The following is a 72,089-nucleotide window of genomic DNA, read 5'->3' as shown; positions in this document are numbered from 1 at the left end:
TGCTCCCCCTGCCCAAATAGAGTAGTAAATACAAATTTTCAGGTTACAGAAAGCTCAAAAAGGACTAGAGTTGTATGTATGCCATGGAAATAATTTAAGTGACTGTGCAAAATATATTCAATCTAGATATCAGAATTATTTGTTTCATTTCTTAACCAAAACATAACAAGTTTGTTTTTATCTGAAGCATCACTGATAAGGAACTTAATTAGGCAAACATAATAATGAAAGCATATTAGGTATATATCTTGTTTACCTATTGCTGACAGTTTCTTCATATTCTTGAATAGCTTTTGCTACTGTAATATTTTGCTATTCAGCATTTCTATCTACTCTCCAGCTTCTCAAATTTAGCCTTACAGACAGAATTGCAATTAGCAGTAATATTATTGTTCAGTATCATTTATTATTGCCAACTTGTATCTTGATCCTGAGAAGACCTTCGCATATGCTTAACTATATGCATCAACTTAAATGGGACTACTCACAGTATGTAAAGTTAAGCACATGTCTTTTCCTTGGTGGTGGATAAGTGCTCTTTGGGGACATCTACTTCATCTGTGTAAGCAGCAGCAGCAGAAGCTGCCACCATGTCATTCACTGCTTGGTTACTTCTTTCCTTTGAAGCAATTTTCTATGAGGAATCTTCATTTTTCCCTGCAAAAACACCTTCCCCCTCTTCCATGTTCATGTTCTTTTTTTTTTTTTTTTTTTTTTTAAGGAGTTAGGAGTATTTTTGCATGATTTTTGCTGTAAAACTAGAATGAAAGTGGAAGATTCCAGAAATCCCTGCTATGTCACTGAGCACATCACCTGACCTTCAGGTATGTATCTCTATTTGAGACATTTACAGTGCTAAATTAAGTTGTGCTCATATGATTATACTGGTATTCCTACTATGAATAGCAGCACTAAGAATATTGCACTAGAGGTTGGTTGTCCCTCCTCAAAGACACCACCTATCTCTTATTTTCTAGACAACTACAAATGTGGTTGTCAAAATCTTGTATATTTAATTATAATACAGGAGAATAAAGGAATCTGTAAATTCTGATTTCAAATGAGAAAGAAAAATCCAAAAAATGTTATTTGAGGTGAATTTATTTTCACCAGTTGTGAATAAAATAATGTACATCACAGACCCATCCATGGTAATAGCTGTGTAGCCAATAAGTGTATTGCTGACAACAGCTTAGTCTGAAAACCTGAGTTAAAATGAGTCAAATGAAAATTTCAGTATTTAAATCTAGGAGAAAGTATCGACTAATGAATATTTAAAAGCTGAATGTGGCATCTTTATCCTGAAATTAGGAAAACTAGGGTGAGATATGTATGCTCTGGATTTGGTATTCGCTAATGAAAAAAGAATGGGCATCTTGGAAGCTAATGTGATTGAGTTTCAAAGACACAGAAGATCTTGAGGACAGTATTTTCTATCGGTATCTCAGGTTATTGGGTGAGAGATGGTGCTAAGGGCAAGGAGGAAATTCAGTTTGCAGAAAACTGGATCCACAAATTACAAGAAGTTGAATCTGACAGGGAATTGGCCATAGAAAGGGTTAACATTATAGTCTCGTTTCGTATCACTCTCTTCTATACCACTTATTTGAAGCCCCTCTCGCTATCCTAAAAATAACCCAGAAAGCAGCATGTACTCATGCCTCCTTAACTGGGATGCTCAGGATATCAATAGATATCTGAGAAAGGTACAATTCAAACTATGAAGTTCCTTGATATGGGATTCTTCAACTAGCAAGGTTCTAGTTTACTTTCTCAATGAAAATACACAATCAGTAGAGCAGTCCACTTTGACAAATGAAATTTCTCCATTGTCGCAATAGAGTAAAGGCATGGAATCCAGTTTGAGAAGGCACTATGGAAGATGTCATGTCTGTGTAAGGTGTTTTTTTTTTCCACTTTGGATTTTACTTACCACTGTCTGGTTTGGGTTTTTCTGGGTGGTATATGGAAACATTTAAAAGTGAGATTCTGGCATGGGCATTCCTAATGGGAAATTGCTATTTATTTCAAGTTTGACGTGCACACAGAGAAGAGTGGTTTGCTGAACCTGTTAGTGGTGCAGGGTTTTTAATTTCTTCACTTAACCTACTATGCATAGCCTTGTGTGTTAATAACTTGATTAAACACTTGACCATGGTGGGTGTTTTTCCAGAAGTTTTGAGAGCTGAAAGATGAGGTTTGGTGGCAGACCATAAGTGACGTAGGGAGGAGCCATAGTATCTATAATGACATGGACCACTGGTCCCAGGGCCCTCATTTGGGCAATGAAAATTTTACTTTATTATAGGTAACAATAAATCACCTGCCTAAAATTACATATGTCTCTCAAAAGCACAAAATATTATCTATAAAAATACTTTAAAAGTCTCGCGCAGCTGGAGATTGACATGGCACTTGAATTTTTTTTCTTCTGAACTCCATAGAGCTAATTTCAGAACAAATTAATTTTTTAACTTTAAATAAGATCCTTGTGTGGATAATATTCACTGCCATAGATCTTATAATGACATATGACTATTCATGTGTGCATATAAAATTGGAATTAATGGAAACCAGAGAGATGAGTCAGCACTGGAGATTTATTTCTGCTCTAATACAGTATAAAGGGATCTCTTAGAAAACAGAAAAATGCCTACATGATTTATTCTCAATTTAGGAAACCACACTTAGCCTAGGCCTGGGTGTCTTTTAAGAACACAAAGTAGGACATATAAATAATTTGGTATATTTTTGTTTAAAAAAATAGTAATTCTCAGCTTTGTTTTATCTTCCATGGGAGATTCATATATAGTGGGGCAAGAAACTCCATGAGATTCTATTATCTCTTCTTTCCTTGGGGAAGGCATGCACCCTTTTCCCCATGGAATGGGTAAGGCACAGAAGCTTGATCTCCAAAACCTGTGAATCTTGCATAGCTGTCCTGTTGTTCCCATTCCTAAAGCATGGATGGCTCCCTCATTGGCTAATTCCCCCACAGTTGTGCAAACCACAGTTGCTACTGTTTAAAGAAACAACACCTTCCCAAATATCTATTGATTGTACTTGTATGTCCCCCAATATTGTAGCATCTGAGCGTCTCATGATCTTTAATATATTAATCCTCACAATATCCTTGTAAGGTTGGGATACTAGGCTCTAAGGGTGTGTCTATACTGAAATTAAAAACTTGCGGCCAGCTCGTACCAGCTGACTCAAACTCATGGGGCTTGGGCTGAGGAGTTGTTTAATTGCAGTGTAGATGTTCAGGTTCAGGCTGCAGCCTGAGCTCTGGGACCTTCCCACCTCACAGGGTCCTAGAACCAGGCTGCTTCCAGCCCAAGTCTGAACATCTACACGGTAATTAAACAGCTTATGAGCCTGAGTCAGCTGGCATGGGCCAGTCATGGATTTTTAATTTTAGTGCAGACATACCCAAATGATCTAAATGACTTACCCATGGCCATACAAGAAGTCTGTGGTAGAACTGGGAAGATGCATAACCTGTAGGTATCCAAGTAGGTAAGAGCACATACTGCAGAAAGCAGCTACTTCCTAGCTCAGCACCTTCCTTTCCATCCCTATCATCAAATTCCCCTGGAGGCCTACCTATGTCCACAGATTTCCACAAAGGAGCATCTGATGATTCTAGAGAGGCAAGGAGCATACTGTGGAGTCATCACCTTAATATATAACTGATAGTGCAGAATCATTGTTAGAGGAAGCAAAAATGAGGAAACAAATTAGAGAATACCTTTTTTAGCTCTGGAAATAATACATTGAAATATGACATTAATTTCATCTTTAGCAGTAGAGAAGGTAACATCTTATTTGCAAACCAAACACTCTGCAGAAATTAAATCTCAGGTTGCATGTTAGCCAAGTATTTGCAATCCAAGCAAATCAGATTAAAATTAGGATTTTCTCCTGACAAAAGAGAACCCACAACCAGAACTTGAAGCAGGACTTGGACTTGGAAATGAAGCAGGAATTATTACTGGGGAATTCTATGGCTTGTGTATTATACAGGAGATCAGCCTTGATGATCAAAATGATCCCTTCTGGCCTCTATTGATCTTCCAGCAGTTTGGCCATATGAGTAACTTGGTTTAAAAACAAATCCATAAATCTCCATAAAGTCTCCCCTATCCTAGACACCAGTTGCTTTTGTGAGAAGAGCCACTACCATCTCCCTTACATCTATGGATTTAATGAGCTACCACACTGAGGCAACATGAATCAATCACATTTTGTGTGTGGATACTAACACCTGCTAAAAGGATGGGTCAACAGAAGAACGCTACCAGCCTGTGACAGAGAGTGATTGAACTACTTCAGCTATTGAGCTGAAGTAGCCTCTAAGGGGAAGCTCTACAGGCTTTCCATGGCCTGAGGGGCAGGATTTCTTTTCCCCCAATATCCCTTGTGAAAATTCCATTCCAATCAGGTTGGATACTGAGTCTCTGGATTTAGCTTTGGCTGAATTAGTCCGTTGGAAGAGCTGGTAGCATGATTTATCCTTGGGTGCTAGAATGCTTAGTTTGGGTCATGATGAGAGGCCATTTAATTAAAAAGGGTTTGGGTTGGCAGGCTCCTTTTATTAAGCAAATGTCCTTATTATATAACCATCTTTCTGCCTACTTGCAGATCAATGGGATGGCTAACAATTATGTTCTGCTTTCAAAGAGGGATATGAGATGGGTTGCTTTTGTCCCTTTACTCTTGCCATGTCCCTTGGCATTAAAACTAGAATGAGAGAAACCATCAGATGTGTCACCTTGAAAGATAAGCTAAACAAGCTTTGTATGTATCTGCTGAGTAGGGCCCTACCAAATTCTCGGTCCGTTTTGATCAATTTCATGGTCATAGGATTTTAAAAATTGTAAATTTCATTATTTCAGCTCTTTAAATCTGAAATGTCACGGTATTGTAATTGTAGGGGTCTTGACCCAAAAAGGAGTTGGGGGGGGTCACAAGGTTATTGTAGGGGGGGTTGCGATACTGCCACCCTTACATCTGGGCTGCTGCCGCTGGCGGCAGCACTGCCTTCGGAACTGGGCAGCTGGAGAGCAGCAGCTGCTGGCCAGGAGCCCAGCTCTGAAGGCAGAGCCACCACCAGCAGAAGCACAGAAGCAAGGATGGCATAATATGTTTTTGCCACCCTTACTTCTGCACTGCTGCCTGCAGAGCTAGTCCCTCAGTCAGCCACTTTCCAGCCACCCAGCTATGAAGGCAGCAGTGCAGAAGTAAGGATGGCACAGTATGGTATTGCCACTCTTACTTCTGTGCTACTGCTGGCAGGGCACCGCCTTCAGAGCTGGATACCTGGCCAACAGTTGCTACTCTCCGGCCACCCAGCTCAGAAGGTGTAGAAGTAAGGGTGGCAGTACAGTGACCCCCCCCCAAATAACCTTTTGACCCCCCCTGCAACTCCCTTTTGGGTCAGGACCTACAATTTGAGAAATGCTGATCTCCCCCATGAAATCTGTATAGTATAGAGTAAAAGCACACAAAACACCAGATTTTACAGGGGGAGACTACATTTAACGGTCCGTGACACATTTTTCATGGCCGTAAATTTGGTAAGGCCCTACTGATGAGCCTGTGTATCACTAAGCTGACTGAAAATATCAACCATCTCTTTATAATGAAACAACTTAAGTCCTCTTCAGTACATACCATAAAGAGGAGAAAAATCAAAGAGGCTGCTTTGTTCTTTTTGTGTATTAAATCTGTGTTTCATGGATTCAATATTGAATCGAAACTCCAAGGGGTTGATTAGGCAACCACTACATATAAACAAATTCTATATACTTCAGTGAGAATTGTTACGATATAGTGACTGCATAATAAGGCCCACTGCCCAAAATATTTAGGAGTCCATTATCATTGAGATTTAGAAAGGTACCTAGTTCATGCTAGCAGAGTCTATATGGGGCAGTTACAGCACAACACTTTAGTGCACGCTGTGAGGCTGTGTAGACAAATCCTAAATCTTTAGTAAAGAGCGCTAAGACCTACTTCTGCCACAATGCCTGTAAAATCAAAATCCAACAACAACTAGACAAACAAGTATAAATATATCAATAATTAGCAGTGCTACCTGTTAAGACGTAAGCTCTTTGAGGAAGGAATTGTCTCCATCTTTGTTTTGTATACTGCTGAACACTTTACCTTAACAATTATTTATATGAATAATTAATACATGTTTCTTGTCAGCTTGTATTCATTTGGTTCCACTATAAGCTTTGCACCTATAGACACAGTTACCAGTTAATCATATTTAACATTATTTGTACTACCAATAATGAGTATCTCTGAAAGAATGTTGCACAGCATTAGTTATGACTAAACATTCTATGAAGTACAGCCGGGGTGTTGCTATGATAATCCTCCCCCCCCCCCCATCCTTCCTGGAAGGTTTTCAAACATTATGGATGGCAGTACAAAACCCTTAAGCAGAACTGACATGAATAATTCAGCTGGTGCAAATTGTTCTAGATTCTTGACTTTAGTGTGACTATACCGATTTATATCAGATGATGATCTGACCTAATTTGTATGTGTTTGTTTCTTATAGAACTACTTATTTATTGCAGTACATTTTATGTACTCAAATAAGACAGTAGACTGATAACATAGTAGGAAAAAATTAATGTTGTTCACTAATCTCCTATTGAAAACTCCAATTAAACCTATAATGGGTTTGATCATAAACACGTTGTCAATCTTAATTCCATTTTTAAGGGACTGTAATTGCATAGTAAGACTTTGAATGAGGAAATGGGTTTGAGATGGTGATAGGATATGAAGCAAAAGTTTCTAGATCCCCAGTGGGAATGGTATGAAATTCCTCTTTTCCTACTTCTGCAGCTAGAGAGAGAAGAAACTCAATTAAGAAAGAATTGCGTTTCTCACATGAAAGAGTATATATAATCTCCAGAAATTAGTTATGCTTTTTGCTTTCTCTCTCTCTCAGCACTTGAAATCCTTCCGCTTGAAGGTCAATATGAGCATGTTATCTGCTACCTGTCCTGAGGAGAGAAATTATGGGACTCAATTTTATGCCAGAATGTTTTATTTATAGGCTTTTCTGTAGCATTTCTCACCACAGATATGAACACTTCACAGTTATTAGTGAATTATTTTCACTACTCCTCTGCGAAATAGGGATGAACTACTATTATCCCCATTTTACAGTTGCAGAACTGAGGCAAAGAGAAATTTGGGGGTCTGCTCTGCAGCCCATTGAAGTCCAATAGAAAATCTGCCATTGACTTCAATGGGCTTTGGAGCAGGCTCCAATGGGCTTTAGCTAAGGTCACACAGGAAGTCTGTAGTAGACACAGACATCAAACTCAGATCCCTTGAATTACTGCCTAGTATCTTAACCTAAAGGTATGTCTACACTACAAGTGCTATAGTGGTACAGTTGCAGCACTTCAACTACACTGCTGTAGCACTGTAGTTTAGACACTATAGCAACAGAGAGGGTTTTTTTTCCATTGCTGTAGTAAATCCTCCCCTTTGAGAGGTGATAAGTAAATCAATGCAAGAATTCTTCTATCAACCTAGCTGCATCTACTGTGGAGATTAGGTTGACCTAACTAAGATGCAAAGGTGTGAAATTTTTCACAGCTCAAGGTAATGTAGGATGATCTAAGCTGTAGGAGTATATGAAGATTATGTTCACCAAGGGATATGCTGCAGCTCCTCAGGAGGTGTCTATACAGTGCTTCCAGCCTGCAAAAACTACTCCATGGAGCAGACATTTTATTCTAATCTGTCTAGTTTCCTAGGATGCCCTGTGTGCCATCCAAAAACTTGTCCTGTCAAAGATTTGAGGCATGTGACACTATTTTTCGGAATGGTTATTTTGTAGCCTGACTAAAGCAGCTCCACTGCTCAAAATTTGTTTTAGCCAAGAGCCAGGTAAAAAATACTGTATACAAACATCTTTTGTCAAACTCCATGCTAGGATCAGAGGCCACTCAAGACAATCTGGCACCTTAGACCAAATTTCAGATTTTAGGGATTCGTTCTTCCAAATATGCACTGCTGCTTCCGTGGCAGTAACAAAACCACAAGGAGTGTTAGATGTTGAAGACAACTTGGTGGCAGCCTACAGGAGAGCTCTCTCAGGGCAATAATCAAATATCACCTTTGGGGTTTTCTCTTGGGGCTTAACAGACATACAACAGTTGCACTAGCTTAACTAAAGGAGTGGTGTTGCACTGAGCTACTTCAGTTGTTGCAACGTGTGTGTATATGTTTAAATCTGGCTTCCATCAGTTTGGCTTGCCCCTGTTAGCTGTTTGAGAAGCTAAGCTCCTCTATACTAGGTTTAAGTTGATGTATGAGTGTCCACATGCAAAGCTGAACCAGTTTAATTTAATCAATGCAGTCTCACACATTTTAGTCAAGATGATACAACTGTGTTTGTAGACCAGGACTAGGGGCACGTCTACACTGGCATAGTTACAGCACCGGCAGTTACAGCACCGCTCAGAGAGCGCAGAAGGAAAACTGCTGTTGTGTGTTCACACTGACACTGCATGAGCAATAGCATGTTCACACTTGCGGCACTTGCCGCGCTATTTGGAGCGGTGCACTCTGAGCAGCTATACCACAGAGCACTTCTTTCTCTTTTTGCCCCTAAGACTTGTGGGAATGCAGAGCAGTTCGCTGCGCATCCTGGGTCCAGTCCCAATGCCCCATGATGCATTGCTTTGCATCCCAGCAATCCCTGTGCTTCCATCCTCATTTGGTGCCATCTTTCAATGGTTTGTGTACTGCGTGCTCTGCCTCTTTCGGGCTGCAGGAATGGATCCTGAACCACTGACCAGTATGCTGCTGGCTCTGACCAACACGTCACGAGTGGCAGTGGAATTGTTCCTTAAACTGCAAAGGCAAGAGGAGTTGACATTGATCTCGCCACACGAAGTAGCTATGACATGAGATTGCTTGTGGCATTCATGGAGATGTTGACCACAGTGGAACACCACTTTTGGGCTCGGGAAACAAGCATTGAGTGGTGGGATCACATCATGATGCATGTCTGGGATGATGAGCTGTGGCTGCAGAACTTTTGGAAGAGGAAAGCCACATTAATGGGACTGTGTGATGAGCTCGCCCCAGCCCTGCGGCGCAAGGACACGAGAATGAAAGCTGCCCTGTTGCTGGAGAAGCATGTGGCGATTGCACTGTGGAAGCTGGCTACTCCAGACTGCTACTGATCAGTCACTAACCATTTCAAAGTGGGAAAGTTGACTGTTGGAGACGTGTTGATGGAAGTGTGCAGGGCCATTAATCGCATCCTGCTCCGAAAGACCGTGACTTTGGGCAACTTGCATGATATTGTAGATAGCTTTCACAAATGGGCTTCCCTAACTGCGGGGGGGGGTGTTAGATGGCACACACATTCCAATTCTGGCACCGGACCACCTAGCCACAGAGTACATTAATTGCTAGAGGTATTTCTCAATGGTTTTCAGGTTCTTGTGGATCACATTTCACAGACATTTAACGCAGGCTGGTCCAGAAAGGTGCATGATGTATGCATCTTTCGGAACACTGGCCTGTTCAAGAAGCTGCAAACAGGGACTTTTTTCCCTGACCAGAAGATCCCCGTAGGGGAAGTTGAAATGACCATTGTGATCCTGGGAGACCCCGCCAACCCCTTAATGCCGTGGCTTATGAAGCCATACATGGGGCAACTTGACAGCAGCAAGGAGCAGTTCAACAACGCACTGAGCAAGTGCAGAATAACTGTTGAATGTGCATTTGGCCATTTAAAAGCCTGCTGGCGATGCCTGTATGTGAAGCTGGACATGGCTGATGACAGTATTCCTATGCTTATAGCCGTGTGCTGTATGCTCCATAATATTTGTGAAGGGAAGGGTGAAAGCTTCATTCAGGGCTGGACTACAGAGGCTCAGCGCCTGGAGACTGAGTTTCAAACAGCCAGAGACCAGAGCTATTAGAGGGGCACAGCGTGGGACCATGAGGATCAGGGATGCCTTGAGGCAGCAATTTGAAGCTGGAAGCCACTAATATTTGTTGCTATGCTCAGTATTGCAGTACTTGTAATGCTAGGAGGTGATTGGTGCACATGATGCAAGAAGGGGCCTTAACATAATTGTATGTTGCTTTGCAGTGCTCTTTTTTTTCTTTCGCTTAATAGAATAAAGATTGCTTTCAAACAAACACAATTCTTTTATTAAAAGACAACAATCTGAGAAGAGTGTCAAATGAAAAAATTCATCAGCAGGGAGGGGGAAGGGGGAAGAGAAGGTCTACAGAGGAGGAGGGGTCCCGGGATGGCTACAGATTTGTACTAAAATGCAACATTTTACAGAAGCAGTATTGTTTGCAACACAGACAATACTGATTCAGTGCTTTAAAACACAGCCAGTATTCACACACCTATAACTAACTGGCTGACCCCAGGCAAGCACACATGAGCCACAAGACCCCCCCCAAATGGTGAGTACCCGCCGGGGTAGGGTGAATCACTCTTCCTGGAACCTGCTGTACACTGGGCATGTGGCTCTTGGAGACAGCCAGCACTGTAGGGTGGAGCCTGATAATAATTCCTGTCGCCACACTTTCCACAGGAGGTGTTCATTATGGAAGATATCTCATTGCTGAGGGTGAGCAGGGAATCAAGGGATGGTCTTCTCCAAGCCTGCAGCTTCTGCTCTGGCCCCTATGCGGCCCACCTGTGTGCAGCAATGGTCGTCCTCCCAACCCCCCGTGACGGCACAGTGGCGTGGGAAAGTTACCATTAATGGGGCAAGAAACAAAGCGGCTCTGCCAAGGACCCTGCAGCAGCGGATTACCCAATATCTCCATGAGAGTTTCCTGGAGATCTCTGAGGGAGATTCCTGTGAAGTGAGGGAGTCTATCAATAGCCTGTTCCGCTGCTCAGACTAGGCATGCGGTGGGAGACAAACCTGCTTTCTGCAACCCTCTTGCCTCCAACAACTCGCTTCAGCAATTCACAAAATCAGGTCCACTTACCAGGGGCCTCCTTTCCTGTTTGCACTTCACCAAGATCCAACTGCTGTGAGTGACTAGGCTCCTCTGGGGTAGAAAACTGCTCCTCACTGCATGCATCTCTGGCCTCCAAGTCATCCTCTGCCTCTGGGTCCCCCTCTCCCTCTTCGTCCAAGATTCCCTCCTCCTGGCTTGGTCCACTCTCGACTGGCACACGAGCCAATGAAGTATCCACAGGGGCCTTTGCAGTGGAGGTGGGGTCACCACAAAGTATCGCGTCCAGCTCCTTGTAGAACCAGCAGCTCATGGGCGCAGCACCAGAGTGGTGGTTTGCCTCCCGTGCCTTGTGGTAGGCGTTCCGCAGCTCCTTCACTTTTACCCTATCCTGCAATTTGTCCAGGTCATGGCCCCTTTCTATCATGCATCATGAAGTCTGTCCCTAGGTATCATAATTCCTGTGGCTGGAGCGCAGTTGGGACTGCACTGCCTCCTCTCCCCAAATGCTGATGAGGTCCAGCAGCTCGGCATTGCTCCAATCAGGGGATCGCCTGGTGCTTGGAGCAGGCATGGACACCAGGAAAGATGTGCTGAGGAACTGCACACATCACTGAGCAAACAGGAAGGGGACTTCCAAATTTGCAAAGGAATGTATTGGGGGATGATAGTTGGTCACCTGAGGGCAGGGGAGTAGAGTTCAAACCAATGACCAGAGAGGTGAGAACAGGCATTGTGGGACACTTCCTGGAGGCCAATCGCAGTGCTGTAATCGCCATGGTGTCTACACTGGCACTACAGCACTGTAGCCCCGGCGCAGAAAGCTCTACACCTCTCGCCGGGGTGGGTTTTTTTAGAGCGCTACAACTGCATAGTTTCTGTGCAGTAAGTGGCTTGGCAGTGTGTATACCTTGGGAGTTACAGCATAGAAAGCTGCTTTACTGTGCAGAAACCTGCCAGCGTAGATGGGGCCTGAGAGGAAATTAATTGAACAATGAAGGGTGTGTCCTTGTACCTCTACTAATCTCTGTACTTATGTCAAAAACACCTGTAGTCTACAATCAGCAAGGAGTGATGAAGAGCCCACCCATGCTGCCATTCTGTGCTTGTAGAATTTACTGAAGTATCTAGCTTTTCCCAGAACTGTGTTATAGAATCAAAGTTTATGAATAAACTGAGTATAAACCAGTGCAGTGATGTCTTTCTTAGAACCTGAAACAATATATCTGAGAAGTGTGAACTGTTTTACTTATGTGGTATTGGCTCTGAGACTTAAAAATGCAAATGTCATTGTTGCATTAACTATTTCAATGCTGTCATTTTAATATCCAATTAAGGTGCTTGTTCCACAAATGCAAACTGCCTCTCATACCTTTGCAAAATGCTCAACTGTCTCATATCCAGATGCCAAAACTTCCTGCTTCCCTCAATAATTTATATTATTTAAGTATTTTCAATACTAATCACTGCAGCACATTGAAAATTACAAATTTAGGAGTAACAAACTATTTAATTCCAATTTGAATAGCACAAAGAATACTATCCTTACATTATTCATAGTCATTTTTAATTTAATGGAAATGTTTAAAAAAAAATCTGAAACTACTGCAGAAAGTTAAGTCTTGGTGCAAAACTTAGGTCCAGCTTGATGCAGAGCCCATGGGGTCTTGATTCTGGTCCAGGGGCAGGAGGAGATCATTGATGAATGAGACCAGAGCATTCTCAATAATATTCCCAGGTTTAACGTTGCTTTGAAGAAAGATATATATAAATCTAGGAGATATCACAATTGCTTTTCTGCCTTCTTCTCTATCTCATTACTAGTCCAGTGTCACCCCTAAGTCTGTATGAGCATTACTGCATTCTATTATCCACCCTCCCATTGTATATCTGTGTTTTGGATTAATCCCTTGCTCCTCCAATAGATAAATTTGTATCATTCATTAGGTTAATGAATCACACAGTGTTCCCACTAACTTTCTGATATAATACAATGAGCATTTTTCCAGCTTCTAGAGTTTCCTTTCTGATTTAAATTCTGCCTTTTTCTCCTGAGCATCATGATGCTTGTGGCTAAGGTACTTTTGTTGCTAACTCTCTTTCTATCATTATACTCTCAAGAGCACTCTGTCCCTGAAATAAGCATGCATTCCACTTAAAAAAAAAAAATCTTACTCCTCAAGTCCTGCCACCAGTTCAAAAAACTGACAACTATGTAAGACAGGTCTGTTGAAACATAACTAGTAATGAAAACCATGCATGCTAGACTTATTTTCTGCTAAAATCTATCAGGGGCATCTACAGTATCAAAAAATAACATCCAGTAAAACAGTAGAACTGCAGCTGATATTGCCAAAGCTTTAATACTCCATTTGTATTTTTCCTTACAAATATATGTCTCATTTTGTTGCTGTTTTATCTGTAATTTAAAGAAAAATATGTGTAATTTTAGAGTATTTACATATTTATGAGTAGCACAGAAACAGAGAAAAAGCCTTCATGAATTGGAAAAGTGTTAGATTAATTGCAGGCCCTACTTCACTTAGTTACACATCAGTTTTGAATCACTGCTTCACTCTTCCAGATGACTGAAGGCTCTCCATTATTCAGTGGACATCTTTAGCTGTCTCTCTTGGTAGCAGTAAGTGACATTTATAGGTCTCTGCTAAGAAGCTGTCTAAATCTGAAAGCAAATGGTGCAACAGCACCATGACAGACCCATAAGATCCTTGGGAAGTGCCTAATCAATCACATGGGTGTGAGAAGAATGCATGATCTCTGAATTTGCTTCCAACAAAATATATTCATATGTAACATCCTCATAGGCCAAATTTTGATGTCACTTGCACCACAGATATAACTCAATTTAATTTGATGAAGTTAGTCCAGATTTACACTGGTATAAATGGTATCAGACTATGGCCAGTGTCTGAACATGGTAGTCTACATTCTGTCATTCGCAGGGCTCATATAAACAGCTAACAAGGAACTATCCTTCCAGTCTGATGGATCTATCTGTCTAAAGGCGCTGAATAATGTTGTATGTGTGGGTGCATGCATAAAAACGTCTTTTAAAAACGTTGGTCCCACTTCCTTTTCAGTTGGTGCTTTTCAGCACTTTCAAAATTTACATGAATTGTCTTTGCCTAAAATACAGACATGCTGACAGAAACAACAGTCTGAAAGGGTTGGGGTGGGGGGCACTGTATCGAGCTGCTGCTGTAGGGTTTGAGACCAGAGAAATAGTTTTTCTCTCTCTTCCAATCAATGTGTCCTGGTGTAATTATTGGGTCAGGGTGAGATGCGTTGCAAATCACGTTCAATAGAAAACTGTGAATCATTCAAGCTGGCTGAGTCTTTTAAATGTGCTCCATGAAGAAAGGGTTTATACTAGGAAGGGTGCAGTTACCATAGCTGCTGCATGCAAAAGTATCTGGTACAAAAATTAGGGACACTGCAGAGGGGAGCAGTTCCTGTCTAGCTGGTGACAAGGAGCCTTGCCTAGAGTGTTTTGCTTTCTGGTGGAGGGTTATTTTCTTCTTCTCTTCATTTCACTCTCTAAGGGCTGGTCCACACTACCCGCCTAATTCGGCGGGTAGAGATCGATCTTCTGGGATCGATTTATCGCGTCTCATCTGGACGCGATAGATCGATCCCAGAAGTGCTCCCCCGTCGACTGCGGAACTCCTGCTCGCCGAGAGGAGGAAGCGCTGTCGACGGGGGAGCCTGCCTGCGCCACGTGGACCGGAAGTAGGTACTTTTAGTTCGATATAGGAAACGTCGACTTCAGCTACGCTATTCTCGTAGCTGAAGTTGCGTTTCCTATATCGATCCCCAGCCCCAGTGTGGACCAGCCCTAAGTAGTTTGCCTCAGAGATTCATAATCCGCTCTAGCACTTTTGGGGGCTCACGTTACTTTCCTGAAGTGTAAGATTGGCTGTGAATGGGGAGATGGAGTCGGGGACACGGTGCTGCAGTTTAGGACCAATGCTGGGGAGGAGGACGAGATACCTGCTGTGTGAACTGAGGGAGGTGAGGGCTGCTATGTTTCATGGTAGCAAGGGTGGCAGGGAAGCAGCAGTAAAATCAGCAGCTTATGGAAACTTTTGAAAAGCAACTAGACTCTTGGGAACAGCAGGAGCCCAAGGACATGGAGGGAGCCAGGACAGAGTTGTAAATTTTCCACAGGTTCTTTCCCCACCATGGCCAGGATGTTTGAGCTCTGCACCTGCTGGAGGAGGAAGAGGCTAAGCAGAGTTAAGGGTGACATTGGAGTAGTGTTTAAATTGCATCTATGTGCTCTCCCTTTTCATGCAGGTCCAATCATTCCCAGGCACAAGGCTGGGGGAAGGTTGGAGGCTTGGATTCAGCCACGCCTGCATCTCGCTCTCTGAACTCCTCGGTGTTGGGAAGTTTGCCGTTGTAGGATGGGTGCCTGTGGCTGTTGGACTGTGCAGAGTGATGACAGGCGCTGTACAATTGATTATATCCAGATGCACCTGGAGGGGCACGAGCATGGCGTGAAACAGCTGAGGTGAAAATAGGCTTGAGAAGAAAAGTCCTAGCACAGGCCCTGCTTGCTGCAGCCAACAGATTGCTTCTTCTGGAGTGGAAGGATGTGCACATGTTAACTTTGAGCTGCATTAGATGAATTCAATATCATTATTCATTTACTAAGCAGTCCCAAAGATACACCTTGTATATTTTAGTGGGATTGTTTTAACAAATTATTATTAACTACTTTATTATTTCTACTGTGGTAGCCCCTATAATAATTTTTTGAGCTGATTAAGTGTAGAGCTGGTCAACATGGTTTGAATTTTTCAAATGCCAACAATTTTTTTCATGGTTTTGTGGTAGGGAGTAGTTAAAATTTCTTCCATTTTTTGACCTGCGTACAGAGCTGGCCACTTTTATTTTAAATTCAAAGGTTTCATATTTTTTTCACCATTTTAAAACCTGCTGTAAGTTAGTGTAAATGTGTATGTACCACTCCTTTCTATTGGATGGATTCAAAACTACCAAACTTTTAGTCATAGGTCCCTAATGCCAACAGCTAATGGAGATTTCCCCTGTATCACAAGCCCTATGTTTCTGGAGCAGAGGGACCAGAGTTTTATCACTGCTACTGCCATGAAGTTCCAAATGGCCATAGGGCCTGATTAAAGTCAATATAAAGGGTCATATTGACATCAGTAGATTTTGGATCAGGGCTTTAGTGTGCTGAATAGTGACCTCCATTAAGAATTAGGTGGCTGCAGATTTGCTACAGTATCTTTTGTATACTCCCATTCAGTAATGAAACTTCAAACTGCTCGTAATTTGTTTTGTCTCATTATAACTAACTATTTTGTATCTTAGCCATTACTCTTGATTTTCAGTATGTGTGCAAACTTTATTGGTTATTTTAATCTATTTGCAATATAAATACAGGTGTGTTTTTCTTTTCAGATATTGCCATTGGAAATCTGGATTCTTCTAAGTTATCTGTTTAATTTCTACCTGATATAGTAATGGAGAGACTGATCACAACATCATATAGTGAGTTTAGAGATTGTACTATGTCATGCATAGTTAGCATACAGCTAACTGAAAATGGGGACTTATGGATAATATATCAAATTCACTTTAACAAACATCAGTTACTTACTGCAATGGTTACATGAGCTGTTAAGGATTGGTTTCAAAATATGTCCTTCCTCCCTCAAAACACAGTTAATTATCAAGACAGGCAGGGTGAAAGTCCTAAACCATGAACTCTGTGGTCAGATTTCCTAGACCGGTGGTTTTCAAAATTTTTCATTTACGGACCCTTAAAATTTTTCGAATGGAGGTGCGGACCCTTTGGAAATATTAGGCATAGTCTGCAGACTGTAGGGGTCCACATACCACAGGCTGGAAATCACTGTCCTAGACATGTTTGAAGAGTCTTTTGACCCTATTTTGTATGGCAAGCATTGTTATTTCTGTTTAGTATTTGTGCAATGGATACAAGCAAGAAATAGAAGTTTCTAAGACTTTCCCCAAAATGGAATGTGGAAACATCAAGATTTTTATTTAACTGTCTACCTGAAATGAAAAGAGATCAACCCATTGGTGGATCTAGAACTGATCCTGTGGTCCTGGTGTTGGTGGGCAACCAGTATTCACAGCTGGGACAGGACATTATTGCATTATTATCCTAGAATCCAGTAGATTTCAGTATAACATGGAGACTGCAACTGGCAAAGGAAACATTCCAAGTCTTATCAGTAAAGGAAGGGAGCAATATGCACTATTTATGGAAAATATTTTAAAATATGTAAATATGGATCTATGGCACTGAGACATTTTGGACAGATAGTGTGTGGATTACAGTGTTGGCATGGCTGGTTTTCATAAAGCCAATAAGGACAGTTTCCTTAGTGCCCAAGTAAAAAGCTTTCCATTGCACCTGTGTAACAATTTAAGCCTTAAGAACTGTTGTGTAAACCACCATTCTCCTTTACTTCATATTACCAAAGCTTCAGAAATTGTAACGGGTCCACTGGCTGGAAAAGACTGGACAATTTTCCAGATTAACCGTTTCACATTAATCAATCTTATTAGCTCAAATAAAATCACTGGGACAAGTCCCACAAGGCATTTCCAGAGTTATTTTAAATGCTGCTGTTGTTTGAGATTTGAGACTCAGCGAATTGTATTTGGCAACAACTTGAACTTTTGGCTGCACAAGCTGATCTTTATAGATGCCATCTCTTTCCTGTCAGGGAAAAAGCTCACATTGTCCTTGGATAGGTACATCCTTGAGAACATAGATGACATCTTTTTTGGGAAGGAGGGTATGAGGATATATGTCAAGGATGTGATGGTAAGAGAGAGAATTTATTAAAGAGTATAACCTTAATTGCCATGGCTTATAGGGTAATTACATTTTACTGCAAAAATTATAGTGCCAAGCAAAAATATAAATTGTGTTAGTGATTGTGAACTATGAACTATACATACAATGACTACCTCTAGCAGTAATGCCAAAGGCACAGCTCCTCAGCTGCATGTTTGTCTATTTAGGTCAGCTGAGGATCTGGCCCTTGCTTACCTAACTGTATCTAGAATTTAAGAAGCCATACGTCTTTACTTACTTTCTGTTTATGTACATAAAGTTAAGTTTCTGATTAATTGTAATGTTCAATATTCTGCATTCTTACTATAACCAGAATACATTAATCTATGCAATTTAAATCCTGTTGAAATAAATGTTGTTTTTCCCCCTCTGACTTCAATAAAAGCAAGATTGGAACTGTCCATATTAATGTGACATACATTTAATAAATTACATAAACTAAAAATGTCGAGCATAAATAGATAAACATTGTACTCAGGTTGATATTCATTCAATATAAAGATCGCATAGAGCCTAGAGGTAATATAATTGAAGCATGGCTATTAGGTTTAAAAAAAAAAAATCAGTGAAAATATAAGAACATTTGTTGTGCTGAGTTCTCATAAGCTAATGACAGCTTCACTTATGTAAAAAGATGTGCACATTTTACAGTAGTTTGCTAAAAATAACGATGAGGTAACATTTTCAATTTTATTTAGATTAAGATCATATATATGCCGCTTGAAATTCTCACATTAGTTAATTTTAACAAAATTAACATTACTCAGGAACCAGTCCTTCAGCCTTTACCCATGTAAGTAATCCTTACTCAAACAATAAATAATGGGACTTTTCAAGGATTAATCATGTGACAATGGGACTTCTTACATGGGTAAGAATTACTTGTGAAAAATATCAACTTCATCCTTCTTTGTTAATTTGTTTTCTGACAACCATTTTATTAACACAGCTGGTTATTTGTGCAGTGCTCAACAGTGGGCAGATTCCTTCCTAGGTGATCAGTTTATTCCCCAAAACTTAATATGAATCAAATCATGTGACTAGGGACAGGAAGAAGTGTGAGTTGGAAAAGATCAGAGAGGCACAGTTATTTTTCCACCTTGAGAAGTAGACTCAGTCCTTGTGTTAGCATGCGTCAGGTACATTTTTCAAGTCCTGGCTATTAAGAAAATCTCTTCAGAAAGGCCTTGTCCTATCTGTCTTTCCTCTTTTTGGTCCTTTGGAGATAACTGCCAAAAACATTGATAGTTATTTTTAAGATTATAAAGCAGGTCAAACACTGACTATTTCAACAGAACCAATTCCCGTGAGTAGAAGTGTCAGCTTTTGAAGAATTTTATAAAGTATTTTCAGCAAATCAGTTTTCCTTCTGCCAGACAAAAATAAGAAGCCTGCTGATACTGAGTACCTCATTGCTGCATGTGGTTTTGGGGACCAAGGACCTTATCTTGAATGGGCAGGACCCTGCACCATTTCAGAGCCTCTTTGACTCTATTAAGGCTGCATGCAAGGGTAAGGTCCAACTTGCAGTCTTGGGGCCTTAGAACGTGACATGTCCTAGCAGAACCTCTTGTCATGAGCCACGTGCAGGTATAGCTTGTTAGGTTTGGACATTTGGGGTGAAATTTTCCACTGAAGTCAATGGCAAAACTCCAGTAGGAGTCCAGGATGTCAACCTTCATATTCAGTAAAGATATTCTTTGCATTGGATGTCTCCTCAAACAGTATTATTTTAAAGTAGTGTTGTTGCTATACCACATAGAGATATGTACAGCAAAAATCTAATATTTGAACTACGAAAATGAATTTAATGATGTGAACAAAACAATATTAAAGGCTCTCTGTATCAATACTTTTACTATCTGTTTGTTTTGTGAACCCGAGTTCCTCTAATTAGCCTTCCATGTTTGTGTGCATGTTTGGCCTTATCTGCATTGTGCACTAGCACTGGTTACACTATAGCACCGATGGCCAGGTTGTTTAAACGCTGAACTCGCTAGGGCTCCCAGACTGATGATCTAGTCCTAAAAACTCAATTTATACATAAGCTTTGCATTCGTATGAGCTGCAAAAATTACAGATAACAGACTAAATGTTCAAGAATAGGAGCCTAAAATTAGGAGCCTAAGTCTATATTCAAGCATCTAAAGACAGGATTATCCAAAATGCTTACGTGATTTAGGAGCACACATTGACTTCAATAGGACTTGTGCTACTAAATAATTTAGGTACTTTTTAAAATGTCATTTTTAGCTGCTTAAATATGGATTTAGGTGCCTAGCTTAAGGCTCCGGCTTTTGAAAATCGTGGCCCTTTTCTTCAAACCTGTATGACTCATGCCCTAATATCTTGACTGTGCTGTAGTTTCTCATTACTAGTTACTAGATGCATATGTTCATCAGAGAGAGCCACTCGAGAATGGAAAAATCATGAAAGGGACTCTTTGGGTTTCCATAGATCTCTTGTTAAAAATCTGCCACCATGCTGAAGAGAAGTTTGGGATGTTTTTCTTGCCTGTGATGTAATTGACCCTACTCTGTGGACTGTTAAATTATCCTGGAGATTATAAATATACACAGAGAGAAAAATATTCTCCCCCTCCCATCCAAAAAAGCAGTTTTGTTGCCTTTATAGTGGACCAGATTGTGCCAGATGGTAGAAACTTTAAAAAACATTGCTGGAGGAGAAAAGTCCCAGATCCTCCTAAAAGGTCTTTTCCTTTCCTTTAAGTTACATATGTTGAATGCTCTGCCATATTGTCAGTTTTTTCAGCATGTTTTTCAGCAAAATCACTCTCAGTAGAAAGAGCAGCTTCATATGTTTGTTTGCCCAGTAATATTGCCTCCTTTCTTGGTTCTCCTCTCCTCTACAAGTACATGCATCGGATTACATTGGTTTGTAACAAGCTAAGGAGGAAAACATTTGTTAAAACACTAGCAGCATATCACTGTAGTGATCTTTCCCTACTCCCACGTGTGGAGCTAGAAGTTTAGTTCCAGAGCCTTCTGTGGTGAATATTTTCCAAGATGGTTTGCTAGCTTTCCTGGTGTATTCAGCTGCCAAAATACTATGTTAGTTTTCCAAAATGAAAACAACCAGTAGTTGGTTGAAGAAGTTCCTTCTTTTTGTTCAAGGGCAATCAGATTGCTTGATTGGAGATTTTTTTTTTTTTAACCGTGTTGTTGTTGAATCCTATAAGGTTCTCTGCACCTGTTCAGCAGCTAGCTAAGCAGCCTCCTGTGGAAGGAGTTCCATAGGATGCCCTTTAAAATCTCACCCTTTGGAGCCAGGTAGTGAGAAATAGATAGTGCTATAATAAAGAAGTTGGTAATATTGGTCTATGTAGAGAAATAGAGAAGTCATAACAGATAGCCTTATAAAGAGGCTAACACATTTTATTAACACATAGACATTAAAAAAACCAGGATGGAATCTGACAAGATATGTGAAATTACTTTTTGTCATTTTAATTAATTTGCACCCATGTCTGGTAGATAATTTCATGCCACAAATAATTGATCAGGGACTGAAGTAGAAATGAACAATTCAGGCTGTGGTTTAAAGGGAATTAATTCTTAATTAAGTTGGCTTACTTTGGATTTTCATCTTTAGGGAAAATCAGCTGCTAAGCATTTGAGATATCTTCACTTAATTTAATATTAGGAAAAGCTTTCATGAGAGATTTAAGGCACTTTGCACATTAAGTAGATCAGGATGAAGTACCTGAATCAAAGGTCAGGAACAGAATTCATGTTGACATTTAGGGGTGTAGTATATTACACTTTTCAATATTACAGAATCACCACTGGATTGGGTCGATCTCAATTTATGCCAAGGAGTGAGGTAGAGCTGGGAAGTCCAGAAGTCTGTGTTTGTAAAGGAAGACATGAATTAGTCCAAAAGAGATTTTTGTGTGTGAAGAACTGCTCTTTGGTGTTTTCTTTAGATATTTCTATTAAGAATTTCCAGAAAGTGTAAATAAATTTTCATCTTTCAAATACAATATGCAGCTATCTATTTTTTTTTTTTACTGGCACTTTAGACATTGCTCAGATAAGTTTTACTTCCTTAAATTCTGTATTCAGCCTTATACTTATTCACTGTCACTTGTTAACAAATGGATTTTTGTGCCAATTTTCAGACATACTTTACAACAGAGTGGCATCCCTTTGGCCAGATCGGAGTCTTGCAGGTTGTTTCTGTTAGGGAAGTTAATGATGGAGTTGGGTATCTCTGATGCAATCCTTTTATTTACAAAAAATGTACAAGACGCTGTTTCCCTGAACACAAGAGGAATCAAACAGCAGGAGACAGTTTCTTTGCTCCAAGCTCCAAGCCATTTTTAGGCAGCACTCAGCCCTAAAAGTTCTGTTTCTAGGCTTTTCTCTGGGCCCTGCTCCCAGGGCTGGCGCTTCCAGGATTTGGGGGGGTGGCATTTTGCTGCCCTTGGCGGCAATTCGGCGGCGGGGGGTCCTTCCGCGCTCCGGGTCTTCGGCGGCAATTCTGTGGTGGGTCCTTCACTCGCTCCGGGATCTGCCGCTGAAGTGCCCCGAAGACCAGGAGCGCAGAAGGACCCCTGACTAGGCCGCCAAAAACCCTGGCGCCGCTCCTGCCTGCTCCCGAATATAGGCGCCGACTCCGAGAAAAATTAGTGGGTGCTTAGCACCCACCAGCAGCCAAGCTCCTCTCCCTCCCCCCCACTCCTGCCCACTGGCAGCCCCGCTGATCAACTTCTCCCCCACCCTCCCAGCACCTCCTGAGCACTGCAGAACAGTTGTTCAGCGATATGCAGGAGGTGCTGGGAGGGTGGGGGAGGAGCAGGGATGGGGCACACTCAGGTCAGGGGGCGGAATGAGGTAGGGCGAGGGTGGAGCTGGGCCAGGAAGAGGCAGGGCGGGGGTGAGTCTTTGGGGGTGGGGGAAGGGGTAGAGTGGGGATGGGGCCTGGGGCTGAGTGGGGGTTGAGCACCCCTGGGGAAAATTAGAAGCTGGTGTCTGTGTTCCAGCACTTATTCAGGCTGTGTCTGGTGCCTCCATGCTGCATTCTTTCTCAGCTTCTCTGGTCTTCCTGACATTTCTCTCACAGACACACAAACCTTTACAGAACAATAGCCAGCAAAACCCCTTCACCCATATGTGCCTTGCATGGGCCATTGTTTTGGGAGGTGAAGTGCCCAGGTTCTGGGGTGGAGGTTCCTATTATTTCAGCTATCTAGTTATGTAAAGGAGCTTAATGGCTTCTTACAACTATTTTAAATGAAAGGTGGTGGTTCTATCCCTGTTTCAAAGAGGTTTAACCCAACCAGAAACATGGAAAAAGTCTATCTAAAAATGAATATGAAGGGAAGTTTAGATATGTATTTCAAGTGATTGCAGCATTTTATAATGATACATTTCAGAATTTTTTTAAAGTCATAAATACATAGATCTCTAAAAATCTAGTAGCATCAGCCAAGGTGAAAAAGGGAAGTACATTGACTGATTTACACAGGTTTTAATGTGTAATTATGGGCCATAATTTAAAATGTATATAGGTGCCTAAAAATTTAGATAGACTCGCTAAATCGACTCCCACTGCATCAATCGCAGCAGTGTCGATCCCCGGCATGTGTAGATATGGCCGAGTGTCCATGGTGTTTACCTTCCACCCTGAGGAATCCCTTTGCAGAAGTCCCCACTATTCAGCTGAAATGGCATAGGTATATTAACATTGTTGCATGCACAGAGGTCAGTATTGTCCCTTGTTGTTTTTCTGGCCTGACAGCCTGATCCTGATATACTCTCCAGCACAAGGAGAGAGTCATGATGTCATTGATTCTCTCTGGTGTGCCCTCCCCCTCTAGTACAAGTCTGATTGAATCTTTCTGAGACCTTCCTCTGCTCTTGCACAAACTGCTAAAATGGCTCAACTTGCTACATTCCTTGCAATGCCGTCCTAATGTGGGGCGCTTCTCCTTGACCTGTTCATGCTGTCTCCCACAGTTAGTGCATCTCACTAAGGGAATGGATTCCCCCCCCCACCCCCCTCTTTCTCCTTTGCTGCTGTCTCAGGAACAGTATGCTAGAGTGTAGATTTAAAGCACACTAGCTACTCTGTACTAACTCCCTGTATGGACACACTTATTGTGCACTAAGAATGCCATCAGGCTGTTTAGCTTAATACACTACACACTTCTAGTTAATGTTTGGGATCTTACATTTAGTTCTCATAAAATAGAAAAAAAATAGAATTTCTATTCACCTTTAAAATAAACCTGTCTGAAGGGGAATAAAAATACCAAAGGAGCAGTTGGATGCAACATAGTCATGTAGCAGTCACTGTGCATAAGGCAGTAACGTACGAATCCAATTCCTCCCCTTCAGATTGGGCTATAGTGAAAAAACGTTGTTGTTCCACAGTTTCATTCTGCTTTGAGAAATGATAGGTCCCCACAGCTCCTAGGAATACGTGAGGCTTCAAGCAGTGCTGAGTGTCAGAGTGGTGCAGATCTGTCTGCCTTGTTCCACAATAACGTAAAATACTTTCCTGCTGTGGTCATCTTCCTGCATGGCCTGTGCATAGCTGGAATTCCTCTTTCCATTGGCTCCACTATGGGACTAGATTTGTGTCTGCAGAGTCCAGGGCTCCAGGTGGCTTAGACAGAGTTCTGTGGCTCACTCAGCCAGCTGCTGCACAGCAGAGGACTCACCCGCTCAGACGCTGTCACCATGTTTAATTTCGGAAGAGTGAATCTGAAAGCAGATTAAGTTGCACAAGTGGATTAAAAGCTGGCTAATTGATAGGTCCCAAAATGTAATTGTAAATGGGAATCATCATCAATTAAGGGTGGTTCTTCTGGGGTCCTTCAGGGATCAGTTCTTCGCCCTATGCTATTTAATATAAAATCATCACTGATATTGTTTGTAGATGACACAAACTGTGGAAGTGGTAAATAATGAAGAGGAAAGGTCACTAATACAGAGCAATCTGGATTACTTGTTAAACTGGGCTCAGCAAACAATATGTGTTTTAATATGGCTAATGTGTAAATATGTATAACTAGAATCAAAGAGTTTAGGCCACACTTACATGGTGGGGGACTTTATTCTAGGAAGCAGTGACTCTGAAAAAGATTTGGGAGTTGGGCTGAATAATCAGTTGACCATGAGCTCCCAGTGAAACACCGTTGACAGGAAAGCTACTGGAATCCTGGGATGCATAAATAGGATAATATTGAGTAGGAGTTGAGAGATTATCTTTACCTCTGTTTTTGGCCCAGGTGTGACAATTGCTGGAACACTGTGTCCAGTTCTGGTGTCCACAATTCAAGATGATTCAGAGAAGAGCCACGAGAATGATTAAAGGATTAGAACACATACCTTATAGTTAAGATCAATCTATTTAGTTTAACGAAGAGAAGGTTAAGGGGTGACTTGATTAAAATCTACACATACCTATATGGGAAACAAATATTTAATAATGGGCTCTTCAGTGATCCAATGCCTGGAAGTTGAAGTTAGACAAATTCAGACAGGAAGTAAGGTGTAAATTTTGAAAGGTGATGATGATTAATCTTCAGAACAATTTATCAAGGGTCATGGTGGATTCTCCATCACTGGCAATTTTTTAAATCAAGATTGGATTTTTTTTTCTAAACGATCTGCTCTAGGAATTGTTTTGGAGCAAGTTTTATGGTCTGTGTTATACAAGAGATCAGTTTAGATTATCGTAGTGATCCCTTGGAGTCAATGAAACTATGAAAGTGGAACTTTATTAAACCCTGTGGACTTCTCTGTCCGTGTGGCTGAATTGCTTCCAGCCTAAATCCCTGTTCCCTGTTCCACTAGCGTTCCCTCAATAACAGTCCCTCCAGGGAACTTGGGCCTTCTGATTCCAGTTCCACTGATCATGATACATCTCATCAATCATACATCTCAGGCAAAAGAAATGGGCCATGGAGAGTGTCCTGAAAGTAAAAGATGTGGGTCATTTTGGAAAAAAGGTAAGTATAATCTAGGAAACCTTACAAAAGAGCATCCTACCGCCATCTTCTTTTCTTTTAAAGTATGGGGGGAGGAGTCTCGCTTGGGTGCTATGCTGATTACAGCTCCTACAGCATAGCAAGAGGGAGAGAGAGAGAGCTGATCTCTCAAAAGGGCAGGTCCCAAATCATGTTAGCAGGGGTTGAAGTAAAGTAAATGCTACACGGTGTGACAATGTACATTGTGGGGGTGCAACTTCTAAAGTGCAAAGTAGTCTGTGTTAATTGGTCCATTTAGACTCTGCTGGTGTGCACTAAAGGTCCCTTGTGTTTTAATATAGTGCACAGTACATTAAAGAGCAGTAGGGAACCTGTAGCATGCAACAGCAAGATCTACATGGACCAGTTAGTGCATAACACATTAGTGTGCTTGAAATCACATGCCTGTAGACTGCATTAGTGGGATTACTATGTAGACAAGCCCTAAACAAATTGATTATTTCACCTATGAAAAGCACATTTGCTATTAAATAATATTTATTGTTGGTATGTTTTGTTTTGATTGTTTAAATGCATTATTTATTTTGGCTTCATGGTCAGTTTCTCACTCCCTTTTAGTGACTATCCTATTATGAGACTTAGTTTTAAAGTAAGTCAGCCAAAGTAATAATTTTTCCCCATAGAAAACAATGCAAAAACTATTCTTTATCTTTTTCATGTAAAACTAAGGTAGAAGTCTTGTACTTCTTCTGTATGTGTTGCAAAACAGCTTGCTCTCTCATCTCTCTCTAGACCACAAATTTATAAAATTAAGTGTGTAACATGATTAATTTTTTAAAGAGTTTGCAGAGATCAGGAACTGGGGCAGTGTCTTGAAGTTATGTATTGCGTGTGTCTTGAAGTTATGTATTAAAAAAAACCTGTGAATCATCTAAAGCAGGGGTAGGCAACCTATGGCACGCGTGCCAAAGGCGGTACACAAGCTGATTTTCAGTGGCACTCACACTTCCCGGGTCCTGGCTTCCGGTCCGGGGGAGCTCTGCATTTTAATTTAATTTTAAATGAAGCTTCTTAAACATTTTAAAAACCTTATTTACTTTACATACAAGAATAGTTTTGTTATATATTATAGACTTATAGAAAGAGACCTTCTAAAAATGTTAAAATGTATTACTGGCACGCAAAACCTTAAATTAGAGTGAATAAATGAAGACTCGGCACAACACTTCTGAAAGGTGGCCGAACCCTGATCTAAAGTATGCTTCTAGCCCTCTTTGTTGTGAAGAAAGGCTGGGAAATGTGAATCCTAAAGACTCAAAAAACAGAAGGCAAATAAAAAGACCCAAACTCTATTATTTTTAAAAATCTTATGATTTTAAGCTAATCTCATGATTTTTTGGGCATCACCCAATTTCTTAACTCTTGGGGTTGTCAACACTGCTGAGGACACAAAGAGAAGTTTAAGGAGTCTGTAGTTGGAGATGTTTCTTTGGCACTTCCTGGATAAAAGGACATTTTCTCATTGCCGCCAAATGTGTTCTTATAAGTGGAAGGCATTGAATGAAATTATTTCAATAGATACAAAAGCAATTTTAAAAACTACTTAGAAAAAGCACTCTTCTCATGGCTGTTCCTTTCCAGGCTGCAAGGCAGTTGCAAAATAAATAATTTAAGAAGGAAAAACAAACGAGAATAATAATATACCATCCTTTCTTTCACCATATGAGAGTGAGCCATTTTAGTTTTCATGTTCTCCCCTTGACTGACAAAGAAAGTTCTTGTATTTTCCTTGGAGCTTATCAGCCTATTTAATGACTCCAGCTAGAGGTAGTTTAGCCTTTAATTAAAATACAATTTTCAGTTTTTTTAGTGCATTAATGAGACAGCAAAAATGAATTCATTGAGAGAGGAATGGATATCTAGACCTTACAGCAGTGAAAGTTAGAGGCTCATTAGCAGCTAATTATGCAAAACACAGTAGATAAATAAAGCTGTTATGGTGTAAAAAAGCCTCAGTGCATTACCTAATGACATAAAATGTTTACAGTCTGTATTGGTAAGATATAACGTCTTACTGAAATTATTAATGACATATTTAACAGTAACACAGCTTGAATCACAATTGCTTTACAGGTACAAGCTTGAAGGCAAGGAAACATAAACACAAACTATAGTTACTGGTTCTGTGGTCAGTATGACAATCTCAGAAATCTTAGGAGGAACATGTATGTTTTATGGATAGCTGCAAAAGATGAGATACAGTCAATTTCTGAATAGGGCAGAGTTTAACATTTGGTATTATAGCCAAGATTTTCAAAAGTGACTTTGGAGCTAGATCTACAGAGGGAGTAGGTGCGTTTTGCCACTTTAAGCATATAAGTTCAAAATTTAAATCCTCAAAAGCCCCACTCATGTGTCGCCTAACCTTCCCAAGCCTCCTAAGGGATTTCATCAGTGGAAAATTAGTTACCTAAAAATCTGCCACTGGACATGCACACAGTCCTCACACCCAGGCCTAAGACTAAGCCCAGGCAGGATCCTCAAACTAGGTGTTGCCCTGCCCATTTTGCCTGTAGGGTCCAATCCAGTAGCCAATCTACTGAGACCACCTAACAGATTGGGCTCCATACAAAATGCCAATGCTGAAGGACGAAGTGTTGGTGGTACCCATTCCACCTTATAACTTTTAGCCCAGTGGTTAGAGCACTCACTGCGTCTCCCACATCCTGAGTATCTGTTCCCCCCTCTGGCTTATGGGAAACAGGGATTTGAACTCATCTCCAACAGGACTATAGAATCATTCTTACTCTGTCTCTGCTTTAATGCTTATTTAATTATTTATTTATTCAGAGTGGAATGGCCTCAACAGAACAGATTGAGAGAGCCCCACATTAAAATATCCCATAGTCCATTGGTTAGGGCACTCACCTGGGAGGTGGAAAACCCCAGTTCAAATCTTTTCTCCTCAATAGGCAGAGGGGGAAATTAGACCAGGGTGGTTTGAGCATTGGCCTGCTAAACCCAGGGTTGTGAGTTCAATCCTTGAGGGGGCCATTTAGCGATCGGGGGGGGGGGGAACTGTCAGGGTCCTGCTAGTGAAAGCAGGGGACTGGACTCGATGACCTTCAAGGTCTCTTCCAGTTCTATGAGATAGGTATATCTCCATAATGTTCTAACCACTAGGCTAAAGGTTATCAGGGAGGAGTTGTCATTGTCGTCCTCCTCAGCCATTTTGAGTTAGGCAGGTACCTGCATTGTTCTTCCAAGAAACGGTAAGGTGCCTCTATACCCGGAGAGGGCACCTAATTCTCCCCATGCATTGTATCATGAGCCTAGCAACCTAACTTAAGGCTATGGATTCCACGAGGTGGTACAGTGCCTAGAAATTAGGTGTTTCAATGCTGAGTGAATCTAGCCCATGATACTATTTTTGGGTTCAAGTTGATATATCTTGAAAGGTTCTGATTGTCTGAAAGTACTGAGCATCCATCCTCTCAAAACCAAGCCCAGGTGTCTCAAGTTTGGCACCCAAAATCACTAGTTATTTTTGAAAATCTTGCCCACATGTGACTTAGAAAAAAAAGTGGTTCAGTAGATATAAATGGCCATAAAAGTTTACACAACCAAGACTGAAATGTACACAAAACACAAAGTTGTTAAAGGTAATTATTAAATTACAAAGGCACACAGATGCTTGAGGAAGATATAGTTGAAACAATGGTTTCATAGCGGGTTCAACAACATCCTTGGTAAAACAAAAACTAAGGATTTTTTTTTTCACTGCCAAGCAGACGAGTGGGAGACCTAATAATAATAATAATCATGAAGAAACAAGATTATGGAAGTCCCACTAAGATTAAGGATATAAACTACAATATTAAAATATGAGGACATAGATATAGTACAATGAAAAACAGTCTCAGTAGTAGTGGAGGTATGGAAACAAATAATATACTGAATGCGGAGTTGGTCTAGCACATCATAGTTAATTTGGATATAAGTAGGAAAAATATTGGGGGCGGGGAAGAGAGGGTGAGAAGGGAGATGAGAGGTTTATGCAAATAGAAAAGGCCTGTAAAATGACTTGACCGTTAGTCATGATTATTCCAATTACCATTATATTGACTAGGAACCACAGAATCAATTAGATTTTTAAAAATACAAAAAAGAGCTATTTCCTTGCTCAATTTGTTCAGAGTCAACAAGCTCAGAGCCTGTTCCAGAAAATTGTTTTTGGTGAAGCAAAATGAATGTCTTGTTAGCTGTTCTGTATTTTATTTTTCACCTGTAACATTTGGTTGTCTTGTCTATAGGCATTTTTTGTGCCACAGAGTAAGTCTGCCATTCTTTATTGAGTCCATTTATTTTTCTGAGAAGCACTGCATGCTGGATAAATAAAAAGGAGACCAGGACAGCCTCAGTTGTAGGCTACAGCTAGGAAATAGTAGAAGTTTTGTTACCTTGTTTCTGTACATAAGATAAATGCTTTATTAGGAACTTAAGATCACTCTTGCTGATCAGTAAGGTATCATATTTTTATGCTATATCCTATGGCATTCTCCAGCAGAATTGATATTAAATTCTGTGGGATGGTGTGAAGGGACATGCCCTCACTCTGGTGGAGAAGAGACTAACGTGCCCTTCTGGGCCTGTTAACAAGGTATACCTGCAAAGCTTGTTCTGCCTAGAGGTGGAGGAGCTTAAAAAGTGAAAATCTGCCGTGTGCAGGGAAGTGGTAAGCAAGCACAACAACAACAACAAAAGGAGGAGGGCTGCTCCACCTCAGAGACTGCTGACAACAGAGATAGGTCAGCTGAGAAGGAGACAGTATGTCCCCAGAGGAGGGGCTGGAGGTAGACCTCACTAAGACGCTGATAGAACAAGCTCATACAGCTGATTCCAGAAAGACTGCATAGGAGACAGGCCACCTTTTCCTTTCTTTGTTTCCTTCTGATTCCCCTCTCTCATAAGGGAAAGAGAGGAGAGAGGATCTTTTTTGTGTCTGTTTATTTGACTCAGGGAACCCCACATGTGCTATGAACTGGGGGGGAAAGGATAACATAAATGACTGACAGTAGGGTCAGCAGAAGGTATGAGGGATCCCCAACCCTCCACAAATGGTCCAAAATATTATCTATAGGCTATTTCTAGAAAGGGTTTTCTGTGATATGAACACTGTTAGATATGTGCTCTGCACAATATTGTAATCTGCCCCCAAAGGGCTAACTATGTCTGAGTGGGTTACAGATGAGTTAGTTCAAACATAATTTGTGCTTTGTATTCATGTTGTCTAAAATGGACAAAATATGTACATTTTTGCACGTAATATTCTTCTCTGCCTCTGTCAAAATCTGGAGATATTCTTGCTGAACAACAAGCTGGTTAGACTGTTGCTTTTTATCTAATCAAAACCTTGGAGCTTCTGTGTTTTTAAATAAAAGTTAAGGATTGGCTACGGAATTCCAGGTAGGTGCTGTGTGATTCTTCAGTACACAACAGGCAATTTAGAGCTGGCCTACCCAGGGAAGTTAGGTTTCAGAGTGGTAGCTGTGTTCGTCTGTTCAGCAAAAAGACGAGGAGTACTTGTGGCACCTTAGAGACTAACAAATTTATTTGAGCATGAGTTTTTGTGGGCTAAAACCCACTTTATCGGCTGCATGCAGTGGAAAATACATAGGAAGATATATATACACAGAGAACATGAAAAAATGGGTGTTGCCATACTAACTATAATGAGAGTAATCAATTAAGGTGGGTTATTATCAGCAGGAGAAAAAAACTTTTGTAGTGATAATCAGGATGGGCCATTTCCAACAGTTGACAAGAAGGCGTGAGTAACAGTAGGGGGGAAAATTAGCTTGGGGAAATAGATTTTACTTTGTGTAATGACCCATCGACTCCCAGTCTTTATTCAAGCCTAATTTAATGTTGTCCAGTTTGCAAATTAGCTCCAATTCTGCAGTTTCTCGTTAGAGTCTGTTTTTGAAGTTTTTTTGTTGGAGTATTGTGACTTTGAGGTCTGTAATTGAGTGACCTGGGAGGTAGAAGTGTTCTCTGACTGGTTTTTGAATGTTATAATTCTTGACGTCTGATTTGTGTCCATTTATTCTTTTGTGTAGAGACTGTCCGGTTTGGCCAATGTACAAGGCAGAGGGGCATTGCTGGCACTTGATGGCATATATCGCATTGGTAGATGTTCAGGGAAGTTAGTGCGTAGTATGCTAGAGTGTGGATTTAAAGCATGCTAGCTACTTTACCCTAACATCCTGTGTGGACGCTCTGACTGCACTAAGAATGCCGTCAGGCTGTTTAGCTTAATACACTTTATATTAATCTAATATGCACAAAGGCTTCACTAAAAAGGTTCCCTGTCTCATTAACAATATATTGAGCTTAATCCTATACACTTCTAGTGTTGAGAAAGCAACAGAGTCCAGTGTGGTACAAATGAGTTTTAATGAACAGTTTTAAAAACAGAAATAATCTCACAGCATTCCTTGATTATGAGTACCTGCATTATTAATTACTGTAATTTATGTTACTATTTTAGTAGCACTTATATATAGTATCACAATCCAGGGGTCTGGAGGTGGGGATCCTCATTTAGTGCCTGGGATTCTCACTTTAATACATCCCTTTCCCGGAGGCAACAATACATTGGCCTGCAGCCCTTTGTCCATAACCTGCAGTGTTGTTCAGGCCCATCCATACAGCCCCCCTATTACGGGCCACTGCTGGCTGTCCACCAGTCGCAGCTACTACTGGCCCCCTTTGCCAGCAACCAGCTGCTTCCCAGCCTGGCTCTCAGCCCTTCAGTCCTACCTCCAAGTTGCTTGGGCTTCTCTCCACAGCCAGATTCCATGCTTCTGCCTCCACATCCTACTCAACTGCAGCCTTTGTCTCCCTCCTCAACCAAGTCCCCCTGACCTTGGCTGCAGGCATTATGGTCTTCAGCCCTCTGCTAGCTGGATGTTGCGGTGGGAATTAACACAATGCCCACTAAAGAGACAACAGGTTCATTAATATATTAATGCTAACTATGCAAAAGTAAAAGGCAGAAAGTGAGAATCAGGAAGAGGTAGAGAACAAAAGGCAGCCAGATAACTAGAAAATGTTCTAAATGGGAAAAATACACAGACTGGTATTATAAGGATTGATGTTAGAATACTAAATTTTTATTGTTTATGGCTGATATGGAAGATGGTGCTAGAAGGCAAGATATTTCAGTTTGAAGACAATAGTAAATGAGGATAGCAAACCAGAAGAAGAAGGCATGCAGAAAGATTTAGATCATTTAAGTATCTAGATTAATAGAGTGAAAATGGCTAACTATCGGATAAACAAAGATAAATGTTGAATAATGAGTCCTCTTAGATCAAGGAATTAAAGATATGCTATCTGCTAAAGAGAAATGTGCTGCAGTATCCTGGCCAGGAAGACGATTTAGCAATTATAAAGTTCCTCAAATCCAAGGAAGTATAAGCATTAAACCAGACTGACATATACCAGAACATACAGTTTATTTTTTTTTAAATTCAGTACAGTGACAGATTAGAATATTTACACTCATTTGTAATATGCAAGCCACAGACACAAAACTGATTGATAAATTTCTGCCAGGCTTTTCAGAGTTATCACTACTAATTGGCTGTCTCATAAAATAAAGTAGAGGGAGGGGAAAAAATCCCAACCTTCTTAGTTTGTGGAGAAAACAGATTACAATATAGACCATTTAAAGTTCTTAAAACATTCAATATGGAGGGAAAATGTGCACAGTGGAGAATCTTGCAACAAAGCAATAAGAATGCAGTGTCACTAAGTACAACTCAAATGGAAATGAGGAAACTAAGAAGAGTGGGTACAATGGGCCCAAGGGTGTCTCTCTTATTAGGATATGTACAATCCCTATTGGGATATGTACATACAACTACTTAGATAAAAATCTACAACTTCAAAGTTAACCAACACAAAGTCTTCACATTAGATCTCATCAGAGAGACATGTACAAACAGATGTTCTTTAGTTAAATTAATCCACTAGCATTCTAATTAGCTCATACTTTAAAAAAAATGTTTTTAATCTTGTTTCTTTTATGTTGAAAGTTTCCCTGAATGAATCCACTGTTTTTTTCCTTCTATATTTTCGCTTTGCATCCAGTAATTAGATTTTCTTTTAAAGAGCCCAGTCCTGCAGTTCTTGTTTATGGGAGTATCACTATTGGTTTAAATATTCCTGCTTAGGTAAGGGCTTCAAGATCATACATTTAGAGCTAGATTGGCCTTGGCCCATGGGTGGGTGAACAGAGGGAAGAAGCAAGGAATTATTCCCCCACATATTCTTTCCATCCTCTGTACAAGGAACATGAACGATTTCAGTGTCTGTGGGACTGACCCTCCTAACTCCTTCATAGCTGGAAAACATTCAGAAGGGGTTTGGGAAGAAGGATGCAGCAACATAGAGCGAGCCAATCTCCATACCTTCTCCTGGTGATGATGACACATTATACACATTCCCCCTGTGTGCTGGGGAGAGATCATGTTCCATTACTGAGGCCTGGTGCCTCTCTGCCCTGCTGCAGTCCAGCCCTTAATCTATGACATGACCTTCTGGTAAGTGTGATGTTTTGATTGTATCCAATTTCTTGGTTCATTAGTTTAAGTCACTGAAATATTGTCTGTGCAATTCACTTCAGAGCAAGCATAAGAGGCTGAATGTAGGTGTTATCTATATAGTAGTAACTCATATTTTGGACACTTATGTTAACTCCAAAGAAAGATTGCATATACAGCTTCTAACAATACTGAACAAATTGCATTGTATGCCCCATCTGTTTTTTTCTGGATTTAAAGGAGAGTTAGGGTACATAGAGGATGGGGAATCATTGGAAGTATTATGGAATATTTTGTTTTATTCAAGGACTGTTGGTTTATAAAGACCGCTATGCTCTTCTTGATACAGGAGAGAAAGAATCACCCCCTACAGCAGAGGAGGAGAAGCCTTGTACCCCTAAGGCTGGGAGGTCTGCTGCCACTGTGAATAGGAAACGTAGGGTATTGGTGGTTGGAGACTCTCTGCTGAGGGGGACGGAGGTGCCCATCTGTTGCCCTGACATTTCATCTCAGGAGGTATGCTGCCTGCCGGGGGCCTGTATCTGAGAAGTTACGGAGGCATTGTCGAGGATTATCCAGCCCTCTGACTACTACCCCATGCTACTCATCCATGTGGTCACAAATGATACTGCGAGGTGGGACACTGAGCACATCAAGAGTGACTACAGGGCTCTGGGAGTACGAGTGAAGGAGTTTGGAGCGCAGGTGGTATTCTCTTCAATCCTCCCTGTCAAAGGTAGGGGACTGGGCAGAGACAGGTGCATTGTGGAGGTGAATGCCTGGCTGCGAAGATGGTGTCGCCAGGAGGGCTTTGGCTTCCTTGACCACAGGATGCTATTTCAGGAAGGACTGCTAGGCAGAGATGGCATTCACGTTTCGAGGAGGGGAAAGACCTTATTTGGAAACAGACTGGCTAACCTAGTGAGGAGGGCTTTAAACTAGGTTTGACGGGGACAGGTGAGCAAAGCCCACAGGTAAGTGGAGAACATGGAGACCTGGGAGATGGGTCAGAAATAGGAGGGAGCGTGGGTTATAATGGCAGAGAGAAAGGAGGGTCAGGGCAAAACTGGGAGGCAAGATCAAATCAGTATCTTAGATGCCTATATACAAATGCGAGAAGTATGGGTAATAAGCAGGAAGAACTGGAAGTGCTAATAAATAAATACAACTATGACATTGTTGGCATCGTCGAAACTTGGTGGGATAATACACATGATTGGAATGTTGGTATGGATGGGTACAGCTTGCTCAGGAAGGATAGACAGGGGGAAAAGGGAGGAGGTGTTGCCTTATATATTAATAATGTACACACTTGGACTGAGGTGGAGCTGGACTTAGGAGACTGAAGTGTTGAGAGTCTCTGGGTTAGGCTAAAAGGGGTAAAAAACAAGGGTGATGTCATGCTAGGAGTCTACTTCAGGCCATCTAACCAGGTGGAAGAGGTGGATGAGGCTTTTTAAAAAAACTAACAAAATCATCCAAAGCCCAAGATTTGATGGTAATGGAGGACTTCAAGTATCCAGATATATGTTGGGAAAATAACACAGCGGGGCACAGACTATCCAATAAGTTCTTGGACTGCATTGCAGACAACTTTTTATTTTAGAAGTTTGAAAAAGCTACTAGGGGGAAGCTGTTCTAGATTTGATTTTAACAAATAGGGAGGAACTCGTTGAGAATTTGAAAGTGGAAGGCAGCTTGGGTGAAAGTGATCATGAAATCATAGAGTTCACAATTCTAAGGAAGGGTAGAAGGGAGTACAGCAAAATAGAGACAATGGATTTCAGGAAGGTGGATTTTGGTAAGCTCAGAGAGCTGATAGGGTTCCCATGGGAATCAAGACTGAGGGGAAAAACAACTGAGGAGAGCTGGCAGTATTTCAAAGGGACACTATTAAGGGCCCAAAAGCAAACTATTCTGCTGGGTAGGAAAGATAGAAAATGTGGAAAAGACCACCTTGGCTTAACCACGAGATCTTGCATGATCTAAAAAATAAAAAGGAGTCATATAAAAAATGGAAACTAGGACAAATTACAAAGGATGAATATAGGCAAACAACACAGGAATGCAGGGCAAGATTAGAAAGGCAAAGGCACAAAATGAGCTCAAACTAGCTACAGGAATAAAGGGAAACAAGAAGACTTTTTATCAATACATTAGAAGCAAGAGGAAGACTAAGGACAGGGTAGGCCCACTGCTCAGTGAGGAGGGAGAAGCAGTAACAGGAAACTTGGAAATGGCAGAGATGCTTAATGACTTCTTTGTTTCAGTCTTCACCGAGAAGTCTGAAGGAATGCCTAACATAGTGAATGCTAATGTGAAGGGGGTAGGTTTAGAAGATAAAATAAAAAAATAAAAAGTTAAAAATCACTTAGAAAAGTTAGATGCCTGCAAGTCACCAGGGCCTGATGAAATGCATCCTTGAATACTCAAGGAACTAATAGAGGAGATATCTGAGCCTCTAGCTATTATCTTCGGAAAATCATGGGAGACGGGAGAGATTCCGGAAGACTGGAAAAGGGCAAATATAGTACCCATCTATAAAAAGGGAAATAAAAACAACCCAGGAAACTACAGATCAGTTAGTTTGGGAGGGATTGCAACCGCTTTGGAGGATAGGGTCATAATTCAAAATGATCTGGACAAATTGGAGAAATGGTCTGAGGTAAACAGGATGAAGTTTAATAAAGACAAATGCAAAGTGCTCCACTTAGGAAGGAACAATCAGTTTCACACACACAGGATGGGAAGAGACTGTCTAGGAAGGAGTACGGCAGAAAGGGATCTAGGGGTTATAGTGGACCACAAGCTAAATATGAGTCAACAGTGTGATGCTGTTGCAAAAAAAGCAAACATGATTCTGGGATGCATTAACAGGTGTGTTGTGAGCAAGACACGAGAAGTCATTCTTCTGCTCTATTCTGCGCTGGTTAGGCCTCAAGTGGAGTATTGTGTCCAGTTCTGGGCACCGCATTTCAAGAAAGATGTGGAGAAATTGGAGAGGGTCCAGAGAAGAGCAACAAGAATGATTAAAGGTCTAGAGAACATGACCTATGAAGGAAGGCTGAAAGAATTGGGTTTGGTTAGTTTGGAAAAGAGAAGACTGAGAGGGGACATGATACAAGTTTTCAGGTATCTAAGAGGGTGTCATAAGGAGGAGGGAGAAAACCTGTTCATCTTAGCCTCTAAGGATAGAACAAGAAGCAATGGGCTTAAACTGCAGCAAGGGAGGTTTAGGTTGGACATTAGGAAAAAGTTCCTCACTGTCAGGGTGGTTAAACACTGGAATAAACTGCCTAGGGAGGTTGTGGAATCTCCATCTCTGGAGATATTTAAGAGTAAATTAGATAAATGTCTGTCAGGGATGGTCTAGACAGTATTTTGTCCTGCCATGAGGACAGGGGACTGGACTCGATGACCTCTCGAGGTCCCTTCCAGCCCTAGAATCTATGAATCTATGAAAGAGGTGAGGATATATGATTTTTGATGATATGAGAGAGACTTTCTATTTGAAATGTTGTAACATTGATCAGGTTTTTGTCTTCAGATAAAGCCTTTCTGGAAGATACACTTTTTAGTTAAACACAGAATTTTTTAATCCAATAATTTATGTCCGGTGCTATACAGGTCAGCCTAGATGATCTAATGCAATGGTTCGCAACCTTTCCAGACTACTGTACTCCTTTCAAGAGTCTGACTTGTCATGCGTACCACAAGTTTCACCTCACTTAAAAACTCAGACTTTGGCTTCAGCCCTGCCCGGCAGGGCTCGGGCTTTGACTTTCTGCCCTTGGCCATAGCAACTCTAACTCTGGCCCTTGTGACCCCATTAAAACGAACTAGCCCGTATAAACAAGTCATTGTCTGACTGAAATTTTAGTTTGTACTGACTTCGCTAGTGCTTTTTATGTAGACTGTTGTAAAACTAGGCAAACATCTAGATGGGTTGATATCCCACCTGGAAGACCTCTGCATACCCTAAGAGGTACACGTACCCCTGGTTGAGAACCACTGATCTAATGGTCCCTCTTGGCCTTCAATTTTTTTCATAGACTCTGCATAAGAATATATTCTTTTGGAATCCCTTTTCTAGATTACTGTATCAATGCTAAGCACTAACTTGTGGCAGTGTGAAAGGGAAGCATGACCATGGGATAATGTGTACTCGTGGGGAACACAAGGAGGGGCAGTCTGAGGGTGTCCTATCATGCTTTGGTCCTTATGTGCTCTCCATTCCCACACCTTCATTAGGGCCACTAACAATCTGGCTCCAAGGCAGTGTCTCAAGATACAAATGATGTAGCAGCCAAAATTGGAAAGTGATTAAATATACCCTTAGTTGTCTTGTTCCACCAATTCAAAGAATTCTCCACACACTTCCCAGTTGTGTGGCTTGGGGAATGAAATTCTGTGATTTTTTTTTTAATTATTATTATTATTTTTCTTGCAATCTCCCTTAGCCTTGTTGTAGAATACCATGGTACCAATAAAGTCAGTTAGGTAGCTTGCACATTTCGAAACCTGTGCAGTTAAGTTATTTTTACAGCTTTTTAAATTGGATGTTTTGGAAACAGTTTGATAATTTCTGTTGAAGTTTTGAACAGAAAGGCAACATTTGATATTTTCCTGCTTTCATTACTGAGTAGAAAGTCTGTTTAATGGTCTGGTTGTGGTTTATTAATATAAATTACTTTGTATATTCTATTTGGAGACCAGCGATGGAATTGGCATTAATCTTGATGCAAGCAGTTATGGATAAAAATGCTCTGGGTGATTGTAATGTGATGGTGCAAATCTTATCTTCATAGAAAATCTTAGCCAGGATGAAGCTCAAAGTCCTTTCCTTGTGATTTCTTCATTGTCATTTATTTATTAAGAAAATATGCTTCTGTTTTATTGTTATGAAATGGATTGAGTAGAACAAGGTCTGTCTCAGCAGTGTAAGACCCGTAGCGGCTGCAGCTGCACACAAGTTATGCATGGGGCAAAGCCAGGCAGGCACCGGGGTGGTGGTATGGTCCCTGGTCCAAGATGATGACAACGACTGGGAAAACTAGAACTCTTGACCTCTGCCCACTCAGAGCAGTTCATTTAAATTGGAAGTTTGATCACATGACCCCAGAACATCCCAGTTATTCTCTGTGAAGCAAATACAGGTACTGGTAAATTTTCAGCAGCAAATATGAACCTACCTATTTCTTAAATTTTCTGTTATCAGTGTTGATTTCATGAAAAGCTAAAATAAAACTATATTGATCAAGAGATGGATTTTTTTATGCTTGGAAATTTGTTAAAGTATGCTTACTAATCTGGGCCTTGTGTAGCTTAACTGAAGTTAATAGAACTATTCACATGAGAAGGGGCTCAGATGAATAAAATGTACACCATATAGCCTCTCTTTTGTAATAAATAAAGGTATGAATGTAGGTACCTTAAGAATTTAAATTAAAATATTATTACAGGGAGATGTTTACATGGACAGTATAACATTTTCACTTGGATTCTGTTGTAAACTTTATTTCTTATGTCATAGCATTGCTTGAAACTCAACTTTACTTTCAATCTGGGATTTTAAGATAAGTTCTATCACACTGGTAAAATATCATGAAATCATGTATACCCTTATTTACCTTTCAGCCAAGATTTCACATCTACCATATTTGCTTTCTATATTTAGCATATTAATACTATGACAAAAAGCAAGAGTGATCACACAGTTTTATATGATCTTCAAGTAGTGCTTTCTTTTTCTGAGGAGTTCATACTTTTTCATTGATTGCTTCATCTGAGAATTTTCTCTTAAAGTTATGTTACAATAATCAGTTCTTAAACTGAAATCCAGCACATTAACAGATAAACAAAAGCAACAAAAGCACCCCTCCCCCAAACCAACCAAAACCAAACAAATAAAAACCACACATACCAACCAACAACAACTCCTGAACACTGTGTGACATTTTGGGAGGATGTTCTCAATTGTTCACATCACCAGTGCCAAGGGAATCCACAAGGAGATGGTTAAAATGACTTTACATCTGCTTTGTATTTCAAGAGCGTCACAAAGCAGACAGGGTCTAGCCCATATACATGGTAGTTGGCTAATAATGATAAAGCATCATGTAACAAATATTATACAAGAAAAATACATTGAAACACACTCACCAAAGCAACAGGTAACAGGTTTCACTCTGTAAATTATGGAAACTATTTTAATGGAACTACAGGTTGTTGGTTTTTTGTTTTGTTTTTTTGCCATGTACTAAATGTTTGACCCTTAGGTCAAGTAATGCCTCCTGATGCCCTTACTTCTATTTTCATCTACTCTGACATTAAGGCCAAAGACTGGCAATTTCATGAATGTACCAGTCAAGGAGTGGGGAAGGATTCCCCAAGTTAAAAATGCCAATCATAACTACAGTCACTTTATTCAGAAGAGTGGTATTATTCCTAGTAAATAGTTATTGTAAGCCCCATTTTACAGATGGGGAAAACTAAAGATCATGGAGAGTAAGTACTTTTCAGTGCTGCATTCTTCTCGTTGGTTAGGCATAGGTCTGGGAGTCAGGAGATCCAGGTTCTGATCTTAGATCTTTTACTGACTTGCTCTAGAATTTTAACCATGACACTTATCCCTTCTCATATTTGGTTGCCTTATCTGTAAAATGGGGCAAATATCATAATAGTAAATCTAATAGACTTTGCAAGATCAGGCAAATGGGTTCTAAAGAGGACCTGAGGTTGGTGTGTTGTTTTGATCCAACTATAGTTGGAGAACACACCATCAAATTATAGCACCTTGATAGAGCTGGATTAATTTTTGTGTGTCATTTTTTCAGCCAGCTCTGTTTGCAAACTCCTTTCACCCAGCTTTCCTCACTCAGTCCAGGAGACCTTGTACTATTCTATTGGTCTCATTTCTTCCAAATCTATAACAAAATATTCAAATCATCTTCACTTGTGAGCCATATAGAATGTCAAGCTGCAAAATTAAAAAATAAATTCACTGAAGTCTCAGCCTCTACCTTCCTGAACTGGAGAAAAGATTTCAAAATACAAAAGGCGAATGGGAGTTTTAGGTCTGAAAATTGTCATGTGTAACTGATACTTTGAGAGGGAGACATGTCACTTATCTTTAGATAAATAACTTTCTGACTTGCCCAGTGAAGCAACAATTGTTAGGTTCTTATAAATGTCTCATCCTTTTAAAAGTGGTGTTCAAGTATTTGCCTAAATAATTTCCCAAGTAAATGAATTCCACAGGTTAATTGGACACTGTGTAAAATACATATTCCATTATAGTCATATTATTTTCCCCACTCATTCTTGCTTTGGGACAGGGTGCGTATGGGAGCTCAGTTGCCTTTCCCTATGCCATTTATTGTTTTGTATATCCTTTTCATGTTCCTGCTTTCTCTTTTCAGCAGGGTAACTCATAGGAGCATTTTTTCATCTCTCCTTATATATGTCTCCCCTACCCCATGCTGCTAATCATTTTATTTTTCCATCTCTGGAACTTTTCTATTTCAGCTACTGTTTGCTCATATCCCATTATAGACATAGGTGAAATAGAAAAAGCTAAGAGATGGAAAAATAAAATGATCTTTCAGGTGTGATGACCAAAATTGAATGCTGTTTCAAAGGTGAGCAGGCACCATTGATTTATACCCTTTATTAACCCACAGAAACACACTATTAGCATGCTTCCCTACAATGGAGCAGTGACCTCACTGAGTTTTCAGCAGTGACTCCTAGATCCATAACCTAGAAGTTTCACCTAATGTGTGTGAAAAGTTCAAATTGTTTTTTTCAATATGAATTAATTTGCTCTTATTGTCACTGGACAAAATTAGAGCAGATTTAATACAGAGAGCCCTTTTTATGAAATCCTTTTAAGATTCCTCATAATCCTGAAATGTGCACTAACCCGAATAAAGTATTGTCACCAGCACATTTCATCTCCTCACCACCAAGTTTATCCTTCAGGTTATTAATAAATATATTGAATAACATTGACCTCACTGCTAATCTCTGAAGTAAGCCACATGTGATGTCGTTATTAAAGATGGAAAGACATTTATTTCTACTCTTGGATTCCTGTGTCCCCAATGATTTAGCTGTGACTGTAACATTAGAAAAATTTTAATGAAATATATGAAATTATTTCAAGGGAAGAATCTGACTAGCTAGGTTTATCTAATGGAGACGTGGTTGGAGATCTTTTTTGGGTGGTGAAATGGAGTTTATACAGAAGAGGTAAAGGGGACAGAGCAGTTTCATGAACTGATCTATTTTCTTTACCTGGATGTAATAATATGATGGCAATATCCACATTTTATTGTGAACACTAATATATTCATGTTAGCATTAAATACATCAAAGGAATAAAGAATCCATAGTCTATATGTTCAGCTTCACAATGACCATTCCTGTTGTCAGAAGCTCCCGAACTGAACAAGACTGGATTGATTCTGTTCTCACACCAGTAAAAATCAGGAATAACTCCACTGACTGTAATGGTTTTACACCAGTGTAAAAATGGTATAAATAAGAGCAGAATCAGGATGAAGATGTTGCAATAAATTACGCAGAAACTTAGAGCATCTGTAATATTACTAACAAATTTATTTGGGCATAAGCTCTCGTGGGCTAAAACCACTTCATCAGATGCATGGAGTAGAAAATACAGAAGTAGACAGATATATATACACAGTACATGAAAAGATGGGAGTTGCCTTACCAAGTTGGGGGTCAGTTCTAATGAGACAATTCAATTAAAGTGGAAGTGGGCTATTATCAACAGGTGGAAAAATCACTTTTGTAATGTTAATCAGACCTTCTATTACTAATGGCCATATTATTCTAGAAAAAAATTCTAGGTTTTGAATATGAATCAGACAAAATATCAGTTAGAACTGTGTAACTGTTCTTCCACAAAAGTGACAAACTAGGTAGTTTTCTAGGTGGCTTCAGTAACTTGTGTTTTGGTGGTATTATTCAATAGTTCACAAGTAATCATTCATAAGTTTTGATTAAAAAGGAACTTGAAGAAAATTGAGTTTTACTTGTATTATCCTCTCTAACACAGACGTGCCATACACACTGAAACTGCTGTATACATAATAATGATACAACAATTGTAAGTGTTCCTTCATAGAACTGCCTTGGAGGTACAAGAATTGTCTTAAACCAATTATTGTGTGTGTGTGTCCACCAACTGCAGATTGGAGTCCCAGTACACCCAGTCCCTCTCTTTCAATCTGTGCAGTGGGGACATGGAACTATTCTCGCCACTGTTTCTCAAAGTTTTCAGTCTTTGCTTAAAGATTCTCAGCTGTTTTAAGTCAGTGTAGCTCCATTAAAGCCATTTAACCCCTTTATATATCATGTGAGGGTCTGGCCCATATTAGTAAATTAACTGAAGTTCATTTGAAATGTACAGTGTCTTCTCTCTTTTTAGGATTCCAACATGGTGGATCCTGAGAAAAAGTCAGGTTTCAAATAGTACCTTTTGATATCAAGATGTGCATTGTTATTATTATTAATTCTACTTATTACAGTAGAGTACAAAGACCAGACAAGATTGGAGCTTTGTTGTGCTAGGCACTGTACAAACACAGAAGTAGACCCTGAAGAGTTTCCAAAAAAGACAGGCAAAGGGTGGGGGAAAGAAACCTAACAAACAAGCAGAGTGAACAGAGTGATGGATGCCAAACAGCCACACTAGGCCCATGTGAATACCTACTTACATTACTAGATCCTTAGTTTAAAGAAGATTCTGGTGCTCAGGATCTGATTGCAGCTGTTGGTTCAGATTACTATGACTCAGTTCTGTTATCCTTTTCTTTTAAAGAAGGAGAAACACACAGCGCTCAGAGCACTGAATACAAAACATTCAGAAAGCATTTGTTGCTTTCAAACCAGTCATACAAAATTTATATCTTTTTCATATAAGGATCTCTGGTGTGAACAGGTCCTGTAGACTAGGGATGCTTAGTGCATCAAGTTTACTTAGCTCTGAGGATCCCAGTAATGAGTGAATGGAATGGGAAATGAGGCAGAGGCTGAAAACTACAGGAGAGGGAAAGTGGTATTAATTATTGGCAGCAAGTATTTTTCCAGTGCTTCAGGAAAGCTGTTTTCACAATCTTTTTATATATATATTTTCCAATTTTTTTTAGAAATAGCTAGCATTTTTGGTCTTTGCATTATAGTATTACACATTGTTCTGTCGGCTATCCTCAGGTCCATAACAATAAATCAGTTATTTGTCTTATTTTACAAGTGAATGACATACTGAAGTGTAATCATGCCAAAAGTCAAAGAATTCTCTGAGTAACTAGTATCAGGGGGTAGCCGTGTTAGTCTGTATCTACAAAAACAACAAGGAGTCCGGTGGCACCTTAAAGACTAACAGATTTATTTGGGCATAAGCTTTCGTGAGTAAAAACCTCACTTCTTCGGATGCATATTTTACTCACGAAAGCTTATGCCCAAATAAATCTGTTAGTCTTTAAGGTGCCACCAGACTCCTTGTTGTCTCTGAGTAACTAGTTTTTCAGAATTGATTTTAGGGAACTTTTTTTCTAACCACATTTTTGAGGGAAGTGTGTGTGTGCTTAGAATGCTTTACTTCTTTTATAGCTCCTAATGAAGAGAGGCATTTGTAATATCCAGGTTTTTGAAGAGGTGTGTTTTTCAGTTTACACTTCAGAATCAGCTCCATTATGTATTTTTATTATTATTATCAGATTAACTTCTTCACTGTTATTCTCTGCTGAAGCCTTTTGTGGGTGACAGCACTTTGGCAGTTCTTATGAGTATAAAGTATTAGCTACATTGGACAGCACCAGATGTGTCTGCCATACTATACATATGATCCACCTGGATATAGGGGAGTCTCCAATGAGTGTAGAGCAGGCTCTATATTTTCCTCCTCACAGCTGCCTGAACAAGGGGTGTGTCAGAGCTGGGGGGTCGGGGGGATGTGGTGCTGATGGTCCCTTGGGATAATAGGAAGCTGCCACACTTCGGAGCAATCCCAAGGCTTTCCTAACTTAGGGTATGTCTACACTACGGGATTACTCCGAATTTACAGAATTCGATTTTTGGCAACCGATTGTATAAAGTCGAGTGCATGCGGCCACACTAAGCACATTAATTTGGCAGTGTGCGTCCATGTACCGAGGCTAGCGTCGATTTCCGGAGCATTGCACTGTGGGTAGCTATCCCATAGCTATCCCATAGCTCCTGCAGTCTCCCCCGCCCATAGGAATTCTGGGTTGAGATCCCAATGCCTGATGGGGCAAAAAACATTGTCACTGGTGGTTCTGGGTACAGCCTCACCCCTCCCTCCATGAAAGCAATGGCAGACAACCGTTTCGCGTCTTTTTTCCTGGGTGAACACTGCAGACCCCATACCACGGCAAGCATGGAGCCCGCTCAGCTCAAGACAGCAGTCACGAACATTGTAAACACCTCGCGCATTATCGTGCAGTTTATGCTGAACCAGTACCTGAAAAACCAGGCTAGGGGGAGGGGGCGACGGCAGCGTGGCGAGAAGAGTGATGAGGACATGGACACAGAATTCTCTCAAACCGCGGGCCCCGGCACTTTGGAGATCATGTTGTTAATGGGGCAGGTTTTAGCCGTGGAACGCCAATTCTGGGCCCGGGAAACAAGCACAGACTGGTGGGACCGCATAGTGTTGCAGGTGTGGGACGATTCCCAGTGGCTGCAAAACTTTCGCATGCGTAAGGGCACTTTCATGGAACTTTGTGACTTGCTTTCCCCTGCCCTGAAGCGCCAGAATACCAAGATGAGAGCAGTCCTCACAGTTGAGAAGCGAGTGGCGATAGCCCTGTGGAAGCTTGCAACGCCAGACAGCTACCGGTCAGTCGGGAATCAATTTGGAGTGGGCAAATCTACTGTGGGGGCTGCTGTGATGCAAGTAGCCAAAGCAATCACTGAGCTGCTGCTACCAAAGGTAGTGACTCTGGGAAATGTGCAGGTCATAGTGGATGGCTTTGCTGCAATGGGATCCCTAACTGTGGTGGGGCAATAGATGGAACCCATATCCCTATCTTGGCACTGGAGCACCAGGGCAGCCAGTACATAAACCGCAAGGGGTACTTTTCAGTGGTGCTGCAAGCACTGGTGGATGACAAGGGACGTTTCACCAACATCAACGTGGGATGGCCGGGAAGGGTTCATGACGCTCGCGTCTTCAGGAACACTAATCTGTTTAAACGGCTGCAGCAAGGGATTTACTTCCCAGACCAGAAAATAACCGTTGGGGATGTTGAAATGCCTATAGTTATCCTTGGGGACCCAGCCTACCCCTTAATGCCATGGCTCATGAAGCCATACACAGGCAGCCTGGACAGGAATCAGGAGCTGTTCAACTACAGGCTGAGCAAGTGCAGAATGGTGATAGAATGTGCATTTGGATGTGCAAGTGTCGCTGGTGCACTTTACTGACTCGCTCAGACCTCAGCCAAACCAATATGCCCATTGTTATTGCTGCTTGCTGTGTGCTCCACAATCTCTGTGAGAGTAAGGGAGGGACCTTTGTGGCGGAGTGGGAGGCTCAGGCAAATCGCCTGGCCGCTGATTACGTGCAGCCAGACACCAGGGCGATTAGAAGAGCACATATGTATAGAGTTTTTTCACATGTTGCCATTTTTTTCTTAATTAGAACGTTTTCATTACCTCTTCAGCATTTTCCTGAATTATTAATATTATGGGATGGTTGTGCAGTTCTTCTCCCTTTGCTCTATCTTTGCCACTAATTCTGTTCACATACAGTATGGGAAATAGCCATTTTTAAACTAACTTTGTTATATACAAATGGACATGATTCATTCCACTGAAGGAAACTAAGTCTGCCTTCCATTGACAGTTAGTGCAAGCTGTCTGGCATGGTATGGAGATGGGTATGCACAAGTGATAGTGATTTAGTACATACTCTAGGTAGCCTCATGTGGTGGCTCAGACATAAATTAAAAATGCTGCACCCTGGTTGGACCCCCATGAAGTTGGCAGCACTGCAACCTGTTCTCCACATTTGGGAGTCCCCACTGGTAGAGCTGCCCTTGTGGGTTCAGGAGGTTGCAATTTATACTTTTGTACCTCAAAAGGTGAATCCAGTCCAAATGTGCTTAACTATTGAACTACCCATAATGACTTTTAAATCCTGATTATCCATTTTTTAAAAACTCCAGGGGAGACTCCTGGGGAAATTAGAGGTGTTGTTTGTAGACTGATTCAGTCCTAAATTTACATGCATTTATAGATTTTCATTGGTATTTCTTCAGGTACTTCCCTAACAAACTTGTGATCTGTTCACACATACAATATCCACAAAGAATTGGTGGTCCAAAAGAACTAGACAGAAGCATTCAGGGAGGGGAACTTTTCTTTCCAATTGTTCTTAACCCAGTAAGTATTTCAAATTTATTTATCTCAGTAAATAATTATTAATGGCAGTTAAAAATGCCACATATGGTGTAGCGTACCAGTGAATGATATCAAAGTTAAGTCATCTGTGCACCTGGCCCAAGCATCTCTCAGAATGTGAGGATGATACAATGGCAAGCAAATTGCTTTTCAAGGGCAGTGAATCAAGAATATTTAGGGGTGTTATTTAAACTGGGAGCTGAGGGAACCTTGATATTTACTCAGGAACACTCAGGTGAGATGATGAAGTCTGCTAGCCGCTGCAGAAATACAAGTGGATCTGTGTACATTCAGTAATAGGGGATAAACCAGCAATTAGGGTTGCACAGGGGAAAGGAGAGGAGGAATTCAATAAGGTCACATAGTTTCAGCAAAAAGTACAAACATTACAAATACAAAATACAAATATTAGTTTGTATTTATATTCAAATTAGAGGTTCCCAAAGTGCTTTATAAACTTCCATAACACACCCATTTCCCGCCAGAGAAGGGACTGAAAGACAAAATGCAGGATCTCCTGAATGACAATACTGCTAAGCCATTATGACAACCAGGCTTGTGTTAACAAGGAATGAAGGAAACAGAGCTGCAACAGTTTTCATTTTTTTCTGAAGGCGATTAAATGCCACCTGAAATATCAAAGATTAAAGCAGTAACTTAAAGGATTTATACAGTGCTCGTCAAGTGTAATAATCTAAACCAAATGAGCTAATCCATTATGGCAATATGCTGGCCTTCCTACTAGAAGCCACATACATGGGAAAAGCCTGTCACACAGTGAGTTTTGTAGCCATTCTGCCAGTTCAGGGCACAATAGTTTAAAAAGGCCATGGGGGACTAGGAGGAGGAAGGGGGAGTCTCATTCTGGAGCACACTTTATTAATGATCCAAACCAGAGTTTCCACCTATTGTATGATGGGCACTATAGCATATGCACAGAAAGGACATCTCCCCTTAAATGCGCTACACAAATGTTTTATTAGGTATGGTGTCTACCAGAGAGGACCATTATCAAGAGTCCAATTTAGGAGAAATAGGATTAAGCACAAGGCCACATGATAAATCAGAATTCAAAGTAACAGGCAGCAATTAGCTGTGCTGCCCCAGGAGCAGGCTAGAAAACAAATTGTGACTCAGAGTCACAGTTCCTCCCTGCTTTCTTATTGTCCTGCTAGAACAGTAAATTCCATCAGTCCTTTTAGTAGCTTAGTTTATTCCTCTGCTTCCTCTCTGCAGCTGTCCACTTCTCTGTGCACCCAGCCAGGGCAGTTCCCATTCTACACCCTGCTCCCCTCTCTCCTTTCCTACTTACTCATATTTGCGGAATGTCAGATGAGTTGTGCCTGTTCTCCTCCCAAAAGCCAGTCACAATTTGGACAGGACTGAGCAGAGGAGTTAAAGGGGAACTTTTGCCTTCTTACTTCCCTATGCAGCTGAGTAAGGGCTGTGAACAGGAGCGCCGCCAGCTTTTCTGCTGCCCTAGGCGGTGGAAGGTCCCACCCCGAAATGCCACCCCGCACAGAGGCAGCGGAAGCTCCCACCATCGAAATACCGCCACGGTCGCCACCCCCCAAATTGTAGCGCCCTAGGCGACCGCCTTGGTCGCCTAATGGGTTGTGCCAACCCTGGCTGTGAACACACCTTCAGATTTGTACATTCAGTAATGTATTGTTTAAAGGTTAGATAAATCATGTTTTAATCCACTGGCAGTCTGAAAGGGTTAAACTATGAATTACATCTTCAAAGGTTTATTAAATTGGTCAGTACATTCTAGTTCAGTTGGTTCAAGCATTTACAAATAACTCAGACTGCCTTGCTTTCTGATGAACTAATTTAGTTTGCATATGTGACACTGAAAAGAGGATAATTTCAGACATTTTAGGTCAGATTCCCCACTTTCATAAGCAGATACAGTAACAACAAAACCCCAAATAAAAACAGCACGTGAAAGGTACAAAGCTTGGGGGCAGAAAGCAAGAACCCGCATGCATTGTTATACTTGTATCAAACCATAGCACCTAGGACCTCCAGTCATGGACCACTGTGCTAGGAGCTGCACAAACACAGAACAAAAAAACCAAACACCTGGACATTTTTATGTGAGGTGATCTAGTAATACCATACAGGAGAGACTGATGGATAGTAGGGTAAGAAAGACATATTACATATAGCCTGATTTCTGTTTTCATTTACATCAACACAGATCGGGGAGACTTGACTGAAGTCAAAGGGGAATCAGGCTCAGAGAGTTTAAGAACAAAATCTAGATCCTATAGATTAAAAGGGTCCTTCTCACATAGTAGGACAGGCTTGTAAAGGTCAGTGCACCAATGGAAAAATAATTGCATTTTGCAGGAGGTGGAATACCATTATAATGAATGTTCCCTGTTGGAGTACTAAGCAGCTGTGGAATTTTCTCAGTATATTGCTGGAATGAAATGCATTATGATATAAACTAGTATCCTATTTCCTGCAGTGCAGTTTGTCATGGTGCAGTGCCTAATGGTCTTCAGTGTAAATGCATTTTATATCCTTGTTTTAGATTAGGAAACCTCTCATATCCCCAGCCTTCCGTTTTGTTTTCTTGGAAATGGTAAGTTTTCAAGTTAAATTATTAGCTAATGGTGTTACTAACTACTTTTATTTCTTGGGGTAATGAAAGTCAAAGTTATTGGTTTGCCCAAAATAGCAAGATATACCCAAATTTATTTCAGTTTAGTATAAGCAAGCAACTAAATGCACAGATATTTAGCCTTTCCATTGTTTAGCTTGTACTCATAAGAGAAAAAAAAAAGTGACAGTAACCTTTATTCATAAGAAAAAATATATGTGACAGTTTGGGAAAAGAGAAATATTGAAACTCAACAATATTGCCCCAGCTTTTGGGGCTTTTTATCGTGTCAGTCTCATTTCTGAGTGGTTTAAGTTAATTTAAAACTGTGACTGCATAATAGTCTCCTCCCACCAGCGTTTGTGTTTACATTAGACACATTGCTTCTTGCAAGCTTTTACTTACTGTCATATTATATTTTAAGTGTCAATAAAACAGGAGAGTATGAATTATAATGTAATCTTTCTCCTTTTTATATTGTAGCACATTAAATACTTTGACATTATATGTATGAAATATACCAATGTAATACATTGTCATTGATCTGTCTAATTTTGCACAATATTAATACAATTTTATTGGAAGAGTATGGGTCAAGATGTCCTTAATCTTCATTATGGCGTGGCTATTGGTGTATATATATAGGGTAGAGCATGACTAATTTATATGTCACTAAACCATACACATGCAAATCCACATTGACAGAAAATTTTCAAGTCCTCTAGTTCAGTGAAGCAGCAATCAGTGAAGTGCTATAGCAGATATTTGTGCCAGGACCAGGCAGAGCCAGTTCCTTGACTTCAGGCTCCCTGTGGGCAAATGGGAGAGCAGTATATAACTGGTCTTTCCCTGACAGTGACTTAAACTGGTGAGAGGATTATTTGTCATGAACATGCCATCTCCTACTTAATGCTGCTGTCACAGAGGCACTACTATGCTCACTCCTCTGATGGCAGGCCCACTGTGAGAGGGAAGGGGATTCCAGTGGCCTGTTCCAGGAGGAAAAAAAAATGGAGAGGTCTGTAAGAGAGGCCCCCAATATCTCTCTTATCAGTGGTGACTAGGACTCATTCTTGCCTCTCTCTAGTCATGGTGGTAATATAACTGCTGCAGGCAAAATCATGCCCTCAGTTACACTATACACACAGCATCATTTTCAAATTCTGCTCCCAGTTTCACTTGTGGTGCCCAATGGGTTTGAAGAACTTGAAGGCAATGAAATTACATTGTAGTAACTGATACATGCATACAAAAACTTCAAGTAACTCAATTCCTATGCTTAACAATGAACAAGGAGGAAAATATTTTTCTGGCTTGTTACCAAAATGAGAATTGACTCCTGTGTAATGCATATACTTGGCCACATTAATCTTTAAGGGAAAGTTGTACTTATGTACGTGAGAGCAGAATTTGTCTTATTGTCTTAATGTATGAAACAAGATGTACTTTTAGGGTACGTATTTAAAATGGGAATATTGTCTGCATCATGATACCAGGAAAAAGCTCATACAAAGCAAATTGTTTATGTGCATAGAGAAGTTGTTCTATTGGTGGGTAGTATTGTATGTAAGGAAAAATATAAATGTTGATATTCTCTTCAGAGCAATGTGTTAAATCGGTTAAATAGTTTCCAGCCATAAATCACATGTGCTGCAATATTCAAGAAGTGGTTAAGGAGGGAGGGGAAAGAATAATTCTTTGTCAGTGAAGTACTTCTATTAGAAGAGGTTGCTAAAGCATATAACAATATAACCATGGGATCCATTTTTATCATGTGCAGAATACCCAAGATATTCAATAAGTCATTACAGAAGATTGATTAATTTAATAAAAATGCAAGCTCCTGTGCAATATTTTATTCAGCTCACTGTAGCTTAAAATTGCATTTGATTTTTATTAGCTATATTACTTAATTATCCTCAAAATTGCTCATTTTGTTTAAATTAAAATAATTTTTTCCAGAGAAATATCATAATAGGAGTATGTGGTTTTTTTTAAACAACACCCACTTATAAAGGCATTTTGAAGTTTGCTATTTTACCATATACAGGTGCCAAATCAGTGGGCCTGATTCTGCTCTGTTACACTGGTTTACAGCTTTGCCACCAGCTCTGAGCAAGGCACAATGGGTAGCTACGTTGCCACAGAAGCAAGTGGAGAACCAGATGCCAACTCAAAGGGGTTCCTGCCCTTGCTCTGGGGTGTGGGGAAGAGGGAAGGTGGTCTTCCCTACACCTATATCACCTGATACATATTATTTCCCCTGGGTTCTAGCTCATCTCTGGTGACTGGTATATTGGAGTTGGGAGGAGTGAAATCAAGGCTCTTCCAGTTCTCCACCCACCCACCTATGCAGGAGGGGGGGAGTAGCATCCCTGGGGAAGCTACTTTCCTCTGCCATGATGTAGGGGAGCAAGAGAATGCCTAATGTCTGCTTATTCCCATGTGTGGTCATGCAGGATGTGTCGTACCTGGCCCTAAATCAGGAGTAACCTAATGAAGTCAGTTAAGTTACCCCAGTGTAAAATTGTTATAAGAGAGCACAGAATCAGGCTCACTGTTTTGTACTTCCTCCTAGTATTTTAGTATATACTCATTGCGGTATATTAACATAAACTTGGTTTTCAGAAACCAAGTTAAGTAAAATCACTTATGAAGAGTCCCAGATCCTCAGCAGGTATAAAATGGCATATCTTTATTACTTCACTAAAGCAGCCAAGGATCTCACCCACATCCCTAATACTGTGGGGAAAAATATCTGCAATTAATATAATCAGTGATTTTTTGAATTTGTTAAGGCAAAATGACTTTAAAAATCAAGCCAGTATATATGAGAGATTAGGGCTAGAAGACACTTCTTAGATTATTAAAATAATCCCCCTACATTTCACTTAAATTTTCCCTTGCCTTATTCCTTTGTATGTATTTAATCCTTTATCAACACTTCAGTTGGTGTAAATAGGAGATTCTCTGTATACCAACTGAGGATCTGGCCTTTCTTTTATTCTTGATGCCTTACCACACAATGCTGTTCCACTGTGAAGTGGCTGTTATGGATTATTACAATTATAAAGCTTCATATGCTTATGATGTTGTGACTGGGGTCAGAAGGAGCCACACTAAGTTTACTCAATTAGGGTGAACTGCAAAGGATGGGGTAGACAATCCCCAAAGCTGGTGGATATTCCAATACTTAGATTTACCAAGACAGCACAAAACACCTTCTATAATACTTTACTCGTTACCCAGAAGCCAATAACACAGTTCCCTTAAAGTAACCCAGCTGTAGGCCTCCACCCAGACACCCAGACAAGTCAAATATGATGAGGATTACTGAAAATCTTATTCATCATATAAGAAAGTTCTACCAATCCCAAAGGATTATTCCCAGGATAATGAATATTCCAGATCTTACCCAAATACACGGTTACAGCCAATTCTTATTAACTAAACTAAAATTTATTAAGAAAAGAAAAGAGAGAGAGAATTGGTTAAAAGATCAATATACATACAGACATGAATACAGTTCCGAGATCAGATTCATAGTAGAGATGGTGAGCTTTGTAGTTGAAGAACAAGGAGTTCTTTCAGAATTAGTACATAGATTATAGTCCAATGTCCATATTCAGGGTGATCCAGGTGGGACTGGAGATCTCAGTTTTAAGACTTAAGCTTCCCCTGCATGAAGCATCAAGCAGATCTGAGATAAAAAGAATCAGGACCCAGGTGTTTTTTATACCGTTCCAGGCCTTCTCTTGATAGCTTGGAGTCCTTAGGCGAACAATAGGCAATCGTGGAGACTTTGAAGTAGACCTATTTCCTAAGCATCACTAGTAATTAGCTACAGGGATTTGGCAATTACCTGTTTTTTCCATCATTCACAGGTGATTTGCTATAAGTTTCAAAGAGAGATGAATACAGTAATATTACTATGTTTACAGTTCATTTAAATGTTAAGCTTTCCTTTTGATCTCTGAATTAACAAAATACAGCATAGACAGGGACTGTTTGATTACATTGTTAACCTCTAACAATATATATGTAAACATAAAAAAATACAAACGTTATCTACCAATATGTCCCTAAAGGTTGAATCTGGGTCAATTATCCTGCAGGATGCCTACACCTTTCTGGCCATGTGTCACATACTTCATACAGTAAGTGGTACCTTCTTTAAAATGTATGCCAGGGTAAAGGTCAGTGTACACAGTAACTACTTCTTTCAATCTCAAGTAACAATTTTTGGTTAATCACTACTTTGGGAATTTGTAACTGACTTTTGGTTGATGTGTTTTTTGAAGTTCTGCTATGATTCTTTGTAGCAAATTTACCCAAGGAAGAGTGCCTGATGTCAAATGTATTCAGTTACCACTAGGTTCTTTGGTGACAGTTTTACATAATCAGTGAGTTGCTTTAATCTTTTTTATAAAGTCTTTGACTTTGTTTGTTTTCCAGAGACTGGCTGTTATGGCATAAAAAACGAGGAGTCCTTGTGGCACCTTAGAGACTAACAAATTTATTTGGGCATAAGCTTTTGTGGGCTAGAACCCACTTCATCAAATGTATGAAGTAAAAGATACAGGAGCACAGGAGTATACAGGAGTATAAATACATGAAAGAATGTGGGGTGCTTTACCAAGTGTTAAGTCAGTCTAACGAGATAAATCAATTAATAGCAGGATATCAAGGGAGGAGAAATAACTTTTGAAGTGGTAAGAGAGTGGCCCATTACAGACAATTGACAAGAAGGTCTGAGTAACAGTAGGGAGAAATTAGTATTGCGGAAATTAAGTTTAGGTTTTGTAATGACCTAGCCACTCTCAGTCTTTAGTCAGGCCTAATCTGATGGTATCTAGTTTGCAAATTAATTCCAGTTCTGCAGCTTCACGTTGGAGTCTGCTTTTGAAATGTTTTTCTTGAAGAATTGCCACTTTGAGGTCTGTTATTGAGTGACCAGAGAGATTGAAGTATTCTCCTACTGGTTTTTGAATGTTATGATTCCTGATGTCAGATTTGTGTCCATTTATTCTTTTGCATAGAGACTGTCCAGTTTGACCAATGTACATGGTAGAGGGGCATTGCTGGCACATGATGGCATATATCACATTGGTAGATATAACACTTGGTAAAGCACCCCACATCCTGTCATGTATTTATACCTGCTCCTGTATCTTTTACTTCATACATCTGATGAAGTGGGTTCTGGCCCACGAAAGCTTATGCCCAAATAAATTTGTTAGTCTCTAAGGTGCCACAAGGTGGTAGGACTGGGTACAGAAACTAGGGATATTTTAGATCCACATGTGCCTTTGTTCAGAGATTAATTAGTTTAATAAAACTTCTTAATAATGTAAAGTGAATGTATTTTTATTCCTGCAGGCTGAGTAGGATGGAGAGTAAGAGGCTCCAGACTTAGTTACTTGAGAGCTACAATTTAACTAATCAGTTTAGGCAATATTTTATCATACAATTATTGTTATACACCTACAAACACATTTTTTTTTTAAAAAAAGAGGTGCTTTATTGTAACTGCAAAATGTGCATATATAGATGAGGGAGATTATCTGAGTTTCTCAAATAAGCTGTTGCATGGGGAAGACAAGCATTCATGAAACATCACAATTGCAAACAATTATGTACTGCCACTGCCATTGTTTTTGCCTGCAAATTTTGTGGCCCTAAGGCCCTGATTAAGGTAAGCATCCCCATTGAGGAAAGATGTTTAAGCACATGCTTCAATGATTTTCTGAATTATGACCTAGCTTAGGTGTTTATTTCTCCATAATAAATTGTCATCCAAAATGTTATTTTACACACACACACACACACACACACACACACACACACACACACACGCCAATCTTCCCTAATGCCATTCTAAGTTACTTCACTTTACCTGGAATCGGGAGATAACTGATATTTCAAATAATTCTTTGGTGTCCTTGGGCAATTGTTGACTTTCATTAAATGCTGATTACTATATTCTTCATTTTTTTAAACATCCCTCTTTCCTCCCCTCCCCCCAATACACTGTTTTCTGAGAAGGGTTTGGGGAGATTAGCGATGCAAGGGAAGACTTTCAAAAACAAAAAACAAAACAAAAAAACCCTAAAGGGGCTCATTCACTTTTAGTAAGATTCTGAAAAAGATTTGGGGGTTGTTGTGGATAATTAGCTGAACATGAGCTCCTAGTGTGATGTGTTGGGCAAAATAGCTAATGTGATCCTGGGCTGCATAAACAAGGAAATCTCATATAGGAGTAGAAAGGATATTTTACCTCTATATTTGGCACTGGTGCAACCAATGCTAGAATACTGTGTCCAGTTCTGATGCCCTCAATTCAAGAAGGATGTTGATAAACTGGAGAGGGTTCAGATAAGAGCCTTAAGAACGATTAAAGGATTAGAAAATGTGCCTTATAGCGATGGACATAAAAAGCTCAATCTATTTATCTTAACAAAGAGAAGGATAAGGGGTGATGTGATTAGAGTCTATAAGTACCTACATGGGGAACAAATATTTGATAATGGGCCCTTCAATCTAGGTGAAAAAGGTATATCATGATCCAGGGACTGAAGCTAAAGCTAGACAAATTCAGACTGGAAATAAGGCGTACTGGATACTCCTATTCAGCTGAGTATCCCCGACGAGCTTCAAATGTTTTTCAGAGTCACTGCTACCCAGGACAGAGTCCGCCATCCTGAGAGTATGGCCTATATGCTTTGTTTCTAGATGTATACATTTACATTTAGCCATATTAAACCCATTTTTTTTGCTTGTACTCAAGCAATTCAAAAGATCGCACTGTATTAGTGATCTGTCCTCATCATTATTTACCGCTTTCCCAATTTTTGTGCCATCTGCACTGCATACTTTATCAGTGATTATTGTTTTCTTCCAGGTTATTGAAAAACAAGTTAAGTAGCGTAGAGCCAAGAACTTTGCCCTGCAGGACCGCACTAGAACCATGATTCCCTGTTTACAGTTATATTTTAAGACCTATCAGTTAGCCAGTTTTTAATCCATTTAATGTGTGCAATATTAATTTTATACTGTTCTAGTCAGAGGCAGATTAAGATACCAAATTAAATTCTTTACAACAGTCTAAGTATATTATATCAACAGTATTACGTTTATCAACCAAACTTTTCCTTACATCAAAAAAGGTATCAAGTCAATTTGACAAGCTGTTTTTTCCATAAACCCGTGTTGCTTGGTATTAATTATCCTCCTTTAATTCTTTATTAAAATTAATCTATTCCCATATCAACTGCTTCATTCTCATGCTTGGGATCATTGTCAGACTGACAGGCCTGAGTCATTCCTTTACATTTTTTAAATATTGGCACAAAACTAGCTTTTTTACAGTCTTCTAGAAGTTCCCTCATGTTCCAAGACTTACTGAAAAATCAACATTAATGGTCCAGAGATCTCATCAGCCAGCTCTTTTAAAATTCTTGGATGGTAGTTATCTGGACTTACTGATTTAAAAATGTCTAGTGACTTCCATTTAACATCCTTGTGGGATATTAGTTGAATCAAAAGAGGTTATATGATGAGACTACCTCATCTGTTCTCCCACTCCCCAATATAGAACATATGTAGAAATATATGTTGAACACTTCTGCCTTTCCTGCATTCTGATTTATAATACTACCATTTCCATCAAGTAATGGGCAAATATTATTGTCAGGATTCTTTTTGTTCCTAACATACTTAAAAATCTCCTTCTTACTGTCCTTAATTCTGCTGATAACAGATTTATCCTTGTGTCCCTTAGCTCCCTTATCACTTTACTACAGTTCTTAGATTCTGATTATATTCATTACTATCAACTTCCTCTTTCTTTCATTTGTTATAAATTATTTTTATAGCTGTCTTCACTTCCACACTAAACCAGGTTGAGTTTTAATATGGCTCTATCTCTTGATAGTTTTTTGTTTTTTTGGCATCTAGACAAGTGCTCTTAAGCAATTCCCAATTATCATTAACATTTTTCTGTTTAATAAGCCCAATTTGGCTCATAATTGTTTTCAGCATTGTGAAGTTGGAGCCTTTTAAAGCACCAAGTATATGTATTACTGGTCTGGATTGTATTCTGCTTACACATTATAAATGTGATCAAATCATGTACCTACTTACCATTATAGACATTATATCAAGAAACCAAAGAGAGCCACAGGAGAATTCAAACATGAGAATTCAGAGAGAATTTCTATTGCAATGGCTGGGAGGAAAAAAGACAGAAAAAAAGATGATCATTCTTCAACTTGAGGAAAAGCCTCTTGAGATCTGGTGCTTTGGGGAACACTTTTCAGGAACAGCTCATCTCTATGAAATTATGACTGGTAATACCATAAAAAAAAAATCAATGAGAAGTAGAATTCTCTCCTGCAAATGGTAAATGCTGATGGAACTCAATATAGTCAATCCCATCCCCGGTCCCAAGATTACAAAAGTTTTTTGAGAAGAAATCTGTCTGGAGTTAAGGCATTTTCCTATCTCTCCTTTCTCCTCCCTTTTCCCATTTTGTACATTCTCAATGCCTCCACTTTTGCAAGATTTTTTTTTAAATAGTCTCTATGAGGAAGACTAGCTTTATTTAAAAGGGGCTGAATAAAGTTGCCTCTTCATTTACGTTGTGCACAAAAAAAAAATCTACAAGGGCCTAGAGTAATGACTGAAAAAATGCCTCAGGAGACTGGATGTTTCGTAAGATGTTTGTTTGTAATGTATTCATCATAAAAGGTCAACTGAGACAGCAACTGTTTTCCACTGTAATCCTGATTTTGCAAGTAATTTTGCATACTTCTCAAGTCTTCAGTGGAAGACAAAATTATCTGGGTCAGAGGGCTTAGAAAAAAAATTGTGAATACTGTTACAGTTATGAAATCCCATTGAAAATATGTTGGGTGAGATTCAGCTTGGTTTTGTACAGGCAGAAACACAGAAAGGAATATCTTGTGATAGAAGAGTTGCTGGTTGGAACTGGGGTCATGGTTATGCCATTAAAGTGGGCAAAGCACATATCAAAGGGAAAAGTGGGACTATCCGATCCTATATCATCCAACAAGAATGAGTCATTATTTATGAAATGTGTTAAGCCTGTAAATGGATATATAAATGCTATGTATCTTAGTATGTGTTAGTAAGCTTTAATAAAGTGGAAAATATTACACATACACAAAATAAGTCTACTTTGAGATAGATGGAGAAAGGTTGTTTTTACTTTTCCACTTGACATACAAAATGTTACATTAGGTACTCTACTGACATACCAGTTTTATTTATTTCCTTCTGTTCTAACTCACTAAATGCAGCTGTTCTCAGTGATTAATGCTAAGGCCTCAGTGCTGCAAACATCTTTGCAGAATCAGGGCCTAATGAGGGTCAGAAGAATAAGGACTTTAACAGATATATTGGTGATAGTGGACGAGAGGAAGGAGAAAACACCAGAGCAAGTAGTCTCATTAATAAATAAGGAGGGAGAAAAAGTGTAAGTATTTTAAAAGCACGTAAGTGACTAAGCAGCCTGAATTCCATTTTCAGAAGTAATTTCGGCAATCAGACACATGCATCTCAGTGAAAATCAAAGGCTCCTAAGTGGGTAAATCACTTTCAAATATGACTTGGACTTCTAAGTCACTCGGGCATTTTTGAAAACATTACCTCAAATCAACAAATATCCCTAAAAGCTACATGCTCCTAAATTGTTCCTTGATATGTCTTTACTGGAAAAAATAAAGAAAAGGAGAATAGAAAATGAATAAGTAGAGTTGGTCATAAAATTGGGGGTTGTTTCCACAGAACATTTTGACAAAAACAATTTTTTGGTTGTTTCATTGAATATTTCCATGGAAAGTTCTGATTTTTAATTAAAAACTGAAATATTGTGGCCAGATGAAAAAATTCAGAATTTGTCCAGGAGTCTATGTGTAAATACAGCAAGTTTCACTTAAAATATACCCAGGCTCTGCATCACTGATTTCTCTTTTACTGGGAAGCAGACCTCTCCCAACATTTGCTACCATGTGACAAAGGGGTGGTTTGTATTAATTTGGCCTATATGGACCTAAAGAGTCAAAAGTGTTAATATGACCCTGCAACTGTCCAAGCTTAAACAAGGTTCAGGGCTTGGTATACAGAGCCCGCAGCCTGCTTAGTATCATGGCAAACATATAATTAAAAATCCTTTTAAGATACTGGGGGGAAAAAGGAAAAACAGTTAATGCCTTTGAAGTGTAAGGTATTAAGAGAAGCTTTCATTTTAACAACATCCCTTATCGCCTTTCTCTTTAGCTGTAGAAAGAAAGAAAGAAACCTTGCCTGACACTCTTCTTAGATGGTAAAAAGAGGAAAAAGTTAGTTGCAATGGGCTGGAGTGGTTGTTTTTAAATTTCAATCCCATTTCCTAAAAGACAAGACAAAACAAGCACCCACAAAAGGGGAAAGAAAAAAACAGCAAAGATAGAAAATGCAGCTTCTGTCTCTGGCATGGACTTTCACTTGCAACCTTGCTACTGGAAAAAAAAACTCAGTCACAATATGTGGTCATACCACCCTCCCCAAGACTTGACAAACCTTTACCACCAGCAGGTTGTTTAGGGCATTGCTTTTAGTTGCCGCTCTGGTCACAGGCTTAAAGGAGTGTCGCAAAATATGCAACCGTGACCAGCTAATCCAGACTCTTATTAGACAGAGAGAAAAAAGAGAAGAATAGGAAACAGAAGAATTAAGGCGGGGAAAGGAAAGGACTCATGGGCAAAGGGAGATAAAGTTTCATGTCCCAGGTGGTGGTCAGGATTTAATCAGAGCCAGTGGAGGTGGTAGTGTCCCTCTCTCTGGCCTGGTCTGGTCAGGACATCTCTCAGAACTAGACTGAAGAAGGTTTGGGGTCTGGAGATGGTGGTGTGGCAGCAGCCATGATGATGAAGCTTACTCCTTCCCTTTCTTTTGTCTTTCAGTCCGCCCGTGTCATGGTAGTCAGCTTTCCCGCCCCGAGACTTTTCTTAAGAACCTCCAAAAGGAGTGATAGGTGGAATAGCCCATCCCCTCATTTTTTCCATCAATTAGGCCTAATTTTGGACACACCAATTTTGAGTAGTTAACTTTCTGGTTTACCAGGCATGATCTTAGTACTGTCCTTGAATGCTATTAATAGGCCATTTGGTTTGGACTAATCCAATCCCTCTCTTTTTTGCACATTTCCCCGGCAACATTTCTTGTTATAAATTGTTGTAACATTTTATGAATGTTTAATCACTGTCCATAGTTGAGCTCACTATTAAGGTAAATTTGTAGGCCCAATTATTACAACAGGTGACAGCGGTGTCAGAAGAGGGATGCTATTGTTGGAAGAAGAGGGTAACAATACTCATGAATTATTTATATATATTTTTGTAATAAAGTCAAACTATTTACAATCTCTTTTCTTCATTGTTTCCTAAGTTCTACGGAGGCTAGGAAATAAGGGAAATGAACATCTACATGCACTCTTCAGATCAAGTGCATCAGTTAAATTTTATTTATCCATCTATCTATCTCTGTGTTTATATCATTCTCATAATTGAGGTATCTGAGTACCTCAGTTTATGATGCATCTTAAATAATTATCACACTGAGTGCTGCCAACATCTTCAGGCTGGCCTCAGTGGTGTGCCCACAGTGGATATTAGTTGGTTATGTTTGGGTGCTGATAAAATCAAAATTGTTCTGCTTCTCGCCCAAAAATGCAAAAGGGGGTTTAGGAAGTATTTTTTTCTGGTCAGAGTAATAACAACTTGCAGTGTATGGATAAGGAATGTTAAATAGTTTTGCAGAGAGAACTTTATGAAAAGAAACTCAGTATCAAAACCCATGCATACAGTACCTCTGCTGCCTCCAGATTCATGTGTTAGAAAATAAAAGGTCTTTCAGGTAATTTCATTAGCTGTTTCAATGAGATGATTTCACATATTGTAATTAGTGGCGTGAACAACACTGCCAGCGAAAGGCAGGAATGTTAGCTAAATCATAAGTATAAGACTTTGAGTGATGTCTCACTGATGCGATCAATGCAATATTGTAACATTTATTTTACGACAATGTACTTGAATTATATTTGTGTTAAGAATCTAATTATTTTTTCCAGAAAGTTGATGTTAAAAAATGCAGAAATTAAGACAAAAAATCTAGTTCAAATTTGTATTTGTTATGCAAATCAGAATCTTCATGACCCATTTGTCCAACTATGGGAATGAACACCTGGGTTTGTACATCTTTGTGAATCTGGTCAATGTTCTTCAGAGCTGGACCAACCTGAAACTGCAAACTTTGCCTCCAGTTCAGCTGGCTCACAAATACTTTGAGCTCTTCACGGCGCAGAAGGACCCTCCCTGGCAGGTATTGCAGGACTAGCTCTTTCTAGCTGCAACTGTACTTTTAAACAAATATAGAATTCTAAACAGAGGAGTGAGAGCTTGGGAAACCTCTACTAACAAACAAGGCTACAGAAAGTCCTTGGTATTCAGCCCTTACGTATGAAGTCCAGTATATTATTTTTTTGGTCAACATATCTCAGTTCAGATTCATATCTAAATTAGTCATCACAGGGGTTTTCAAACTTCCACACCATGAACCACAATGTAATGAAGACTGTCTTGTTGGTGACCTGCCCTCCCATAACGACCCTGTAACATGAAGAAAATGTGTATGTTTAACTGTCTTAAGGCAATTTTCACAAAAGTCGTTACTGCTTTCTAACCTCCTCCTTCCCATTATACATTGCATGTGTTTGGGATTACACTTGCCCAAATATATTAGCTAGAGGTGGTCTAAACATTTTTTTAAAATGCAACAACAATAAATTCTTGAAGTTGTTCCTATTTTGTAGGGTCAAAGTGGACCAATTTTTCTTCCCCCCAACAACTTGTTGTGAGTTTATCAATTTTAGCACTGAAATTGTTATCAAAGTGGTTATTACAGTTTGTGTATGAAAATCCAAATTTTCATTAAACTAACTATATCAAACCAATCAGAAATCTGCTTTGGAAAGAGGGTTATTTTCCCCCTCCCATTATTGAATTCCTCCTTCATGGACACCCCCACACCCCCTGTTTTTGTGTGCAATTAATCTTCTGATTGCATGATCATATATATATGAACATAAGAATTGCCATAATAGATGAGACCAGTAGTCCATCTAGCAAGTATACCATCAGCAGCAGCAGCCAGTACTCAGTGTTTCAGATGAAGCGGCAAAGAATCATGGAATATGCAGTTATGAGATAACCTGCCCTCAGGAAAAGTTTCTTCCTATCTGCTAGTAATTAGGCATCAGCATATGCTCTGTAGTATGAAGGTTTGTATCCCCTCCAATACTCTTGTTACTTTTTAAAAAAATATTTACTTTTGGAACTCTGGATAGTCTTATTGTCCATATAAATATCTAGTCCCTTTGTGAATTCTGCACCTCTTGCTCCCAGTTATATCCTGTTCCATGTGGCTCCCTTCTGTTTGTCCCTGCCTGACTTCCAGGTCACACATTCTGAGTGTTCTTTTCCACCCCAAGGACTCAGATTTCCCATGAACTAGAAACCATGCTAGTGACTATTTCCTGTTAGTTGAGCACATTTCATAGCAATCATGAAATGTGTTAAATATATTCAAAAAATCACTAATGATTCATACATGCGGATTCACTACTTATACCAAAACTATCATGTAAAAAAATTGGGAGCTGTATCCTGAAAGGTGTGGAATGCTTTCAATTCTCTTTGGAAGTCCAAGAAATTGTATAGAATAAAGAAATATAGTAAAGACTTTCATTTATTAGTGAAACAGGACCTCAGAATTACTTAATGTAATGAAGGGGAATAGGGGAGGAGAAGAAGAAGAATTTCTATGTTTTTAAATCAGAACATGATTACTTAAGATATAAAGATACAATACAATATAGTACAGTGTACACTAATGAAGTTGTAGGTACAAATGTCCCAATAGCAGCTATAATTATTCCGGAAATTAAAGGAAAGCAAAAAGTGCTGGAGAGGGAATGCTTATCAGGCACTTTACACAAGGTTATGTGCTACTTTTATTGCATGATAAGCTGTGCAATCCATGAGTAATAATATTTCTAAACAATCTGATTCTTTTGATATGTGCATAGACTGCATTTTTAATGTTTTGTGTAAATACTCCATTTACTAGTTAGTTAATAATGATAAAACGGGTGACTAAATAAAGGTGCTGGCTTGGTATGATTGTCACAGCTATTCATGGCTCAGCTTCAGTTACCAATAATGTTTATTTCATGACTAACATAAGACATAATGAAGCTGCTGGGATTAGTTTGAAGATTCTAATAAACAGATCAACCCGATGAGCTGTTTCACGTGGAATGGAAGCCATATGTACTAAATAGGAAGGAACAGACGGCTCCTGCCTCTGCACACACATTAAATAGAGTAGCAACAACACTTGGACCTGACTGTCAAAATATGATTTTTGCAGGCAAAGAAGAATGAAGAGTCGCTCCGATGTTATCTTTTGAAATCCAAAAACATTGTTTCAAAGCAGCATCCATAGACAAGTTGTTTGATTGTCCATAGTAAGGAGACTTGATGCCATTTGCTCCAGTGCTGCAGGATAGGAAGCAGGAGCTGTGGAGAAGTCAGCTGAATCTATCCAACCCTGAGGATATTGAACAGGAAAGGTAGGGAGCAGGCCAACCAGCCACTACCTGATGACCTGTCCTCCAGAAGACAACTGAAAGTAACAAGCAGAGCCCGGGGCCCATCTGTCATTTGAACCTTCAGCTGAGTTCTCAGGTTTGACAAAATGAAGCACAGGAATTCCAGTAGCATGCAAACTGACCAGATTTGCCCACCCTTGCTTACAGTGCTTCACAAGTAGTCTCACTGATGTCAGTATGTAATAAGCAGTACGCTACTCCTGAGCACAGATCTGACTCTAGATATGCTGATAAGGTTTGCTGAAACTTGTGCAAATCAAAGATAGTAAGTTACATACAGTCCTACATGAAACCACTACTCTCTCTAACCAGGGTGTGTCCTTTGGTGCTGTCACAGTTCAGGGCAACTGCATCTTTACTCCCTTTCCATGGTCCAGCAAGCGCACCTGTTCTCAGGTTTCTGGCTCCCCAGCCAGCACCTCCTTTGGGTGGAGACACATGTCTGTCTTCCTCCTGACTGGGGAATTTCCAGGCTGCATAGTTCCCTGCCTATTCTGTGAGTTCCCCAGTAAAATCAGACTGCTGTAGCAGGCCTGCTTTGCTTTTCTCCTCAGAGGCTATAAACAGTGTAATTGCCACAGTTAGAAGTTACCACACAGCTCTTTCCAAGCAACTATATATATTCTTGAAGTAAAAGATTACAAATAACACATTAAAACAATAAAAGAACTTACGCACATGCTAATAAACTTACTAGAGATCAGTCCAACTCCAGCAAAGGCTCTGGCCAGTAACAGCCCTTCCACTGTCACAGGGCCAGTGGCCCTTTAGGAGAATTAGGGCCTAATTGGCCCATGCCAACTCCATAGGCTACCTCTGGGAATGATCAGATGATCCAGGTGGTGCCGCTTTAGCTAATTACAATTGGAGCAGCTGAGTTAGGAGGAGAATAGTATAAAGAGGAAGTTATCCTAAATAAATAGAGCTCTCTCTGGTCAAGGTCTGTGGTTTCTGTAGGCACTCATAGGTGGGGAAATAGATCTCTGTGGTGGGGAACAAACCCTGAAGTAGGGTTAGGGTGACCAGATAGCAAGTGTGAAAAATAGGGACAGGGGGTCAGGGGTAATAGGTGCCTATAAAAGAAAAAGCCCCAAATATCAGGACTGTCCCAATAAAATCGGGACATCTGATCACCTAAGTTAGGGTTGATGGTTAGAGCCACTACTCCCAGAGTGCCTGGGGGAAGGGGGATAATTGAGGCGTTTCTGTCAATAAGCTTCGGGGGGGCTGCTGTCTGTCGCTAGAGCAGGAAGAATTGTATGCTAAGCCTTGCTTCCAGGGAAGGGAGTAGGAAGGTTCTTTATGTTGATTTAATGGCTGTTGATAAATGATGTCTCCCCTGAACAGGGGATTTGTAGAAGTAAATCCTGAGTTGAGATCGATTTCTATGACAAAAAGGGGAAGTGGAAGTATGGCATGGTGTTTAAGTCTGTGACCTCCACAAGGTTTTTTCCCTGTGGTCACAAGTTCTTAACCGCTTTTGGCTCAGAACAAGCACAGCCATGAATCTGAGAGTCACTCTTTTATCCAGTTTGGGCCTCTGGTCTGGTCCTAATGTAACAGGTGATCAGAAAGCAAATGGTTTCTCCTCAGGTGCAGGTTCAAATGAATGGGTCCAGAGGTGACTAATTTGCATTTCCCTCCTGCCAAGTATGTTCTAGGAAGCTCACTCAACTAAAAGTTCAGTCTTGGCTGGGCTATTGTTCTAAGAGTCCTTCAAAGCTCATAATACTTCCCAGAGTTTATGTTCATCCTGTCTCCCTCTAAAAGAAGTTATGTACAATCTCACAATAACATACGAATGCTTGCATTTTTTATACAATGAACCAAGATACTTAAACTTAGGTCAATAAGGTGTAATTGATTCTTCTTCAGGTCTGAAAAGCTCTGTGTGGCTTAAGAGCATGTCACTCTCACCAGTAAATATTACCTCACCCACCTTCTCTCTTTAATAGCCTGGGACCAACATGGCTACAACTACATAAAATATTGCAGGAAACTGTCATATGCTGAGACAAAAAACAGGAAACAGTTTTACAAAAAAGTAAAATTTCAAATCTTGTATTGTTTACCACAGTGTAATATTAATTTCTACTGTGATCAGTATGTTGATGAACTTGTCATGTGGTGGGAGGAAGCATAGTCTGGTGTTTATAGTCCAGGGATAGGGGAGCCAGGCTATCACCCCCTGACCTTGCCCAGCTTTAAAATGGGGATAATACTACTTGTCTATCTCATGTTTTGAGGGCGACTTCATAAATATGGACTAAGTGTTGAGATCTTCAGACCTGAAAGCTAAGTAAAAATATGTATATGTAAAATTAATCATTGGAGTGTATTTTTAATATATATTTTTCTTTTTTCTTTTCCAGGTACATGGATTTCTTTCGCATCCCTGTCAATGCAAGTAGTCACTTTCTGTTTGAGAAGACAACACTTTCATTCAGAGGACGCTCCCAAATGATTGGCTTTCCTGGTCCCAAAGGCTAAGATCATCACCATTCCCATTGGATCAGGCATACTCCTGGTATCAGGTATAACAGAGCATCCTCTTGTTCACATGGTGGCTTTTTCTTTAATGAACTATTGAAGAAGTGTAATGTAACTGCAGTAAAATATACTAATTTAACTCCTTACTATGTCTAATCTGAAGCAAATCAATTTTATTAATGAAATATATTTAGCACTGCCAATGCCATACTATCATGTTTGTAAACCACTGCATTAAGTCTTTAAAATTCAAATTATTTTCCTGCAGCACCAGTGTGTGCTTGAGGAGCCAGCTGCACTGAAGTTCAGTTTCTATAAAATGATCACAGATGGATCCCAAGTCCCTCTAGAATTAAGGATTCTGTAGAAGAGAGATCTTGAACCTGGGTGGTACAGTACACATACAGAAATATGGCTAACTTACTTTCTTGCCCCCTTCAGGTGAGAAATACAGGCGTAGATGATAAAAGTAGACTGGAGGCTGACTTTTTTAAACTTGATGGCTAAGTTATGGTACCCAATTCCACTTTCATGTTCAAATACCTCTTATATCTACATTCCCAAGTCCAGAAATGGTGCCTCATATGGATGTGCAAATTGCAGATTATGCTTCCCCTCTCTATTTGAAGCGTAGAGGTCCTGAATATCTCTGTTGTAGTGGCCTGAAGAGGAAACAGCGTACTTCCATAAATGGATATGCTCTCACCTTCCTACTCAGAGATTTATATTTGCAAGTTCCATGAGCATTAACTGAAAATCTGTGTATTAATCTTCAGGCATTAAGAAGAGATTATACACTTATGGTTAAGCATATGAATGGAAAAAAGTTATTTTTTTCCTGTCTCCAGACAGTTTAGTTTTCTTTTATGATATGTTGTGGAATAGCAGCAGTGGCTGCTCACTTCAAAATTATATAAATCACTGGATCCATAATAAAAGTTATTCCATCTCCTTAAAAATGTCTAATGAGGAGAAAAACACAATAGATTTACAAGGTATTCTATGTTGAAAGGGTAGATATAGAGAGATATATGACATTAATGTAATTTTCCAGCTTTTGTCATTTTAATTTCCACTCAGGAAAATTAGGGTTGTAACTGTTGTTCTAATGCCTAGTGATTCATATTGAAAGTTAGCTTTTAGGGCAAAAGCTATTACACACTTAACTGCCATTACACACATAGTTAGAGCTGAAAGGTGAAATCATAGCCAGGTGTTCTCCCAGGCAACAAACACCAGTGCACTTGCTGCACCATCCTTGAACATCCTACGTGGTAATTTTAGTCATGCACGCAGTCCACTTTCAGTCACTTATCATTCCCAAGGATGACAGGAAGAATCAGGGGCTGTTCTCCCTACTGGGATACTGACTAGCCTCCAACCTTGCACACCATGCAGATTCTGGCGTGAGAAAGTGAGATTGAAATACAACAAGAATTACTATCTTGCATTTATTTATTTATTTTATTTACCCATCTACTCAAAATAGTACTGTAATTATGTCATAACCACAACTTAATGCCTAAAGAAATTGGCATGTTAGAACATACATGTTGTAAGGAATGCAAGTGCAGATCTTATTAGGGGCATATGGTCTCTCGTCTAAGAGGTCTAACTAGAGCCTTGTCTACAATAGGGTTTTATTTTACCATCCCCACTGTAGATAACACTGATTACAACAGTGGGGACAAGAAGTCTCCCACTTTTCAGCTATGCTATGGCTAGTGACAATGGGAACTCTAGTAGCAATCAAGCCTTTCTGGGTTCAGCAGCCAGTTCAAAACCTGCTCATAGCTAGTCCAATTGACACATACTGAAATTAGCTGCATGAGTTAGAGAGCCACCTACATAACACCCATATTGCTGAAACTATGTTAGAAATACTAGGAATTTTTGTAAAAATACAAAATTTTAAGCGGGACAGACTGAGCTTGTATTCTTCTTTATTATGTTTAAATGGGGACTAATAGAAGTTGGGATTTTGTGCTAGGGTTTTTTAAATACACTTCTACCCCGATATAACGTGACCCGATATAACATGAATTCGGCTATAACACGGGAGCGTTCTGGGAGGTGGGGCTGCTTTACCGCGTTATATCCAGCAGCGGGGCTTGGGCAGAGATTTAAAGGGCCCGGGGCTCCCCGCAGCGGCCGGAGCTCAGGGCTCTTTAAATCACCGTCGGAGCCCTGCCGCTGCTACCCTGGGGCTCCGGCAGCGGGGCTCGGCCGGCGATTTAAAGGGCCTGGGGCTCCCCGCAGTGGCCGGAGCCCAGGGCTCTTTAAATCACTGCTGGAGCCCTGCTGCCGCTACCCCGGGGCTCCGGCAGTGGGGCTTGGGCGGCGCGTCAAAGGTCCTGAAGCTCCCTGCAGTGGCTGGAGCCCGGAGCTCTTTAAATCACTGCTGGAGCCCTGCCACCACTACCCCCGGGCTCCGGCAGCAGCACTCGGGCGGCACTTTAAAGGGCCCGGAGCTCTTGCTGCTGCGGGGAGCCCCGGGCCCTTTAAATCACTGCTGGAGCCCTGCCGCTGCTACCCCAGGGCTCCACCAGCAGGGCTCAGGTGGTGATTTAAAGGGCCCGGAGTTCCCCGCAGCGGCCGGAGCCTAGGGCTCTTTAAATCACCGCTGCAGCCCTGCCACCTCTACTCTGGGGCTCCAGCAGCAGGGCTTGGGTGGCGCTTTTAAGGGCCCGAGGCTCTGGCTCCTGCGGGGAGCCCTGAGCCCTTTAAATCACTGCCAGAGCCCTGCTGCTGCTACCCCGCCGCTACCCCGATATAACGCGGTTTCACCTATAATGCGGTCAGATTTTTTGGCTCCCACGGACTGTGTTATATCAGGGTAGAGGTGTATTACAACGTCTTGTTTAGAGTGCAATTTTTTCTGAGGCCTGGAAACATCTAGTTTAATGATAACATCACAAGAAGCAACTGAGTGAAAGCTGAGCTATGGAGATTGGAATGAAATTTTGGTCAAACTGTTTAAAGCCTTTGAGGTTTTAGTTTTTTGCTAATGGCATTTATATCAATGACTAGTTAACATTATGAATAAAGGAAGATGTTCAGTCACATAGACTTCCTGATGGTCTACTAACAAAACAAAAGGAAACCATATTTTCCATTCCCTAGAATTTTAAGGCAAAATAAACAAACTTTGTAGGTCTTCATTACAGGTCTCAAACAAGAAGGAATGGGGACAAGCCAACTTTTTTTTTAAATGTTGGATCCCTTTAAGACATGAAGACATTTCTATTACATCTGTTGACACTCAGCACAGAGAGCAAAGTCACCGACCAGACCAAAGCTAGACTCTGTATTCAATCTGCTTTTAGGGCCTGATTGAAACCCAACTAAAGTAAATGGAAAGATGTAGATCCGACCTTTAAATATTATCTGATTAACTGGTAGCAGATCTACTTATGCTAGCTCATCAAAAGTGCTTATCTGCTTGCTGCTACTAAAATGAACTTCCAGAAGAAAATACATGAGTTGCACAGTGAATTTTGGAAATTTGTGAATCAATTAATATATTATCAGTGATTAAATTTATGTAGTCTCTCAGGATGATGCAACATTAAATGTGCATTTGCTTCATGAGATATACTGAGGCTTCAATTCAGGAAATTATCTATTTTCAGAATAGCATTTTAACATGGGCTTACCTCTAAATGTGTACTTAAATTTCATTGGATTTATGTGCTTAAGCAGTTGGTTAGGCCAGTCTATTCCGTTCAGCACCTAAGTATTTTCTAAATCAGAGCCTAAAGCTGAAGAAAAAAATCTATTCATCTTTTCTTGTGTATGTTTTCATTTCACCAACTTTAGGCCAGCTGTGTAATATTTTTAAAAGTGTTTCAGATTGAATTTTTTTGTTACACATGTGGCTGTCAATTTCACTTCCAGCTGGAACCATGAAAATCCGCCTGGAGAAGCAGTTACCTTTATCATAAGTTTAACTTGACAGCTACTCTGCAGCACTTTCAATTAGAATCTATTTTTAACAAAAGAAGTGCCAGTCCAAATGTGTTGGGGAAATGATATTTTGTAGTGAGCCTGTATGTACTCTATCCTGCTCCAAGTCAGTATCAGGATCCCATAGTGCTATGCCCTTAAACAACACAGAGATAAATATTATACTGTAATGGCACACCATTATCTGCACCTTCCAGTGCTAAATTAGTTAACAATATAAGGCTCAGTTGGCCATTTCAGCAGACCTATGCATTGGAAGCCACACTGCACCAGAGAGAGCACTGGCTGTAATTATGGAACTCCCCGATGCATGCTTGCATTGCATTGCATATATGTGAAGGGTGAGAACTCAAGGCTGCAGACTGTAGCGTGCAGCAGCAAAGCCACTCAAATCA

At 40.2% G+C, this 72,089-nt stretch overlaps 1 pseudogene; it reads left to right on the top strand.

The window, feature by feature from the left end:
• Positions 1-16,741: 16,741 nt before the first annotated feature.
• LOC112101782 lies at positions 16,742-67,728 on the top strand (annotated as a pseudogene).
• The last annotated feature ends 4,361 nt before the right edge of the window (positions 67,729-72,089 follow it).

Source organism: Terrapene carolina, unplaced genomic scaffold (assembly GCF_002925995.2).
Source record: "Terrapene carolina triunguis isolate 2854851 unplaced genomic scaffold, T_m_triunguis-2.0 Scaffold66, whole genome shotgun sequence".
Classification (NCBI taxonomy): Eukaryota; Metazoa; Chordata; order Testudines; family Emydidae; genus Terrapene; species Terrapene triunguis.
Note: the sequence above shows the minus strand (reverse complement) of the source record. Positions and strands in the feature narration are given on the sequence as shown.